Below are 51,581 nucleotides of genomic sequence, written 5' to 3' on the forward strand. Positions count from 1 at the left end.
GTTACCCTGTGTCCACACCTCCTAAAATTTACCTGCCGTTTCCTTAAACGAACAAATTTATTACCCCCGTTCCATGATTCTCTGAGTTAAATCTCTTTACCTTGTCTTCAAGACGCTATCTTAGAACGATTGAGACCATAGTTCAACCTTAAATCTAAGACCATAGTAAACCCTTCATAACCGTTTATTGTCATAACCCCCTCACTAGTAAAAAGCGCTAATATCTATTTCAAACTTACTTGATTACACCAACTCGACGGATCTCCCTCCCCACATTGTAGTATGTGCGTTAAAATCACCACACCATATTATTTCATTTTCTTGACAAAGTCTGTCTAATTCCTGATTTTGAGTTTATTACATGGATGGTAAAAATTGCTGACTGCTTCCACTATTGTTTTCAGTCTTGACCTCTTTTTTGTTTGTTGGGCAACATTCACCACTTTTCCAATAAAGGCCACACATGTGTACTTATTAACAATCAATGCATCCTCTCCTATCACACAGTTATGTGAACATATTGTGGAGCTTTCCTCTGCCTGTGGGAGTTTGGGAAAATATTTTGAAGAGAATATACTTGCTGGCTGCTACTTGGGATTTCCTAAGTTTTGTGATACCTGTTCTGTTGCTTCAGCATATGAGACTCTGTATCTCTGTACCTACTTGGCCTTTTTCTGCACTTTGCAGCCCTGATACGCAGCACTTTGTTCCCCACCACAGTTACAACATTTCACCTTAGCACCTGCAGCACAACAACCATATTCATGCTCTCCCGCACATTTTGGACACCTATGGTTTTTTGCTTTGCACTTGTCTGCCACATGCCCAAACCTTTGGCATTTAAAGCACCACAGAGGTTTAGGGATGAATTATCTTCTTCAAACTGAAGAAGAACAGACAAACTATCTACTAGCGTACCCTGACACCTAGTAGGAAGACGTTTAACTACAGACACTTTGCCCCCTTTCATTTATTTCTTGAGTTCTTCAATGCTGATTTCTAGTGGAACTCACTCCACGTATTTTCCGATTTGCTCCGGGAACATGCCATTTAATTCGAACTTCACTCACGGTCTTCATTTTCAGTAACTTTGCATTTTATCATTTTTCCCAACATACGTCCTTTGCTCAGAAATCTTGCTTGCATTATCGATCCAATTTATTTGTGAATCGCTTTAGTCAAGGCCACAGGGTGTAATTTAATTGCGGATTGTTCACCAAACTCCACAATCACTTTCCACTCTTCATTCTCATTCCTTTTCTTTGTTCTTTTCATTCCATTCTGCGAATCAGACTCACTGAGACCGTCACTTGACATGTCTATCTTCTTTCTTGAACTCTTTGTTCTTACTTCATTCCATCCTCCTTCTCCTTCAGATGCACTTCCCATATCCTACTCTCCAGGACTCAGACGCCATTCCACCAGCTGCTCTCAATCTCGCACTCACCGTCAATAGACACCAGCCCCAGCAGATCTACTCCAATCAAGCGTCTTCCACTGACCCACCATCTCTAGGCCCTGAACTCACCATCACCTAAAGTAGGTCAACTCCTCCCCCAGAGCCAATCTCTAATTAACTCAGGGGTATTTAAGACACCTGTTGCATCATGGCAATCTTTGGTTCGTTTGCTGCCTGCCTGTTGCCACCTTAAGGGTACATTTTCAGATGCTGGATGTCATGTTGGATCAGCAACTTAATATTCCTCATGTGCATCTTATATTAGCACTGAATTACATTCATTAGCTACTGTCAGCTTGTATCCTGGTCCACCCGGTCTTCCCTTGGCCAAGTGTGATGCCTGAAGTTCCTGTTAACCTGGAGGGATGTGTGTTGTTCCTCAGTACTTTAGTATTAATCATACTAAGTAGTGGTACGTTTATAATTACCTAAGTTAAAAGATTTAAATGTGTACTTCTGTATTGTAATCTAATGTACAATGTGTTTTCCTAGGTGGTATCAGCTGCTGTTTTGCTACAGTTAGGTTTTGCTTGAGTTAGGTTTTTGTTTGAGTTTTGTTTTGCTGTCTTATATTTAGGATTTTAGTGTATTTTGCTGTTAGTCGTTTGGACCAACTGGATAATTGTTTCTTCTGCTTTATACTCATTTGTGGTTTCTTTGCCCCTTGTAGTGGAGTTGGAGCCAGCTAGTAGTGGAGGCTATAGGCACACAGTCTGATTCCCTTCACGGCTTGTAGTGGTAGCACTGGGACACAGTTTGAAGTGAGTTTTGACTTGCAGTGACTTTTGGTTTGAAGTGAGCACCGGTGGTGGGTAAGGGACACAGCCCTGTTAGCCTGCCTCCCCCTGGCTGGCATCTGCCCACTCCCCTTTTCTCCTCATTGATGTTTAGTAATTTTCTATATAAAGTGTATTTACCAAGAATAAACAAATAAATGTGATTGACATTTTGAAATAAACTGTTGAACCACGTCTCTGTCTTGTGTCAGTCACAAACTTGTAGAGCCTTCTTATTTCTGAGGTGTAAATGAAACATCTCCTAGGGCGAAATTCCCCAAGTGGCGTTGTCAGGCATTTTGGTATTTGGGCGGCTCTGCCTTAAAAAACGACCAAACCGTCACAAAGACATTGAATGACTCCAACTCTTGTAAAGTTGAGAGATGGACGATAAATGTTGACAAGGTGTCAGATTACACGTCATACATTTCTCAGACAACGTGCCCCATGGTTTCTGTAAGAAAAGTATTTAATGATATACTCTCAATGGACCAAATGATTGATATGAGGACTAGACTCACTGATACATGTCGATGTTATAGGCAGTTGTCAATGGTTTCAGAGATGTTGCCTGTACTCCCACAATATGAAGCTATGTCTGGAGCACCGTCTACATTCCACCCTGTTACACATGAAGTAATGTATTTAAATGTAATAACACTTTGAGCCACTTACACTTTACTGTCTCTATTTTGCTAATGTAAATTACTTAACACTTTGAGTATACTTCAGTGGGAAATATATATATATATATATATATAAATATGCATTTTAATTTGACAGGTACAGTAAGGATACATTTTATGTATTTTTGATTGTTATTATTCGTTTTTTTTAAGCAAAGGACATAAAATGCAAATATGTCTTCTGGCACTTTTCTCGAAGGCTACTCATATTGTTGGACCTAAATAATTGTTAGACACCTCAACAGTTCAAAATCTACAGTATATTTGACAGGAAACCATGACGATTAGAGAAACAAGTGATGCTTTGGATGCTCTTCCCTCAATCTGATCCTGTACATGTGGCCCAAATCAGATTCATCTTGAAAGTTTTACGGTTCTAAGCCCCTGTGATCTTTTACTACACCTTTTTTACTATTAATAAAAAGGATTGCTAACATTTTTGCAAAGCATTGCAATCCCCTTGTAACCAAAACACCTTTAAAATTGATATTTTCTTTATGAACCGTTATCACATTAATGTTATTTAGTACAGACTAAAGTTGGATACATAAACCTACTGGTGTTTGCACTTCACCGGACTTAGAACATGAGATTGTAGATTAAAAGTGCTGCAGATGTTGAGGCTTGCATGGCTCACAATGGAGAGGGCTCACATTCTATTGTAGGAAACAGTATAACTAATTCCTTCATTTTTATTTTCCTTATTTCTCCTGCCAAACTGGGATGCACCCTGCTGCATGCTGCCCACCTGCACACGCCCCACTGCCCACCCGCACACCGCCCCACTGACTGCACCCAATTCAGCCTTTACCCAAATCGCTTGGTCTGGCCCCACCCATATGGGAACAGCTTTTGTCACAAGTAAAAAAAAAAAAAAACGTTTCAGATTTGCCTCCCTCCTTCCCTCCTCCCTTCTTCCCTCCTCCCTCCTCAGCATCAAGTGCAGCCTGAGCGCAGCGTCCCGGCCGCGAATCTCTCTCAGAGGCAGCAATGAGGAGGAGGGATCGTCGCCCTGCAGATACCGGGAGGATGCAGTAACACCCGTTTGTCTTCTAGTGGGATCATATTTGTATATTTCTCGGGAAAACAAACAATACGTTGCGGATTTGGCCTGTCCATCACTCGGATGCAAGCAGGTAGGAAGCTATTGTCATTTTGCAAAGTTATGGAGATCTGTTGAGCTGTGCTATTTATTAGTTTTTTATTATCTATGTATATGTTGTCATTCATTTCTATTGATTTATTTCTGTTTGGATTGTTTATTCTGTTTTTGTGGTGAACTTTAACGATTTATTTCTGAGACATCTAATCGGATTTTGCAGCCTAAGTGGTGCAAAAATATTCCTTATGTAAGGCTTTTAACAGTAATAGTATACTGATTTAACAGACTTTTTAAAATCCGTAAATCCGAAATAAAACAGTTTGCTATTTGTTTAAATAATGTTCTAATGCAAACACATTGTCCCACTTCTTTCCACTTGCATTCGCGATGTGTAACATATGCAGTTGTTCCTATTTTGTTACATTTAATTAAATATGTATAACTTAATGGGCTATTCATTTGCTTTACAATGAAAACTGTGATATTTGGGAATAAGGAAAGACTTACCTCAGATCTTGTGTCAAATATTTAGAATCTAAAAGTATTTTCTTCATGTTACTTAAAGTTTCAGGTTTCGTGCTTGTTACACTGAATTTAAACTCTATGCTTGAGATGTAGACGTGGTGAAAAAAAAGTTGAAATGAATGAAACAATCCTTTTTTATTAAACGTGATGTTTAACTAGACGATGAGCCAAGCTTACTGAGTTGGAGACGGACATTTGCTCCACAGCGCCATCCTTTGGTCACTTTTCCTTATGGGGGCCTCTGGCTCTTCCTGTGACTCCCCCAGCCGACGGATGCAGGGGGCAAAGCTTCCTCTTTCAGCTGACTGCAGTGGAAAATTGTTCAAATGAGCGCCTTCTGTGACCAAGACTCATCATGGCAGCATATCAGTTTCCCCTCTTTGCTGAATAATTGCAGGCTTTTCGTGTTTCTAAGTCATGCAGTGGGAGGTTGGAAGTTGAGCAGGGTCAATTCTTGTATTCTCATTTATTGACACGGTTTAACAGTTCTTGTGGGCTTGTTTTTTATGACCGTCTGTTTGGGGCTGGTTAGATGTCGGCCACTGGGTATGTTTTATTGGACACTGTGGTAAACTTAAGACAAATAGTCTCCTTGCAGTTGGAAGGCAATTCAGTTTCTGGCAGAACAACCTAAAAAGAAGAGGTTATTTTCAACAAAGAAAACTGGATTTGAGCTGTTTCTCTGATGATGCATTGATATGATGCTGTACATTCTTCCTGTCAGTTAAGTCTTTTGGAGCTTTGCCAAACCCAGCACAGTCTTGTGTCCACACTGCAATAACAATTAATTGAAAGAAAATGTGTGTCTGTGGACTTTCAAGCCAATATAGGATGCCCCCCCGATGGTTTGTCCTCCATCTGGACTCCCACAATGTCAACATGTCTGTCACACACCATTGAAGCCCCTCACACAGCCAGAATGTATGCGATCACTGTGGTTTTTCACTCTGGACTTCTGTAGGAAATGAACTGTTGGGTTTGCAGTCCGGCCGCAATGCTCCTCAATGATTGGCATCCAAATGATTTTCTCTACTTGAGTTTGGAATGGCCAGCGTGACTTCATCACCACAGCCATGCTGACGAAATGAAGCTGTCGTGATGGTCTGCTGAATCTATTCAAACTTGGCCAAATCAGAATTTTCCTTACAGGGTGTATCAGGATTATTGGCAACTTCACACACATACAGTAGAAGCATGAACCAGCAGGCTGTCCGCAGCCCACATCTATATGTTTAATGTTGTTTGTACGCATGACAAGGAATGGAGTGTAGCTAAGGAAACCAGATATGGTCATTACTGAAGGAGAAGGTTAACCATTGTGGCGAACCTCCAAGCCACTGTCTCAGGGTTCATCCTCTCCTTCCCTCTACCCGCAGCCTCCAGCATTTATTTTTCTGCAAACTTGAGTACTTTGAGGAACGCTCTTAAAAACCGGACTGTATTGAGACGCCCTAATGATAGTCTAGAGCTCTGGACCATGTGTCTCTAATATGTTGGACCATGCTGCCTCCATGTGGCCATACATGCATCTGTGTTTATATTGTCAAGGACCTGGATTGTAGACCTGGACATAGGACACAAAACCTTCTCAATTCAAGTCCACATGTTGGGTTTTTGTAAATCGTATTAAAGATTCCAAACGAGATCATCTGTTTGTCATCTCACTGACTAAGCAGAGGCAATTATTACTTCAGCAAGTATCACAAACTGAATGAAAAACCTTTTGCAATGTTGCAGATAGGTGGTTGCTATACTGATACCCTAGTGTTCTCCGGAACAGAGGGGTGCAGCTTTAACAAGCAGACCTCTAAACTTACGCTCCAAAAGCCGTTTAGGACAGAGAGTGAATACACATTCTATACAGAGATGCTGTTTGAGAAACCAATGTGAGTTTGGAACATTGAACAATTTAAATCTATTCTAGTAGACCTCAACAATGGAATTATGATCAGTAGAAATGGCCATGTCATGGGACCTTTAAAAGGCGGGGTGATTATATGCTGTTTTGTTCAAATTGTCATGTTATTGCTTGGATTACATCATCAAGGTTAAGGCTCTGATGACAGCACCAGAGGAAAAAAGTCATGAAATCACTAAACTGATTACGATTTATCCAGAGGGGCACATGAATGTTTGTACCAGTGTGTACAAATCTGAGTATCTAATGGTTATCGAGAAATTCCAGTCAAAAAACACGAGTGTCAACCTCATAGTGGGGCTTGAGGAAATGTCATAGGACTATTAGGGTTCATCTTCTGGCAGTAATGAATGTCTGTACCAAATTAAATGGTATTCCATCTGGTACATATGGATCTATTTAGAATGATAAGTCAACATGTTGACCTCTTTGTTACGATAGACTAGAAGTTAAGGCTTCACTTAAGTCAGTAAGATTCATCCTCTGAGCAGCATAAATATCTCTACTGAATGTAAAGGCAGTCAATCCAATAGATGTCAAGACGTCTCACTAAAAAATAAAAATGTGATTCATTTAGGTGCAAGAGGAAAAATCAGGGTACCATTTAAATTTAGGAAATATTAATTGTCTTTACAACACATAAATATGTCTGGACAATTAATTGAGATACATTTTTTACGACCCAAGTGGTTGACCAACTGACATTGCTATTCCAAGTTACACAACAACTATGAATCTTGTTTCTTTTAACTTCTTCTACAAAGTGTCCTTATGTCTTCCTCTTTTCTCTTCATTTTTTTAGATCCCGCCCCAACTTAACAATGGGCCCCATTCCCCTGTGTGTGCTGCTCCCAGTGACGGTGCTGGCTGTGGTGCTGGCTGTAGCTGCTGAGGAGAATGCAGTTGACGACGAGTATACCTGGCCACAATGGAAGGTGCCTCTGGTAAGGCAAAGACACACTGTCCCTCTAAGCAGTCCAAACTTTTCAGCGCATCCTCAGGCGCAGCTGAGCGGGACCTGTGGGATCGAGTGTCAGCGTCGCCTTCCTGCCTCCTCTCTGGATGACCTGGAGCAGTTCCTGTCCTACGAGACAGTCTATGAGAATGGTACGCGCACGTTTACCTCAGTTTCTGTGCAGGGCCTGAATGAGGTTGCTTCCTTGTCCCAAAACGTCTCATCTAGGTCCCGGCAAAAACGCGAGGTGTACGGCACTGATACCCGCTTCACCATCTCTGATAAGCAGTTCTCCACCAAATATCCCTTCTCCACCTCTGTGAAGATCTCCACAGGATGTTCTGGGGTTCTTGTGTCGCCTAAACATGTTCTGACTGCTGCCCACTGCATACATGACGGGAAGGACTATCTAGATGGGGTGCAGAAGCTGCGGGTCGGTATTCTAAAGGAGAAGTCCAGACGAGGGAAGGGAGGAAAAGGTAGAGGAGGGCGGGGAAAGGGCAAAAGGAGAAAGGGAGACAAAGATGAAGAGGAAGCGCAAGAGAAGGAAGGGGACGATGGTAAAGGAGACCGTAAAGGAAAAGGGAAAGGAAGAAAGAGCCGCAGTCGACGAAGTGCAGAATCGGGGAAACCTTCCTTCAGGTGGACGGGGGTCAAGAAGACCCAGGTGCCTAAGGGCTGGTTCAAAGGTGTGTCTGAAGGACTTACTGCAGATTATGACTATGCTGTTTTGGAGCTGAAGAAAGCACCTAAAGTCAAGTACATGGATCTGGGAGTTATCCCCTCTGTGAAGAAGCTTCCTGCTGGGAGGATCCACTTCTCTGGCTTCGATGATGACCGTCCTGGAAACCTGGTGTACCGATTCTGCTCCGTCTCTGATGAGTCAAAGGATTTGTTGTACCAATACTGCGATGCCAAACCGGGCTCCAGTGGCTCCGGAATCTACATCCGTCTCAAAGAGCCAGGCAAGAAGAAGTGGACGAGGAAGATCATCGGGGTTTTCTCTGGGCACCAGTGGGTCGATGTTAACGGGAACGGGATGCAGCAGGATTACAACGTGGCGGTCAGGATAACACCCCTCAAATATGCCCAGATCTGCTACTGGATCCATGGGGACTCAAGTCTGTGCAAGGTAGCTTAGAAATACAAAGGATCCCCCCTGGACCACCAGTCCTCTCCCATTCCACCTCTATGCTAAAGGCACCCTCCCCACTCTCCAACCAGGGGCCCTGACGACTGCCTCTCCCAATCCTGCCTCCCAGTGACTCCTGTTACACAGATCTACTGTAAGATCACACAAACAACCCACATTCAGCCATACAGACTCAGTGTTGACAACAACAGGAATTTGTCTTCGTCAAGAGAATTGTGGCTGGTCAGCTTTTCTAATTTATTTGCTAAGAAAATGGAGAAAAAAATATGTATTATGTGTATTTTGCTGTTTTGCTTTCTATTTGGATTGTTTTGTTCTAGGATTTGACCTTTTTGGATACAATGTTGTAAAGGTAGTGTAGCTCATTAACATTTGATGTTAATGAGCGAAGGCCCTGGTACATTTATTCTATTCAAACTATACTTTTTATGAAGAACATTTCCAAGTGTTCTCCACCACTGTAAAGAAGAGCGCGTGCATTGGCTTTGACAAAAGACCCAGAAGAAATTAAAGTAACTTTTGTTTCGCAAATGAACTATATAAAGACAACATTTTTTATACACATTTTAATTGAACAAACTGGTGTTTTGCATTTTGTAGATCTAGAACTTTTTTTTTTTAAAACTACCTTTAAAAAAAAAAAAAGAAAGAAAAAGATTGTTTGTCTAAATAGAGAAAGGGTCATTATGGATCCTGGATAGATTTCTTATCTGATTAGTGAATCACACCATCTTTTCTCTGTACTTGCAACACAGTGAAATGGGGTTTCATTGTTGTGCACATAATTATACTGGTGCTTATCCAGAAAACGTGGTGCTAATTTATGAAACTGTAAACTCTATTGGGGGGGCGAGGGTGGGGATTTTTCAGAATATATTTTGATAGCCTAGTGCAGTTACTATGTATTTTATGTGAGGCTACATATGTGGGTTTTTTTAAGATGGGAATGAACCATGTAATGATATACTTGAGCTGTTGATATTTCTCTAATTCTATTGGTTAATAAGATTACAAAGGCAATGTTGCTATATAATAACAAATGAAATCTGGGATGTAATGTTTTTTACTTTTTTGTTGTTTCTGTCCAAAAATTATTCGTATCCTTTTGAATACCAAACACCTGATATTAATGATGCGGATTGATGACTACCAACCATTAAATCAAGATTACTACTTGTGTGTGTGTTTGTGTTTGTGATGATCCTCAATACGAAAGATCAGATTAATATTTTTGTGGAATGGGAAAACTGACGCTCACAGTGATGAACCCAAAGGAATCACCCGACTGTAGTTCCCCCGGCTTTTAGCCACTTTACTAATCTGGTAATGTTGATGTGGTGGGATGTATATTCATGAAATAGTCCTTTAATCTAACCTTTCTCTATTTTACATTATATGGAATAAATAAATCCTTCACGGGCAGTTCAATCCATCATTGAATTTATTGCACCTCAAAAGGCTTACATGCACTGGGGTGGGCCATAGTAAATAAAATAAATGTACAACTGAACAAAAATACAATTTCATGAAAAATGTTAATAATCTTCCGTTATTTTCTCTGAATCATATCAGATGCTCACAACCAATTGCTTATTCGTCCACTGAAAAGACAACACACAGAGTAAGCATTACATCGGACTGGTTTACAGCTGTCCATATCAACATATTTACTACATTGTAAGAGGGGAAAAGAAAAGAGGGGCTTGTTTAATGATGCTAATGGCTGAACAGATCTGTGGATTTCCGCATCACGCTTGTGTTGTGACTAACACTATCAACTGTTTTAATTGAAAATGGGCCAAAGGTCAGAAGTGATTGAATAAAACAACTTGGACGTTAATAATGTTCTGTCCAATTTTTGCAAATCTTAGAAGATTTTGACATTTTTGAATGCCGTTTTCAAACACGTCAGGTGTAAGTTTGTTCATTCATCACATCTGTTAGGTCCAAAAGCCAATTTGGTGAGAAACAATGACTGTAAACAGAACTTTGATTCAAAAGAAAATCCTCAGGGTTCCAGAGTTGGGTTTGGCATTGGATCATCTTACATTAAATACAACAATAATCATACTGACCTGGTCATAGTTATAATGAAAGCACCGGCAACAGATATATCCAGATAGGTAATGTCAAACTGCAGGAAAAAATTGTAGTTATTTGAGTCTGTGACGAAGTACTAAAGCATTTTCTCTGGAAGTAAATTGTAAGATATGTTCATTAATAGTAATGCAAGAACAATATGGACAGTAGTATGGAGAATTATTCTAACAGAAACAGATCATATAAATAACATTAGACAAGAAGACAAATAAATAAACATAGAAAAATAAGCCACGACTAAAAAAAACGAAACCCACAGAAAGGATCACTTGGTCTGGTATGATTCAGAAGCCCATATAAGTTGTCTTAATATACAGAATATTAATCATATAGAGGTATTTGTTTCCAAATACTTTCAAAAGATGACAGGAAATAGAAGGTTACTCACACGACTTACAATTTCATGTCAGAATCACATTTATATTTCTCTTCAACAGACGTACAGAATAGAGACGTAATCCTCGCCAGAGAGATCTATGTACATCAGTGAGGAATTTTCTGTAAACAACACACAACATGTTTCTCCGAAAAATCTTTCGGGGCTTTGTTCGTCGCTCTCATCCAATCAGAGGGGGACAAAGAAGAGCTCCTCCCCCTTTATAATGAGGCTGGGACACATATGGGGTGGTAGGAGGGGCTTAGGACACCAAAGCACATCCAGCATTCAACTCAACACCAGAAAGAAATTCAAACACATACGCCTTCACTTTCTTTCACTCACTTTTGAGGACTTTTTTTTGTCTGGGTTTTGAGTGATTTTGTTTAGACAAAAGATAAGAACGTCTACATAATCACACGCTTGTATTTTTTTTCTCATATATATATAATCGGCTATGGTTCACTTTCACAGTTTGTGCTACAACATCACACAGGAAAAGGGTGGGGTGTAGATGGTTGGGGTGGAGAAAAGAGGCTCTTATAAGGTTGAGTAGCTGAACATTCTGAGATGTTGACAGACACCAGGTAAAAGTTGAGAGGGCCCTGCTCCAGAGAAGAAAGCAGCTTGAAGAAAGGAAACAGAGAAGCAGGTGTCAGGTCAAAAGTGAAAAGCATATAGACAATCATTTGATTTTTTAAATGTTTGTATAATATACAAACATTTAAAAAATCAAATGATTGTCTATATGCATCTAATATAGACATCTAAAGTCATGTAAACACAGCATCAGTGTTCATATGACTTTAGATGCATGCATGTCAAAATGCTGCCAAAATACATATTATTACTTTTACCTGCAGAGCTATTTATCAATCTAAAATGTCCTGGTTTGATTTGCCTTCTCTCAAATAAAATGGAACTAAATATCACACTACATGGCACACAGAATATCAAACTACACCAGATAACTGTTTCAGTGCACAGAAGCAATCGTGTATCGATTCATGGCAAAAGGCTTGTGCAGAATAATGCTAGCTCACCTGAGCTAGCTAAGGTTAAAGCCCATCGGGCTGTCACAAGCACTGCGCTCTCGTTTATTAGTGGATGCATGCTTCCCACTGTGCAGTGATCTGGTAAAGTAAATATTCCCAAAGTGAAATTGCTCACAAGGTCTGATGATTATCTTGAGTGACCAGGCCATGGCCTCTGGGAAGCTGTTTTTAAAATGTATTTTTGGCACTTTGAGGATCTGAAGCCGAGAGCCATCTTATTCCATTATACATACAGTAGCAACTCACTGTCGCTTTTAAAAGCATTGATTAGTAACCAATGATCCATTAAAAGAGACTACTTTAAATATTCCTAAGTGTGTAATAAGGGGCATTTTGCAAAAAGTCACTGAACTTCATTTTTACATAATTGAAAAAGACGCCAGTTGGAACAGCTGAACCCAACCATATGCTTTTTTGTTTTTTATTAGGGAACTCTTACTTATTCACTTTTACATATTATCTGTTATTTGTGGATAAGCCAATCCCAAAAAAGAAATCACCAAAGTTTTTTAATAAATGTTTAACGATTTAACGAAGTTGTCAGCGACTATACTCTATATGTGCAGTTACATATATAGTGCATACCTGGGGTGTTATAAGAAGTCTTTGAGGTCGAGATCTGCCAAAGGGTCCTTGGGCTTTTTGGGACTCTGGCTTAGAAGTGGAATCTGAGAAAAAGTCACGAAATTAAATTGGTGGATCTTTTAACAATACAATTAATATTCCTCACACAGACTATAAATGGTTAGATTATTCCAAAATCATAATTGCTTTTAAAGTATGTGTAGACACACCAGGGGATTTACTATGTTCTTACCGGTGCTCCTGGTGCAGCTCCCGCCCCCCCAGCATAGGGAGGTCTCATCATAGGCTGTCCCATCATAGGCTGCCCCATCATCGGCTGCATCATGGGAGCGCCAGGCCCTCCTGCAGGAGCCTAATAACACAGGGATTACAAATGAGAGATTTTTGAAGGCAATGTCAGTGAATCATCTGCCTTCACAAAGGTTTCTATGGTTTATGCAGTAAGGCTGTTTTAAAAGCTGAACTCACAGTGAAATCCACAGACTTTGTTATGAATGATTTAAAGCTCACCATGCCAAAGCCAGGCTGTGCGCTCATTGGTGGGACCATGGAGGCTCCTGGAGCCCCGGGACCTCCGGGGGCGGTACCTCCCTACAGTGACAGGACAAAGAGGGTACATCAGCAAAACTGCCTTTGAGATGAAATGTGATGTCACAGTGAGGGACGCGGTGTACATGCAGATCTTACCATGGGGGCTCCTGGTGTACCCCAGCTTGTGGGAGCTACATGTGGCATCCAGTTGGCTCCTCCTGTCAGCTTCTTCTCACTCTGTGGGTCCCTAAAGGAGATCAGGGTACACTTCAGGCTTACTGTGCTATTGATCCCATTATACTGCTGATGCTTGGAGTGCTGCATTTATAACATGTATATATTGAAATACACACTTACTTCTTCTTTACTCCAAGGTCTGGACAGAAGAAGAAAAACAGGACAGGTTAGATCTAAAAACACAAATTATGAAGTTACAGAAGAAAATGGTTATAAGTAGCTGTCTACCTCCAATAAGGTTGGCCAATGAGGAGTCCAGGTCTCCTCCAACAGTTTTAGAAGGGGGTGGGGTGGGAGGGGGTGCGGCTGCAATGCCTCCCACTGCAACTGGAGTTCCCATGCTTCCTGCTATGCTTCCAGCAGTGCTGCCCCCGGTGCTCTGGGGCGTAATGGCGGGCATCAGCAAGTCGCCTAATCCACCAAACACTTGAGGAGAGGGTGGGAATGGCAGGACATCAGAGAAACAACACAGACTACAAATCTTCAAACCTCCAATCTGTTTTTTAACACGGGTAGATGGGAGACCAGGTAGTAAGTAGTCAGCCCAGCTGTGACAGCATCAGTAGTCAGCTGTGGATCACATGCACAATGTAGGATTGTACTGTAAATATATTTGAGAATCACATATCAGGAAGTTAAACACTGACTTGAAATAAACTACTGGTTTTGAACCAGGTGTCATCAAGACCAAAAGAGTCTACAGGTTTTCATTCAAACTAACCTGTAGAGAAGCATTGTGTTGATTGAGGGTTTACCCATAACCCCATTCAGCTAACTACTTACACATTTAATTTATGCTAATTATTAAATTACACAATACATTTAGCTAACCATTTCAATGGTTTATCACAGGTTTTAGCTAACTTTTTGACCATTTATGCACTCTTTTTAGATAAATATTTAATATGTTCCTTTCATTTTAGCTAACTATTTGGTCAATTTAACCATTAAGCTAACTATTTCAAAAAGACAATATCTTCCTAATTATTTGCTAAGCTTTTCATTAGTTTAACCATTACTTTTAGCTAACTTTTTCATCCATTTACTTTTTATTTAGCTAACGATTTCAGCTAGGCTATCTAAGCTAGACCTTACTTAAGCTAACTATTTCATGATTATCCAATGCTTTTATCTAACCATTTCCACTGTTGAAATACATCGTTTTATGCTACATTGTGCTAAACCTTTAGCTTTGTTAACTATTTAAACATTACTTTCCCAACAATATGCATTACTTTAAGCTAACTTACGAAAGGCCATTTTACTTTCAGCTTGCTTTTTCATCCTTTTACTTGTTTAGCTAATTATTTCAGCCAGGCTATGTAGGCTATCCATAACTTTATCTAACTATTCCAACTGTTTAAATCCATTGTTTCAAGCAAAATGTTTGCTAAACTTTTGGCTATTTTAACTATTTAAACATGTATTTACCTATCATCTGTAGTCATCTTTCTATGTACCATAAGGGGTGAATAAAGGTTGTCAAAACAATTCATCTTTGCCACTCAAAATAATAAAATATAAAACCTGCAGACTCAGGCCTTGATGGCATGTGGTTATAAGAGACAAGAGACACTGCTCAAAGGGGAAATACAAAATAGACTAAATCTTGTCTCATGCAGAAGACAGTCAGGGTAATTGTTACATGCAACGATGCAGAAGGGGAGAATTGTCCAAACTGCACATGCTGCAATTCCCTGCCGGGTAGAACTCACCAATTACAGATTAGAAGAAGCAAGCAATGACCCAGAAGAGAAGAAAAGGTGTGGATACGGGGTGAAACAGGAAATTAAATGAAGCAGAAGACAAAATGTGTGCAAGAACGAAAGATTGCAGAGTGGGTGGAGCAGAGAGTGAAGAACTTGTGAAAGTGTGAAAAGTACAATATAAGCGATTAAGAAAAATAAAGAAAATTCCTTGCAATGCTAGGCTTCAGCGCTGTGGAATGCTAAGCAGTCAGCAGAAACAAACGTTCTCCGTAAGGAGGACAGTGAAAGCAGCACATGTCAAGGTGTCTTCATGCAGTACTCAGGCTCTCAGAAAGAGGGGATAAGTAGGTAATGGTTAAGGTACAGTAGCTCAGTTTCAATGACTCAAAACAGATTAATGTGCATCAAGCAGATAACCTGCAGATTCATGAACCAAACACTCTTTATATTCTCAAATAAATGGATGTAAAAATGCGAAAGATTTCTGAAATGAAAAGAACGCAAATGAAAGCTTTACTTACTTGATGCGTCAAAGCCACCAGAGGGCCCTGGTGTGGTGGTTGCTGCTACTATCGGTACTGCAGCAGGGGCAGGCGGTGTCGGAGAAGTTAGGGAGCCAAGAGCATCAAAGCCCGACTCCAGGAGGTCGTTCTGAGCCGGAGCCGGAGCCGGAGCCGGAGCCGGAGCCAAGGCTGGAGCCAAGGCTGGAGCTAGAGCTGGGGCAGCAGTGGGAGCCAGGGTGAGGGACATCAGGCCTGAGGGGGAGAACAGACAGCAATCTTGCTGTGACATCATATGTAGTTCTGTTTTCTGACTCACCCTAATTCCACGAGGAACACACATTTGATGTGATTACTGACACAACAGATGGCACACGAGACATCTTGGAAGACAAATTACATTTCGGTTATCCCATTGGGGAAAGTGAATCAGTGCAGCAGCAATATAAAATAGAATATTAAAGATGCAACTGACACTTTTTACCGGTTGATTTTATACTCTAGATAATGCTTGGCCTATACAATTTAAGACATTTAAAAAAAAGAAAAAGCCAATTCCAGTATTTAAAAGTCCATGGTGATACATACGGGACAAGTGTCACATATAGCACATCACAATCACATAGGGGAAGTTAACATAAACAGGGGGGAAACATCCTTGATCATTACATATAACACACACGCCATATCCAACATAGAGTAGTGTGTGCAGGTGTAATTATCAGTGAACCATGTTTTTAAGTGAGCTGTAACGTATATATGTATATATGGATTCATAAATAATCCATAATCAAAATATTTCAATTAATTAATTGATCTCTAGATCATTTTAAAAACAATTTGTAAAAAAAAATAGCAAACATTTTAAATTATAAGGAGCATGCATCTCTATCAGTGATCGCAAGTATCTAAACATGCTAACTAGTTCCTAAACACATACATTTTCTTTAATCCTTACTATGAGATACTCTTTTTTTTTTTTTTAACATATCTTTATTATAAATTGTGAATAGATTAAATATACTTTTTGTGTAATGGTTGTGTTTGGAAATTAGTTAGTAAATGTATGGATAAAAGAGTAGTGTGCATGTTTGTAAATGTATATAGTTTTGCTGTTTAAAGTAACAAAGGGGAATATTTGATATACAAATGGTCATTTTTAAGTATTCCTTAAGGAATACAAATAACTTTTTCTGATACACTTATTCTTTAACTATTGGCAAAACAGCAGCAACAGAAATTAGATGGGAATTGTCTATGATATCATTGTGGCCAGACATATATCAGACATTTCCACTTTGGAACCGCTGTATTGTAAAATTAAACTAGTCCTGCCAAGTCTGTGTCATTATCAATTTGACGAATGCATCTCCATCATTACTTCCTGCATAATTATTCAATCAACTAAAATATTTCTGTGAGCCTTTTGCCAGCATAAAAACATAAAAAGAAATGTCATCAAAATGTGCTGGTCCATTCAGCCTGTCTAATTACACTGTGATTTACATACAAATGCTTTGATACTGTAGGACCAAAACATGTGAGAGTAAGATAAGACTCACCTCCCAGCAGATCATCTCCAGGCCCTCCAGGAGCAGAGCTCTTCGTCTCCTCCACAGGACTGGCAAAGGAGTCTGCAAGGCGTCCAGTTATCATTGCAGCATGAAGGGCAGAAAGGGGGTAGAGGTCAGCCCCGAACCACATACTGGGACACAATTAGTGGTAGGGGACAAGATGTTCATAATGCAATGCTTTAACTGATTCAAAAGTTGGCAGGAATGCAGCAGACAAAAATCTTCCATCCATCTCTAATTCCGTCCAATAAATCAACATTGTTTCTATTCATTTTTTCAGTGATGCCATATGCCTGTTAAGAAGACTCCTCTGGATATCTGCAGATATCTGTTTTTACCCCAGCAAGCAACATTTTCAGCTCTTCATAAAGTTCACTTGAAACATCCAATAGTTGTACTGGTAAAAACACTCAAGACCTTACTGTAACAACTGCGGATGATAATAAAATACCCAGAAGAGATGCATAAGATTACTCAAATGCAAGTTCAACAATTTGCATTCAGCATGTCGTGAGAGATATGTGTGTTCTGTGGTACAGTACCCAGAAGGTCAATGACAGGTGCTGGCTCTGCTTTGGGTGGAGAGGAGGCCTCTGGGCTAGAAGCTGCTGCAGGAGCAGAAGCAGGAGCTGAAGCAGAGGCTGAATAAGGAGCAGAAGCAGCCTCAGAAGGTTCTGGGGATGAATATGAGTCTGAAGAGAGAGACGGCCAGAGACAGAAGCAGGAAGAGATTCAATTACTCTCAATGACTACATTTATCAGTGACAGCTTTATTTCTAAGGGGAGAATGCTTTGCTCAGTATGCCTACTCTAAAAGCATAGCAGACATCGAGAGAAAAAGCAGGCTTCTGCATCTTAAGGGAACGTTTGGATTGCTTGATGTGGGATTGTATGAGGTACTTATCCAAAGTCCGTATTTTACTTACAGTGAATGGCGGATGGCCCGCCCACAGTTTGAAAAAACTGAAAGGGGCAGAACTTAAAACGGTTTAAACCACCTTGCAATAAATCAATATCAGTTCAAGTGTACGCTTTATTTAGGATATATTTACAGCTTTACCTTGCAGTTGGACAGCCCATTCTTACAGAAGCCATTATATTATTCTGTGTTCCTCTTCAAGGCCACGAGACTCAATTGACAAAAACAGTTTCTGTACCTCACAGAACACATTGGTTGCTGGTCTTCTGCTGTCTTGATTTCAAAGTCTATTTGTGCCTGTTTGGTAAATGTATAATTATTTTAATGTTGTCTGGTCTATTTGAAGAGAGCATAGATAGCAGCTTTAGTTATTCGTTAAAAAAGAACTGTCTCCCAGCAAGGTCAATTGGTGAAAATATTCTAAATATAGCCTATACCTTGGGCTTTTCTATTAAGTTGCTATAATAGGTTTTGCTTCTGCCCCACCCAAAACAATACATTGCTAGAGATTCTGTGCTGGAAGTCCTGTCTGTTTCTCCAAACTGGGGGCTTGCCGACTATCATCTTCTGAAGACAATGGATAGTACCTCAAACAACTCTACTTCAAAACAGTCAAAGATATCCCTTAAACTGTGTATCCACATCCTTGAAGCGTGCACCATTCGTAGCACAGAACTGGTGTGTATGTGCGTGCATACACCAGCACCATGGAACAAAAACGTCATAAAATTTGAAGCTGGCTGCACTCTTCATGAGAAAAAGGAAAACAGTGATGCAGTGTCAGCTTGACTTACCGGTCACAATGTCTCCAGAAAGAACCGGCTCGGGCAAAGGAGAGGGCCCGCGTGAAACAGCAGGAAGGTCTAATTTACCAGCGCAAGCGATAGGCAGAATACGAGAAAGAAGAAAACCATAGAGGTCCGGAAGCAAAAGAAAATGTGTTAGCGTGGCAGGTAGAAAGGCACAGCTAAAATAGAAAGCAGCCACAAGACAATCCAAGACTTGACGCGTGGGTACATGCACAGTTCTCATACCACTATGGGGGACAAACCAAGACGTGTGGGGGAAAGTAAAACAGTCGACAGAGGAGTAGACGTATGGAAACCAGAAGAGATGAACAGGTTCCACATACAGACAAATGGATATCAACTCCTGTACCTGCACCAAAAAGGTCTACGCTAGGAGTGGTAGCAGCTTTGGATTCTGTGGTAGGGCTTTGCTCAGGCATTGAATCAAACATATCTAAGAACAAGGACACACAATCAAATGTACATTCAGATTTCAAGTCCAGTGCATTCAGAGTGATGAGTTCATAAGAGAGATGAGGGAAAGCAGATAGTTGGGTCATTAAACAGGGTAAGTTGCTGTGTAACAATGCAATGCAAAACTGAACAGTGCAAAGGTTAAAAGGGTATATTGCTCAGCATGAAGACTATGCTATTTTTATCATTGAATCTTGATGACATTCAATGCTTTTTGCTATCAAATAGCAGTTATTTTCCAATCTCCAATGCTAGTGCCAGCAGTTCTTTGAGGCTATACTTTTGAGGTATAGCTGTGATTTGAGCTTAATGTTAGCATAAGCCTGCTAACATGCTCATGAGGACTGAGCTAAAATGCTGATATTAATAGACTAGTCAGCAGACTTTAGCCCGTTAGCATTGCTAACATTTGCTAACTAGTACTTAACAAAACTGCCAATTGTTGCTGCCTTACATTGCTCTATTTTCAACCATGCCGCTAGCTCAGCTACAAACTTCAATAACTCTTTTTTTTATCATGGGGTAACGTATTTCTATCCATTTAACCATTATGCACACTTTTTCTGAATTGAAAGATATTGATAGAATATACAATTTCTGTCATTGAGCAATATTCCCTTTTAACTAAAATGCATAAGCTACAATAAAGCATTCTCGGGTAACAGTTTCTAAAATACAAGCATGAGAAGAAAACAATTTTCTTCCCGGAGTCTGTTTGTTAGTATTAGGTTCATATAATCAAAACAAGTTGAGCAACCTCTGTCAATAAAAAAAAAGTAATTATTAGTTATTCTCAAAAGATGTCAAGTTAGCCATTTTGGTCCCCAACAATAACCATTTAAGGGGGTTATTTTACAATTGGCTTAATTTTTGATACATTTTATATTTTGTAAAAGCTGCAGAGGAGGTCAATGTGCTTGATTAACTTGACTAAATGATCTGCATCTAAAGGGAATGCATCATGGAAAATAGAACAAACAATCTGGAATGTAGGGACTGGGCAGGTTATTATCATCGCCACTACTGTCATCATCACTAACAAGGGCAACGCAGTCATCACCATTATCAAAGAAAATATCATCATCGTCACAATGCAGGGCAATGCAGTGAGAGGCATAATGAGTGCGAGAAGACTTTACCACCAAAGATATCTAGAGTCGGAGCGGCTGCAGACTCTGTGGTGGTGGTGTCGGTGGTGGTGGTGGAAGAAGGGGTGGGGGTAGCGGGGGCAGCGATGGGGACGACGATGGGGACGAAGATGGGGACGACGATGGTCGGCGCCTCACTAGAGGAGGGAGTGATGATGGCCCCCTTGTCAGTGGGCCTCATGGCGAACAGGTCCATCTCTGGAGCAATGTCTGCACTCCCCTCTGTTGTAGCGAAAGGGTCTTCAGGAAGAGCAGCAAGGCGGTGGTGATGATTAGTTAGGAGGGGGTTATGATTAGAGAAGAAGGGAAGGGTGTGGTGAAGTGGGTGAGGAAGGGGAAGGAGGGATTTGTTAAAGCAACAAACACTGTAAAAAGCATGTTTGTGAGGCTTCTGAAGCTTTAAATCCCAGTTAGGTACAAAGGAAGTCAATCAATAACACAGTCACTCTGCTTCCATTAAATAATAAGACAGTGGGGAACATTTCTTGAGTAAATAATAATAGACTACAACTTCTGGTCGACTGGCCCAGAGCCCAATTCGTTTTGTTACTAATGATAACACCCAATTCAGTGTCCCTGGTTCATTGTTATTATCTCTATTAGAAGATAATGAGATTGGTCCTGTGTGTATCTATGTGTCTATCCACAGCTCATCTTGCATACTGCTGGACCCATCAGCATCATATTTGTTATGATCATTTATGACTGTTCTCCTAAGGACTTCTTGTATCATGGAGTGTTGACTCAGTACTCACAGCCAGTAAGTACCACAACAACTGGTTTAGCATGGACTGTTTTGGAAGATGTGTGTGGCTAACAGTTAACAGCTAACAGAACTAAACAAATAGCAGGACTGAAAGTTTTCCATTCAGAGAAAGCAAATAATGCAATAACTATTAAACTACTGGCAGAATTCCATGCAACTTGGTTGGTTAGTGTAGCATGGGCCAATGAATAACCCTTTATTTTGGTGACGCAAATCGAGCAAAGAAAACAAAAACTTTTCTCATCTTAACATTGCGAGTTATAACATTTGCATGGTCCAAAAACTATTTGCAAGAAAAACTGAATGGGAATGTCATAGATTGCTCCAGTCATTGTCCTGTTCATATGCAAGGCCAGAGAGAGAGACTTAATTAAGTTAGAAAAAAGGTTAGAAAAGCTTGACAATGACTAATCACCAGGTAGTATCAGGTAGTATCAGGGGTAAGGTTTACCAAAGGAAATTGTTTTTTTTTAAAAAAAGGTTAATAGCTGCACTGTGCTTTTTACTGCACTGGGTGAATATTAAGAGGAAAAGTGTAGTCGAGATGAGGGAGGAGAGGGTTCATGGCTGGGGCATTAGAGCAGGATTTGGGGTGAGACAGTAGGCCCTTAGGCATATGTTGGTTCTACTGTCTCATATGTAAGCAGAAGCAGCTTTGATATAATAAAAGCCACAGCTTTCCCACACACACACACACAGACATATAGATGCTGTTGAGTCACCCACCAGATCCACCAAAAGCATCAGCAGCGGGGCCCGCGGCCACAGCAGCAGGACCGTCTCCTGGGGAGGGTGCAAACGCATCTAGGGTATAGCAGACGAAAAACAGCCAGACCGCAAACGCAACAAACATAACACCGACAGACACATGGATGTAAAGAACAAAAGATGAGTCAACAGATGGAATGGACAGAAAAAAAAAATGAAAGGTCAGCATTAGGATAAAAAGCAGAGAATACAAGAAATATGCAGCCCCGTAATTGCAGTGAATAATCTGATGGTAGCATCAGTCTCTTGGTGAGTTTTGAAGGGCTGCATAATGCTGCATTCAGTGAGTGCACCACCTGTGCAGGTTTGTGAAATGAGGCAAGTTGTCACAAGTTACTTGTACTCTGTGACAAGAGGGGGAAATGTCAAGGACGAAAGAGGCTTTCTTTGAAAAAATAAAACCTCAATTAGCTCTTTTCAGCAGATACTTCTCTGATTAAATAAATCCAGCCATCATCTTGACATATGGGTGAAACTGTTAGTATGTCATTGAGGGGAGAATCATTAAGGGTGATGGACAAATAAACCAAAGGGCAATAGATCACCAAAATACGAGTCATAACAGAAGATTAATTACGATGCTGTGGGTTAATTAAGGTGAGTTTATGAGTCTCTGATGAAACACATTCATGTCCGATCTAATAATAAGTGTTTTGTAGTAATTGTGCAGCCTTAAGTAAACCCAGAGAAAAGCAAGTAATACATAAAACTGGCTCATATTGTCGTGATGTGCCATGAATGATAAACATTTTTGCTCTGTGCTCAATGCAAAACAGAGTGCGTGAATGCTTGACGTTAGCATGTTAGCATGTTAGCACCTGAGTGTACATGGTTTTAACAAAGCTGAATGCTAAACATTAGAAAACATGATATAAAACTATTACTTTTGATTCACAGCACTATTAATTTTTTGAACAGTATATAGGGTACCCGGCTCAGAAGGTCATTTGAAAGAAACAACAGAGTTGTGATGAAGACATTTCCAGAATCCTCAAAGACCGGGTGAAAACGTATTTCACTGCTGAATTAGGAAAGGTGCACCTCTTTTGGTCTTTCCAGTTTTTCACATTAATCATACAAAAATAAAGCATTATACTACACCTTTCTTTTGCAATAGGGGGGAATACTTATGTCCTATACAGAGTCAACTTATCAAAACAAATGTATACAGATAGTAAGAAGCGTCACTAAGGTTTCTGGAAATACCTTCAATGAGCAGTTTGTGTTTTCTTGAACAGCCCTTTACATTTTTCAAAAATATGTAATTTTACTTTTTATAATCTGATGTTTAGCTATGAACTCAAATGTAATTGCAATACTTGAGTGTCACAATCAGGGGCTATGATGCCATCTTTAATGCCATAAAGTACATTTCCATACTTGATTGTAGCAGAAACAAATTGCATGAGATTCTCCTCATTTCTAGATATCACACAAAGTATACATACATCACATTAACGTATAATCTGATGTACAACATCAAACTTTGTATGGTTTTTGATTAAGTAATTTACTTGTTAAAACTGGCTAAATGCAAATATAGGGAGTAATAATACAATCCCATTGCTTTCCCTATGTTTTTTTACAAAGTAATCAGCAAAATACTCAAATAAAAAGGGGTTTGGTGTAGATAAGCTGGCAGGCCTACAGTATATCCCCGACCCAGACTGACCTCCGAAAAAGTCCATCTCTACGGCTGTGGTGGGAGCTGAAGCTGGCAGTGAGGCGGGGACTGGGGCGGCTGCAGCAGCAGCGGCAATAGTAGCTGCAGCGGAGGGAGGTGCGGGTCTTACAGGAGCAGCAGCTACTGCAACAGCCACTTCAGCTGACTCTTCCTCCTCTAGGAGAGCTTCAGAGGCTTCATCAGCGGCAGCCGGAGTTGCTATTTGTATAAACCCCATCAGTCACAATCCCCCAGAAGAGAGAAATAGGAGAAAAAAGATAGAAGGAAGACGGCAGTGTCAGAGAGACTGAAAAGTGTAAACAAAGACATGCTTAGCAGGCGCTAAATGTGAAAATAGTTTGACAATAGGTGAATTGAGAAATTCAGTTAGAAAAAGCCAAGTGGAGAAAAATGAAATGCCTGCCGGCCTTTCTGGGATAAGATCAAGAGAGTACTCACCCTCAGCCAAGAGATCTGCACAACAGACAGACAGAAACACAGGTGAGAGGATGATCTATTTGTATGAAATTATGAAATGTTTGTATTTGCAAGCTGCCAACACTATAGAGAACAAGCCAGATAAAAAGCAGTCATGAGCCAATAGTAAGTTCCAATAATGCTAAAAGCTCCTTTATGTAATTTAGAGAACAGTTGGACTACGGCCATGTTCAGGGTTGGGATGTTGGGATAAACGGAGGGCATGCCAAAGAGCAACATCAGGTTTGAAATGGGAAATGCTCTGTAATTTACCACATTGTTCAAAAAAAGCATCAACAAGGGTACCACTTCTTTAATGTACTATACGGAATAATTATAAAAGACCAATGCTGTTTTAGTTAATATACTAAAGATGTATACTTGCTATTACTGCCGATCGTTTTTCAAATCAGACAATAGATTTTAGTATTGATTTCCCCTTCCCATGCCTCTTCTAAGCAGCAATTATTTTCCATTACTTTTACTGTAATATTCAAATTACTTGACAGGGACCTCAACTCACTTTATGCTTTGAAAAATTGTCCTAATAAAACAAGTCTGTATTTGAAGAGATAAAAAATCCAAACATTAGCATGGTTATTTTGCCTTTGATGGAATTCATGTATATTAAAAAAGGTTCTCTGTAAATACATACAAGTTTAGGCCAAAGAACATCTCATCAAAAACAATGCTAGACTTACTGTTTGTTTATTAGCTCTGAACTAGGAAAAGCTGAAACCGTTAGCATGTCCGGCAGTACCTAGCTTAGTACCTAGAGTTGTATTTAAGCTTTCATTTGAGTCCTAGCAGCGTCTCGTTAGCTCAATATATTTTGATGTAGGGTGGCAGGTTACATTAGGTTTAATACTTCCAGTGTAGTAACATCATCTACTCACTGCATCGAATGCTAAAGTTAAAACAGTGTTTTCAACCAAATTGTGGGTTAGCAATTAGTTAACTACCTACAGCTGCTAAAATCTGCTAGCAAGAGTTGTCATGCAAAAGGCATAGAAATGAGAAGTTGAAATCCAGGACCCATTGGTAATTATTAAGAATTCCATAGGGTAAACCTACCACTCAATGATGTTTAAAGAGAACTGCAAACAGGGAAAGCGTTGGATTTCAATTTGACCAATTTAAGAAAGAAACGTCTGGAAATAATTGGTTAATTGTTTTAACTATATCAGCTTCTTAGAATGAACAGTTAGATAGCCCTCATGTTAATAATTGTGTCATTTAAATTGTAAAATTCACTATTGGCCGATTTAACCGAGACTGAGCGGCTGGGAGGCGGGGTTAAAGGAAATGCTAGTGCACTAAGCGGAAAATCCAAGTTCGGCTATTGTCACCTCCCCATCCAGTCATGGAGGAAGTGGCTCCCTTTGTTGAGGAGGAGGCCATTGGGTCGAGATCCAACAAGAAGCAATCAAGATCACTATCACAGAAAAAGAGAGAGGGGGTTGAGAGACCTGTTTCTAATGCAATGCCAACAGCTCAGCTCAAAAACTTTGGAACATTGTTGAGTGACTCTTACTTGCTGGTAGTGGTGGTGGTTGGGGCTGGAGGGGTGGGGGTGATAGTGGGTGGAGGAGGTTTGACAGGAGGCCCGGGGCGAGCAGGAGGGCCCCCTCCAGGAGTTGGAGCGTTGCGCCTTGCTGGTGCAACAGCAGCAGCAGCGGTGGGGGGAACAGGGGGGGCGCTGTTGTTGGCTGGAGCCTCCTGCAGCAAAAAAACACATACCCCCTGTTAACATGAAACCTGACGCTGTTATATAAGCTGATGTGATTCAGCAGCTTTTCAACACATGAATTCACAATGAATCACTACTTGTTCGTAGTAAACTGTGAAGGGTAAAGGTACAAGTCAAATTAAGCATTTATAAATGTTGTAGTTGTTAATACACAAGTGCTATAAAGACTATCATTATTAACATTACATAATGATTATAATGGAATATAGCTTACCTTGGTGGGCGATCTGCAAAAACAATGAAAGCAAATGAGTTAAAGAGTTTCCTGATGTACATGCTGAAACATAAAAGCTGTTACGGAGATGGGAGGCAGCAAAGTGACAGCTTAAGTGTTACTTTGGTGTTGTTTTTAGGCAGGCAACATTTCAACGCAATTCCATTTAGTACACGACTGGAATTAAAAGGGCCCACGCTGCACTGCTGAGTGATGGTCCACTTTGACAAAGCTTTGTTTTTCCACATTACTGACAGGAAGTAATGTTTCTGAAAGGCATGCCTGTTAAAGCTTTGTGGCAGTCAGGGACGTTTGTACGGTCACATGATAACAAAGATGATTATGTTAGTAGTGACATGAGTTCAAAGGGAAGATTTCCCTTTGTACAGTATGTCAACGACAATAATGATGGAAATAATATTAGGTCACAAACTGCATCTTCAACACAACACAAATGCCGACTCAGATGTACTTTCTTCAGAATGACTCAAACTATAAATTATATTTAGGTCATTTCCCATTGACAGAGAATACTTACTTATCCTCTCTGAGTTAAGCAAAGACAGAGGGAAGTGCATGTCAGAGAAGTAACAGGAAATAGTAAGGTAACCTATGATGTAACACTGATCACACAGGCCAAAGAGAAGAAGCTAAATCACTGTAATAGCACATCCAGCTATCTAGAGCCAAAATCATTACAGACATAGCTTTTAGCAATCCAAGAAGCATTCAACTGTATAATTACAGGATTATTAAAGCTTCAGATCCATGTTGCAAACGATTGAAAAAGTAAACAGCTTGCAGCTATATTGAACTACTTACGGCTTCTTTCCCTCCAGTGTGTCGAGGTGGGTCTCCAGGGACTCCAGAAGACTATGTGGGGCCTGTAGAATAATAAAGAGAGAGTGATACAACCGGGACTTTCATATTATAAATATTATTTTCAAACCAGGCAAAGGGGGGTAATATTCAAAGAAAAATTTGGAATTATGGAGATACATTTACGAGAAAAATGTTTCAATATTTTCTTAGATTTAAGTCATACTGTAGTAACATCTTTCTTGAAACACGAATGACAAATGACAGACAATGTAATCTCAAACTCTATGAATTATTCATCTTTGAACTTCAGTCTCTTTTTTTCCCAATTAAAAAAATCCTGCCAGTTGTTTACATTTCAAGTCATACATTTATCTAGTCAAACTGGTTTGCTGTGTGATGGCTATCAATATTTGCCCAGCACCAACCAAATGTGTCGTAGCATTGAGTTTCCAAAATTCATTAGGGTTATTAAACTGGATACAACAAATAACAACCTAAAAACAATTACCAATAAAACAGCAACAGAACCAAGGTTCATTGCAATGCTAATAGAGATCAATGTTCCAGCCTGCCACAATTCAGAGCTGCATGCTCATTCGGGGCAAAAAGAGACATTATCACCTCCCAACATGCAGTTAAAAGGATGGTTCAATATCCAGCAGGCCTATTGACAGAGGTCAAAGCTAAATCCGCCAATACAATGAGTCACTAATTCACTTTTCCTCGATTCCCTGCTCCATTTGCTGGATTTATCCATGTAAAGCTGTCTAGTCTATTATTCCTAAAACTTAAAAGGACCAACAAGGCAAAGAGGCTGATCATTTTTAGTCTTGGCACTAAGAGGGAACATTTATCATCCAGAGACTTTAATTTGTCTGTTCCTAACACGCAAAAAAATACTTCCTGCAGGCAAAAAAAGACACAGCTCTATAACAAGAAACATATAGGAGAAGTTACCATCCGTAGATGCCAATATAAAAGTTGCTGAACCATATCCTAGTGGATGTGACAGCTGGCCTTCTGGCACTATGTTGGAAATATGATGTGATATGATGGACTCATTTTTTTTTTGCGAGAGAGAGCGCCCACTGCTACCGGAGATTGTTGTTGTTAGCATCTGGTGCTAGCTAGCTACGCTAACGGATATAAGGAGCTGTTTCCACAACAAGGTGGAGGGAGAACTATCTCCTATCAGACTGAGAGGCTCAGATGAGCTAAAGGACTCTCTGAGTGTTTAGTTAACTTTAGTCTAAGTTATCTCAGTGGGTCTCATCATATCACATCATATCATCACCTTTTTCTGTGTCTGTGTTTCTGTATCTACTCTCTATTCTAAAAACAGAGTGTGATGACATAACAACACTTCAGATGGTGATATTATTCTGACTTGTTTGTGCTTCAGTAATACCTCCCGGGAGGGATAAGAACAGAAATCGGTGTTTAAGACTGAGATTTATCCACTACAGTGCAGAGATCCAGGAGATTGATATAGTTTGCTCCACTGGACACATTAATCAAAATGTATCACCAGTATCTCATTTGGAAAGACCAGGCTTGAATAAAATGAGATGGGTTTTGAAGAAGGATGTCATCCTGTCCTGATCATTTATTGCAAAATGTTTCTTGGCAAACACTGGTGGACATAGGATGGTAAGAAAAATGGTGGTGTCATTCAAAAACCATCACTGACCTTGCATTTATCAGGCTAGCAGAGACATTTAGCACCATTTTGTAAAATGCTTGTAAATCTACCCTAAAGAATCAGAACCAGTGTTTCCCCTAGGTTTACTGCTTTGGGGGGGTGCTGCCAGGGCGGGATGAGGGCGTTTAATCACTGCAGCGTTTAGCTGAGCTTTCCCCCGGTAGAAATCTCTAGCAGGTTAAAGCTGCGTGATGCTACAAAGGGGCGTGGCTAAAGCAGAATCAGCCTGTTTGCAACAGGGCTGCAAAAGAGGGGTATGAGGCGAGCAGTATGAGGCATTGCTACAATGGGTGATCTGTTTGGTATTTTTTAGCAAAAAACTTCACAGACATGTTTTGTATCGGTATGGCCCTACAATATATGTTTCCAATATAGCAATAGGTCCACTTTAATAAAAGAGCACATGTTCAATGTGAAAAGTGACCGTAGATAGATTATCTTCAGTTTCGATTTGGCGCTATAGGCCATAAAAAAAAAATCCGTTGGGGTGGCGCAGCACCCCCAAGACAATGGTAGGGGAAACACTGAGAACAGTATTAGCGCTAGGCTCATAGGTGGCGCCAGGGGGGCACTGCAGCTCCCCCTAGGATAGCCATAGCACCCCCTAAGCACGCCCAAGTGTGAAATTGTGTGAAATTGTGTGAAATTGATCATTTGAAAAAAGATTGAGTCGATAATATTATGCTACAATACACGTATTTCTGGGTCTCTGTGTTTCATTCAAGCTTGGCTCTAATAATAATAATAATAATGCATTACAGTTTTTTATTGGAGTGCTTTTTCAGGTGCTCAAAGCGCTTTACAATTACACGTTACACATATTAGGCATGTAAGAGTCATTACTGTGGACATTACCCACAGGAGCAAATGCGGGTAAAGTGTCTTGCCCAAGGACACAACGGCCTGACGCAGTGCCGGCCGAGGCGGGATTCGAACTGGAGTTCACCAACGCCCCTTGATCTGATGACCAACGCTCTCACCAACGCCCCTTGATCTGATGACCAACGCTCTCACCAACGCCCCTTGATCTGATGACCAACGCTCTCACCAACGCCCCTTGATCTGATGACCAACACTCTAACCACTGCGCCAAACCCGCCCCCAACCGCCCTCGCCACCGCTCTCTCTGTGTGGCACGAGCCATTTTGTGTGCGTGCGCGAGCGAGAGAGAGAGTGCCCACTGCTACCGGAGATTGTTGTTGTTGTTGTTAGCATCTGGTGCTAGCTAGCTACGCTAACGGATATAAGGAGCTGTTTCCACAACAAGGTGGAGGGAGAACTATCTCCTATCCGACTGAGAGGCTCAGATGAGCTAAAGGACTCTCTGAGTGTTTAGTTAACTTTAGTCTAAGTTATCTCAGTGGGTCTCAAACGGTTTGGTCATGATTAATGTAAACAAGTATTTCCGAGGCATATGATCATTATTATGGAGCTATTTCAGGGATAAGTTTTGATCATTCAAAAAAATGCAATTTATTTGAAAGTTCAAGTTTTTATCCTGAACTTTGAAAAATACTATGATGTATTCAAAATAAAAATAAGTATTTTAAATCATTTTTCAGGTTGAATATTATTTTGATTCAGTTCAGCAATTTTTTTGAATAAAATATTTATTTTCAGATTTCACTTTTATACATATTTTGATATCTGAATCCTTATTTTTTTCAGTTTCAGATTTTCGTTTTCAGATTCAAAACAATTATTTGTTAAGTTTCAAATCTTGTTTTTTCAGGTTTCACATTGCTTTTCACCTTCAGATCGTTTTTCACTTTCAGACCGTTTTTTCGCTTTCAAACTTTTGGGCCTGATGTTGCTTGAGGGGCGGGGCTTGGCAAAGAGTAGTTTGGCATCCTGAGTGACAGGCCTCCCTCTGTCATGTTGCCTTCATGGATGTTAGTTAGGTAGCGCGAGAAATATCACTCAATACTTTCTATACACAATACTCCCGTGATTGGTGGGAAATAAAACTGAGACCAGCGTCAAAGTTCCGTTAAGCGAGCTGTTGAGCATCGTAGTTGGCAACAATCAAGTACAAATAAACTGTGCTAGAATGTGAAATTACGTATCCGCAACGAGCCAGCAGATTATTCTGGTGGACCTGATGCCATCCCCCGCTGTCTCACGGAGAGATACTGCAGGTCCTTCCTTCCTGCAGCGGTCAGACGATACAACCAGCACAGCCCCTAGACCCCGCACAAAACAACACANAAAAGACATTATATATATTTTTAAAGTTACACATTTTACATAATACACACCCTGTGACAGTTCTGCGGATTTAGCAGCCAGGTAGCCTATATATTGCACAGTTTTTAACGGCATATATATATATTGCAAATACTGCAAATATTGCACATAGTTGGTATTTATCAACAAGAGGTGTTATAGTCTGAGTTATTTTGTGCGGGGTCTAGAGGCTGTGCTGGTTGTATAGTCTGACCGCTGCAGGAAGGAAGGACCTCCGGTATCTCTCCGTGAGACAGCGGGGGATGGCGTCAGGTCCACCAGAACAACCTACTGGCTCGTTGCGGATACGTAATTTCACATTCTATCACAGTTTATTGCGCTTATACCTTGATTGTTGCCAACTACGATGCTCAACAGCTCGCTTAACGAAACTTTGACGCTGGTATCAGTTTTATTTCCCACCTATCACGGGATTATCGTGTATAGAAAGTATTGAGTTATATTTCTCGCGCTACCTAACATCCATGAAGGCAACATGACAGAGGAAGGCCTGTCACTCAGGATGCCAAACTACTCTTTGCTAAGCCCCGCCCCCCCAAGCAACATCAGGGCCAAAAGTTTGAAAGCGAAAAAAAAAGATCTGAAAGCGAAAAACGATCTGAAGGTCAAAAGCAATGTGAAACCTGAAAAAACAAGATTTTTAACTGAAAAAATAATTGTTTTGAATCTGAAAACGATAAAAATGTAACTGAAAAAAATAAGGATTCAAATATCAAAATATGTATAAAAGTGAAATCTGAAAATAAATATTTTATACAAAAAAATGCTGCACTGAATCAAAAATAATATTCTACCTGAAAAATTATTTCAAATACTTATTTTTAATACATCATTGTATGTTTCAAAGTTCAGGATGAAAACTTGAACTTTCAAATAAATTGTATTTTTTTGAATGATCAAAACTTATGACCCTGAAATAGCTCCATACATTATAGGCATAAAAAAATAAGAGAATACATTAAAAACAGGTATAAAAGACAGTAAAACAAGAATACAGTTTAAAAGGGGAGTTATAAAAGAAAATCTGTTTACAGTTCTTTTTCATATGGGTGTTGAGAGATGTATCCATAGATCTCTTCATTTTGATCTCAAAGTGCAACAGATTGATGCATTTAACTTCAATATTAAAAAAAAAATCTTCCCCCGGACTCCCCTATGTGAGGTCCACACACCACCTATAGAAATAGCACTTTACCTCTGCTTACACCTACTGTATATGCCGTGAGCTGATTATCGAGCCCTTCATTGTAACTGTCGCGGGTACACTGTGTATTTGCGTGGGGATAGTTGCAGTAGAAAATTCTATGTAGTGACCGGTACATTAATTTGAAACCCTAAATGTTAAATATAACCTCTTAAAGCTATTACACCCGCTAATAGCAATGCTAGCAAAGGCAGTTAGCAAGCATATGTGCGAACCGTATGCCGCCACCAGATAACACAATAAACCACAGATAGTATTACGTTTTTTTATAGATTAAAGAACAACAGATAAGACACCTCGGCTAGAACAAAAAACTAAGCTAGCTGTTTCCCCCGTTTTGCAGAGTTCATGCTAAGCCAACCATGTGCCAGCTCATATTTAACTGTACATTATTGAGAGTGGTATCAATCTTCTCATCTAACTCCCAGAACGAAATCAAATTAGGTTTGTATCCAAAATGTCATACTATACCTATATTCTGGCCACAAATGTAGCCTAAAAACATAATGCAGGCACTTAGCTTTGACTCAAGCTAATTTTGCAAATCTCAACAAGGCTTTGACAAAAATCCATTGAAATTAAACAATGGATTTGATTAGTTCTGCCGATCCAACACAACATCTACAATTTGAATTCTCACAATACAATACACTTGTAAAACATTACTGTTTTAATTATTTGTCAAGGTAAATGTTCATGCACCTCATCAATTTAGCCATGTCTTAAAAGAGACCTCTTAAAGAATTTCCACAAAAGAGCCTCAGGCTTATCTAGTATACAACAGGAAAAGAATATGCATTTTAAGAATCACTTTTTTTCAGTGACCCAAAGATAAAGAAAACAGACAAGAAAAGAGAAAAAACTGCGACACTATCTGCTGTGTCCTTATATTGTTGAACTGAAACTATGTTAAACTCAGAGTATAGAAGCAGAAAACAGCCGTCCGCTCAGCAGCATTGCTCAGCAGCATTGCTCAGCATATCACAGTTTATCCAATCAGCTCTTCCAGTCACATCATCCCTCTTCATCAGAGTGCCTGATGTTTCTCTGCCGGCTGTGTGCACGCGCTGTGTTTCAATTCAGTACAGTCAAAAGTCTGCCTTCACAAAGCTGTTTGCTCCCAAAAGCTAGCTCTGTGCTCGCTACTCACTCTCTCATTCTGAAAGATCAATCTGCATCTCTGCAAATGGAAAGAGAATGAGGGCACACAGGAGCTGTCAATCAACAGGCAACAGGTCAATGGTTGCATGGACAATTGAAATGCACGTGTGTGATATGCCTCTTGTACAACATAGCATGGTTTCCTGTAAAAGTCTCATTATTAGGAATGCAGCAGAAAAAAAAGATTTACATGGCATTCCGTAGTTAGAAAAACGCTGACATGTTCTTTTAGTACGTAGCCTAACAAACTTAAAGTGGACCTATCATGCCATATATATTTTTTTCAAAATACCAAACAGATCATGCATTTTAGCCATGCCTCATTTCGCTCTATTTGCTCTATTCCAGCCCTGTCTTCACAAGGGCTGATTCTGTGGCAAATGAGCTGCAGCTGACCACGCCCCCCTGCAAAGGAGGGGGGCGAGGCACGAGCGTCATGTTACCATGTTGTTACCATGCTGTTACCATGCTGTTACCATGCTGTTACCATGCCACGCAACCTCGAATTCCCCTGATAGGTGGAGAGTTGCCCATATAGGCGGAGCACCCCGTTTCTGACGTCAGAGATATTTCAAATCTGTATCAGCTCCATTGCAGCCCCGTTTTTAGAGATTTGGGTATGGAGGAAAAGAGAGAGGGTTGTGTTTTCTGACACTTGGTGAGCTACCTGACACACCGGGGACACATATTCATGTATAAAAGACGTACAAAAGTGCATTTTGCATGATAGGTCCATTTAAAGGACCAATGAAGGGTTCATGACAATAAATAAAAGATAAAGAAAAGCCCTACCTGAGTGAGTTCTGGTATGTCATTTTTGTCTATTCCCACTTGCTGTAAAAGAAGACAGTGACCAAACAGTTACCAAAACAGTTTAAGATAAAGCTGATATTCAGTGATATAACATGCTCTGCAGGCTACCTCAGCAATTTTGAAGAATTCTGAAACCCGGATCATTCGTGCCAGAAATCTTTTGTAGATCTCTAGCCCGTCTTTGCACTGGCTTCTCTTCATCTGGAAGAATTTTTCTGGATAACAGAGGATTTAAATGTTAATATTTAGGTTAAGAAATAGCTCTGGTGATATTTTATGTTTCAATAAATCACATGAAAAGAATAAAACCAACAGGATCAATCCTGCTACAATGTATTTTCTGTGTAGCAAAAGCCTGATATATTTTATTCCTCTGTAACAGAGCTCCGCTGTTGTCCAAACAAAATTAAAAACACATAAGTGAGTAAATCTTCATACCATGCAGCTAGGCAATTTAGATAATTTTGAGTTGAGCCATCATGCAGTTTTGTGCTGCTGTCAATATTGGCTAAAGTACCAGACCTGAAAATAGTGCAGACAAATGCTTCTGTTGGAGTATTTATCGCTTAAAGCAAAGGGCTCAGCTATTATAGAAAACTACTATTTCTTTTAACAATAGATTTGTGTAGTTGTGAACCATTTTTAAAGATTTATTTTGTCAGTACTGGAGGAATAATTAGACTGTAGCTGAGTGCAACAGAGAGGGTAGTGAAGCTAAAAAGTATTTAGAAGATAATACAATAACCTCATCTTTTAACGTTAATAAATTGTTATTCTTTTGTTATTTAGGTGAAAGGGGTGATTTTTACCCAGCAGGTTTATAATGCCGTCATTGTAGCAGGCATATAACTTGATCAGATCTTTGAAGAGCAGGAGAAAGCAGGCGTTTATCACACCGTTGTTCAGTTCTGGTGCATGCACCTGCGACAAAACAAAAGAAACAGTGTGATTAGGATTTTGGATATGATTATAAGGAACACAAACTAGCTTTTAATAATAAAAACAATAAGTATTGCATTTAAAAGACAATAAATCCTATTAAAGTCGAATCATGTTAGAGGTTAACAGTCATATGTTATATCCACAAAATACATCTACACCATATTGAAAAGTTCCAGATTAAACACCTTTACTTACAATGATCAAAACTTGACTAGATTATAAATATACCTTATTAAAAAAGAAATGTGTTTATACATTTTTTATGTAAATAAGCTCCATACAGTAAAAGGTGCTGCAATTTACAAGTTGTCATAGATGCATTCTACGCAGCTTTTTTGTGATTGTGTTTATCCCTCAGAAAGTTCAGTAACCGTTCAAAGTGACTTTGTTCCCTATTAGCGAGTGTCACTCACTTCAAAATCCAGCAGTGCGTCGATCTGGCTCTGGAGGGTGGGCATTCCTTTCAACAGCTTCTCCACCGCCATGGTCCTCATCACTCCCTCAGCTCTGACACACAAAGAAATAGAAAATGTCACAACTAAGCATCAGCTCTCAGACTGACTGTCTACTTATAGAACACCTGTCTGTACCTGTTACACATACAGTATCCAGTACCTGATCTCTATCCTGCATTTATATTTGGCCTGAGGGACTCTGTGTCTGCCAGCTAAACAGAACTGTTCCCTCTGTAAGCATGATTAATGACCCACCCTGTGTTCATCTCTGCATTCAGTACACTCAGTGGTCATTTTCTCAGTTATTATTGAACTTAGTCTTAGTGTCAAATGTCCTCCATCATATTTAATCAACCTGACCAAAACAAGTTTTTGAATCGTGTTTTAATTGAAACTCTTACACATTATATTTAAGTAAATCTATTTGAGACAAAATATCAGCTTGTTGCTTTCTTCCAGGTCTTGTCATTTCAAACTGTCTTTATTATGCAAAAAAAGGCATTATCATGGTTAGCTTCCTGTCCTGATATGGTGCGTGGCACAGGACACTAAACTGCTGCATTAGAACAAATGTGACTATTTGTTTCAGTTTTAGTCTCGTCTTTTTTCTTCAACAATTTTAATAATTGGTCTCGTCATTTTCTTGTGTTAGTCATGCAAAAAAAAGTGGTTAAGAAACATTTTTAAAAGGCACTATTTTGCTTTTTGGGGGTTTCCCTTTCCTATAGTGTGTTCTAAAGGTTTGTGTGCAGGTAAATGGTCTGCAAAAGCTAAAGTCCCAAAGATCCCCCCAGAGAGAATTCCTCTCCCAAACACATTCCTGAACCACTTCCATTGGACTGGATGTAATTTTTTTAGGGTTTTTGAACAAAACAAGCATTACATTCCTTACACATTTATGAGACATTTATGTGAGGTGTGCTATTCTGATCGATATGGAGGTCATGTAAGAAACAGGCATTTTTTAAATCGATAAGCTAAAAATCAATAGTCAATAGAAATTCTGTAGTGTGGCACGGTAGTGTTGTGAGAGAAGTGAAAAAGGTACCCTTTCTTGACTCGGACAAAGTCAAAAGACATCTGTCTGTAGGCGAAGGCCTTCGTGTTCAGATAGCGGCTGTAGCGTCTGATGAACGTGGACATGTCGTAGCCTGAGGAGGAAACACTCATCAGTAAAACATATTCACAGTCTTCAATGTCAACTCAGATCAGGGTATGTGGAGGCTCTTAAAATGCCTTGAAAGAAAATACCCTAAGACAGAGCCGAGATGTTTCAAAATGTCAGGAAACGATTAGCTTAAAGCTCCCATGATGGGAGCTTTAAGCTAATCGTTTCCTGACATTTTGAAACATCTCGGCTCTGTCTTAGGGTATTTTCTTTCAAGGCATTTTAAGAGCCTCCACATACCCNTTTAGGGTTAGGGTTGGGTTAGGTTTAGGGTTAGGGTTAGGGTCAGGTTTAGGTTTAGGTTTAGGTTTAGGTTTAGGGTTAGGTTTAGGGTTAGGTTTAGGGTTAGGTTTAGGGTTAGGGTTGGGTTAGGTTTAGGGTTAGGTTTAGGTTTAGGGTTAGGGTTAGGTTTAGGTTTAGGGTTAGGTTTAGGGTTAGGTTTAGGTTTAGGGTTAGGGTTAGGTTTAGGTTTAGGGTTAGGTTTACTGTAAAGCAACATTTAATCCCAGGAAAAGACACCTATGTCATATAACAATATCAGAAATCTAAGATGGTTTGTTGTTAGATACGATAACGATATAATACCAATATATTGCCCAACCCCAGTAGGTGTTCGCTAAAATCAAAAATCAACATATTTCTCATCAAATACCTCAATATTTCATCAATATTGTACGGTTAATAATAATAAATAAATTCGATTTATAAAGCACTTTTCATTGCTCACAGCAATCCCAAGGTGCTATCCTAAGGTTAACTACCGGTGCTTCTACAAAAGTAATCCTATAATGAAATGTTGTATGTATAATCATTAGTTATGTGGATATATATTGGCTGACAAATGATATAATTTCACTGGTATGCAGCCTTTTAAAACCAGGAAAAGACTTTTATGCCATATTAACGGTCATATCTAGTAGTAAAATATCGATGTGTTTCCCAGCCCTGTGAGAAAGCTGGCAACGAAAAATACCCCAAACAGATTATTACTTCCTCAGCGCTGGCTTGTGTAAAATAGGTCAAATCAAAATGCTCGCATGGCCAAATTGAGAATCACATCACCAGGCCAAATTGAAAATGATCTCACCAGGCCTTTCTCGAGCTTTAATCGTCGACACAATGCTGTTTTCTTTTTACATAGCTTCAACACTGCCGCCATTTCCAGCCGTATTCCCAAACAGGCGAGTGTAAATATTGAAGGCGATGTGTTCAGTCACTATTTTTAGACCGTCATCGTGTAATTCAACCCTTCAGCTGGTGCTTCGGCCGCCTGATGGAATAAGGTTATGGTGTTTGCACTCCTGGAAATAACTGTGTTCAGTCAAATAATAACAGAGCGACATAAAATTACTCCGGCGCCGCCTGGAAATGATTGGGCTTTGTGTCAAGAAGGAAGAGAACACGAGCTGTTTGAGAAAGAAACCTTATACCTACTATCAACAGGGACTAAATCCCCACCCAGGATTACCCCGAAAATAAAAAAGGCAAAATAAAAAATGACGGAAGGACTGATTCAGCCCAGCTAGACACTCCCCTATCTAAACTGAGACTTCAGCCAATGCCACACCTCTACACACTACAGACAGACAGACAGACAGACAGGCAGGCAGGCAGGCAGGCAGGCAGGCAGACAGACAGACAGACAGACAGACAGACAGACAGACAGACAGACAGACAGACAGGCAGACAGACAGACAGACAGACAGACAGACAGACAGACAGACAGACAGACAGGCAGACAGACAGACAGACAGACAGACAGACAGACAGGCAGGCAGGCAGGCAGGCAGGCAGGCAGACAGACAAACAGACAGACAGACAGACAGACAGACAGGCAGGCAGGCAGGCAGGCAGGCAGGCAGACAGACAGACAGAGACTGCCAAGGCACACNATACATAAAAAATGTCATTGTGGGATTATTTTGTGGAGGCACCAATAGTTAACTAAAGAATATTGTTGCAATATCTAGGATTTTGATCATATCTATCTTGATTTAGATGTTCTCCCAAAGTCCTCTCTCATCTTGTATAATCCCATATATCGATATTGTACCAAATATCGTCTCAGATTTCTTATATTCTAATATGGCATGAATGTATTCTCCTGGTTTTAAAATAATGCAGTGTACTTTTACTCATTATATCCACATCACTAATGAGTATACATCAGAAATGTAACTCTATGAAAGCACCAAGAGTTAACGGTACAATATCATCGCAATTTCCATATGGAGATATTGTTGGACCGTGCACAAGAGACCCTTTTTCATCTGGAGTCCCTGGACAGATGTTGCAAAGTCTCCCAGATGCTGTGGATTTGATCAGAACATATCATATCTTTGATTTCCTCCACACAGCCCTAGTTTCTCATCCATAACATTCACCTGTTTGCAACTTACAAATTACGTATGACTTGTATATAGACTATTATGGCACTACTTCTATTCTTTTATCTGTTTTATTGTGTTGCACTGTTGCAGGAGCCTGGGACCTAAGATTTTCATCGACATAACTACACTGTAGCTATGTACGAATGACAATAAAAGCCTTGACATCTTGAAAATCTTAATGCGGGAGGGGGGGGTGTTACCAGCGTAGTGCAGAGGAGCATCTTTGTCCAGGGCGAACAGGGGGGGGTTGAGCAGCACCGTGTTGTCGTTCTCCATGACGATCCCCTGGTACTCTGTCTCGATCCATGGCTTGTGCTTATTGGCTGAACGACACAGGGAGAAGACCAGAGAGGCTTTGGGTTAAATGGAGCAATTAGAAGAAACCATCGTGTCTATTTTTAAACACTCGGTTATGGAAGAGGGCATGGTGAAGTGGGAGGAAACACAATGCACGTATGACCACAAGGACACAGTTTAATCACAGTCGCACAGTTCCTCAGTCTTTCTCCATCGAGGGCCCCTCTGTCTGCACACCGTCCCATTCGGCAGTGTAATTAAAGCCAGCGGGATTTCACCTTATCACACACACAGGGAGCTCTATTGCTCGTATCAATCAGACAAACTGGCCTCCCACGGGCGGCACACCGTAATGCGGGAAAGAACAGCAGAGTCCAAATCAAATGCCTGAGGTTTAATGTGAATCTAACCTTTAATTGCGAATTAATTATTCATCCTCGTGCTGAATGTTCTGCGCTGAGTGATCAAAGGGCAAGTTAATGAGCCAGAAGGATGACGATGTTACACCCCAGCAAAGAGCATAAACAAAATAGTGCCTCCCCTCCTGTTGGCTCAATCTCTCTCTTAACGCCGTGGAGTTTGGAATCAGACCGAAGCACAAGAGTCGTGTTTAGCAGTTGCTTTGTTGTCTTCACAGTGAATCTTCCAGAAAAGTCTGACTGGAACTAATTGCGCGGTCTCGTCTGTGAGCGGAGAGTCGACAGAGGAAAACGCTGCTGGTTCTGAGTCTGATCAAACCGCTCTCTTCAAAGACAGAGCCGGGTGCCGCTTGAGTTTTCCGATTATGGAGCCATTCAAACACTTTTTTTTATACCTTACTGGAGAATATAAATGTGTTTTGTTCCTCAGTGGTGGAAAGTGATTTAGCTCTACTCCTCAAGCACTGATTTAACTACAAATTGGTGCAATTTTACATGGGTTTTTCCAATTTCTGATACTTTCTACTTCAACTACACTCAATTAAAGATGGAAATTATTACTAATAACTATAACTAATTCAACATTTGCACAACAACATTAAAATGCTGCTTATTAATTATAATAATCACCTTTTTAATTACACTACTGTGAAAGAGGCTATTATTCTGGAGACTGCTCTTTCATAACATGTTACCTGATCATAGTTTAATTCCATTTTGAATGCAGCACTTTCACCTGAAAAGAGTTATTTTTACATTAAGGTATTCCTACTCTTAGAGTCAAAGTGAATAGACATTTCATCAACGCGGTCAAAAGAAAAAAATAAGCATTTAATTTAACATTTTTAAGCAGAATACCCAACATTTATGCTTCTAAAATAGGTTGATTTTCTGCTTTTCTTGGTCTTATGTGAGATTAAAGAGAAAATATGTGCGGTTTTGTACAAAAAGGGCCTCAAATGGCTTTCAGAGAAAGAAAACAAATCCACAATTGTTTCACTTATTCTAAACTATATGATTAATCAAGAAGAAGATACATCTGCAGATCGAACAACGCTTACATATTTGGAGGCCTAAAAGATCTCAACCTTCCTACGACAGAAGCTCAAATGCTCAAATCTTCTGCATAGATATTCCAACACGAGCGTCTACACGAAAACGAAATACTCCCAAATTGGTAAAGTCAGGATTCAGATAAGCACGTAATCACAGAATAAGTAAATGGCACGATCTTGAATTCTATGTTTCAGTACTGAGAAGGAATTGAGGTTCAATCAGGCCTCATCAGGGATATTCATCCTCTCCTCTCAAGGTCTATCCTGACACCCTCTCCTCCTCCTCCTCCTCCTCCCCCTCCTCCTCTTCCTCATCTATTTCCAGTCGTCTGCCATGTCTCTTTTTTGGTCATTTATCTCCCGCCCTCAGTTGATCCCCGCCCCTCCCTCCTCTGCTCTGCTCCATAGCATTAATCTGAGCATCAGGCCCGTGGATTACATCCGGGATTACAGATTGAGAGGCATCCCATTCTCTCTCTCTCTCTCTCTCTCTCTCTCCTCTCTCTTTTTTTTTCTCTCTCTCTCTCTCTCTATCCTGGCACTCTCCTCGCCTGTCTCACTCACTCCCTCCCTCACACACTCTCACACTCCCTCACACACACACACACACACACACACACACACACACACACACACACACACGCTCCGGTATATTTTCCTATTCCCTCGTGTCACCTGATCTCACGTACCTCCACCACCTTGTTCCTGCTCCTCCCTGCTTATCAGCCTGCGTCTTTTTGGGCCCCTCCTGTCACATTTATTCCAACACTTCCCCCATCTTTGACAGTCGGTCTCCCCTTCCTCGTCCCCCCTCTTCATCCCTCTCCTCCACCACCACCTCCTCTTCTTCCTCCCTTGTCTGTTTTTATTCACCTTTTCCCCCGCCTTGACCATCATTGTAACAATGATGTTGAATCAGAGTCGTGGTTACCCAGGATGATACATCTGCTGCAAACAGATGCATCATCTTCTCAGAGAGTCACAGCAGGAGAAAAGAGGCACATGCACCCTGCGGGGTCACGAAAAACACACATGCATGTAAAGTCTATTTGTGGAATAAAAACTGGTACAGGAGAGCAGCTTCGGGGTAAAACAGCAGCATGGCACGTTGAAAGGTCTCAGTGCTCCCGTGAGGATGTCAGCCATCATCTCAACACATCACAATTAACACAATGACGAGGAAACTGACCTTTGTTGCTACTGGCAACTGAAGTCAAGCAAAGGAGGAAGAAGGAGAGAAAATTCATTCTGTCCATCTGAGGGAGGAAAGGAGAGGTGGGGGGTGAGGAAAGAGGGGAGGAATACAGTACATGCATCAACAATCAGCACAGGAAGAGGCAGGTACAGTAACAAGAGGCAGCGAGAGAGTGCACACAGTGTCAGGTATGTAACCTTTAAGATAAAAGAGACCCTTAAAATAAACTCCAACTTCATTCAGAGGCAGCATAAACCAATAATGCATAATTATTTCCGCATTTTCCACAAAAATCAATCTGAGAAGCGTGCAGACCCTGCGTGCACATACCTGCTTGTGAGTGTGTCCTGTGTCACTATGTGTGTGGGACTACAATTGGTTTTGCATGTGGCTGTGTGGGTGTTTGCCCCTGTTTTAATTGTGGTTTGTGGAAGAGAAGAAAAAAATTCAGCTGCTGTCTTGTGGCCACAAATGAAAAATTAGTCCTTGGGGGGTTTTTAGGCTTTCATTGACATAACAAGCCTCTTCCACTGCTGCAGTCCTTGATATAGGCTACATGACATGCTCTGCAGATCTAATATATATAGAGGGAAAAACTGCGAATATATAACAGGGGGCTCCATCTGGTCACAGGTCGCTACACACACATACAAGAGTATATAGAACATGCTATGCGACAATAATCAGACATTACATTACAGGCTGATGTTGACACACATTACCAGCTCCTATAAATGCGTTGTTACAGCTCGGAGAGGCAGAGGAGGAAATGTCGCAGAAAATGAAGGTTAGCTGAAGCCAGACTTGACATTACCGTGGTGCTGAGTGTGTGACGGTGATGCTCCCGGTTGGTACCCAGACTTTACGCTCGCAGCATCCGCCTCTCACGCCCTGCCGCTCGGCTCGGAAATCCCCTCCTGCCGGGCTGGAAACCAAAACCTCCAGGTGGGGGAGGAAGAGGAAGAGGAGATAGAGATGAGTGTTTACAGCTGAGGAAATGACAAATTGAGACGTATATTCAGCCTAGATTTGGTGGCGAGGAAGATGAGGAGAGCGATGGATGCCCTTGTTTTTTCGGCTCTACACGGAGGAGAGAAAAAACGGTGGGAATATTACGCTGCGTCCCCTCCCTCTCGGTGCTTCTTATCCCGCCCACACTGCGTCCTTCTCCCCTCTCTCTCCCTCTCTCTCTCTCTCTCCCTCCCTACCCTCCAGACTGCTGCTCTGGCTCTTTTTTGCTGTTGAACGCACATTGAGAGTGACTCAGACCCAGCAATTCATCTGTTTATTCTCAGCTGTAAGGCACCCTTCCCCCCCCCCCGCCTGCCATCACAACTCCCCTTCCCCTTTAAATACAAATATTAATTCTCCACTGCTAAAGCTTTCCAACACCAGACTGCAAAATGACGTCATATTGCCCCCTTGCTGCCCATCGTGTCACACTTATAAAACCAATGGGCAGTGGAGTAAAGTAACCAAGTACATTTACTAACATTTTGAGGTACTTGTACTTTACTGGGGTATATCAATATTTTTGCTGCTTCATACTTCTATTCCACTACAATTCAGAGGTAAATCTTGTAGTTTTACCCCACTGGGCCTACATGTATTTAATATCTTTAGTTACTTTTAATATGTGGATTAATGATGTGAAATATAATCAACACTTAAATCAGACTTGAGTTCCAACTGGAGTAAATTCACATACCCTGCAGTATACAAAGTAATTCAAACTAGCTGCACCTTTACCAGCTTTGAGAACACTTTAATGATCAATCATTATAAAACATATCATATATATTATTCTGAAAAGGACCAATCTGCACAAGGACTACTTTGACTTTTGGTACTTTAAGTATATTGTAATGCCAATACTTACTTGAGTGCAGGACTTTTACTTGTAACAGAGTATTCCTACACTCTGGTACTTCTACTCAAGTTCAAGATCTCAGTACTTCTACCACCTCTGCCAATGGGTGGGACACACACACACACACACCACGCACACGGACGCAATAACTAGAGGCCTTGCTTGAAATGCAGCATTTTTAATGAACATTATAAAATTGTATTTGAAAATCAATTCCCCTCCCTCCCTTTCCCAAATCCATCCCCAAGCTTGTTTTTCCTTTTTGTACATTTGGTAGGAATAAGGCAAAAAAGTAGTCTCTTGAAATAGCAATTCACATCAATTAATAATCACCATGTCATGTATAAATATTACTAAAAATCTGGGCCGTTGCTACAGTGAGGTTTGTTCTGTCCATGTGTGTGTCGGACGGCAGCAGCAGCAGCTTCCTCCAGCATGCCATGGATCAGACAATCCAGCCCCCCACCCCTACCCCCCCCAAACAAGATTAAACTAACTAAAGAGGCATTTCCCCAGTGGGATGCTTCTACTTCACCCTCTTTAAATACCGCCTGCTGTTACAAACAGAAGAGCGGTGATTGTTTTTGTTTCCGTTGCTTCCAGTTCACATATTCGTCATTTTGAAAACACCATATGGAGATCATATGGAGATAGGATGAATGCAGAGGGTTGACAGGAGTGAGCGTGTTATTGGGCAGTGTTCAAGTCGTCTTCTGCAATGTTTCACTTTTGCATCTGTGCATTTCCGAGCTCAAGGACAGAGGAGTGGAGGAGACTGAAGAGAAGGAGAGGAGGAAACATAGAACAAAAGAAAACCTCAAGGAACATCAAACCAGAGAAAAAGTAAGGGAACAATGCAAGTTATCTCATGAAATATTATCCCAAAGCTACAAAATGTTCTTTTTTTCATATTAAAACTCTATAAAATCAAGTTTTTTTTATATCCCCATCACAAATCAAAAAACAAAACAAATGTACTGTAAAAACATTCATTAATACAAGGCCATTTTGAGTTGGGGATTAGTGTACAGTGTGTGATTTACAGTGCTTGTATAACCACTGGCAGCCATTTTCAAGAAATATCACCTCCTGATAATTATTATTAATATCATTATTATTATAATTAGGTCTTTTTGCACAAAGCATTTTTGTTTTATTACATCAGAAAAAGCCACATGTGCTGGCGCTGTGCTTTAACCTTCTGTGAAGTCTCGCTGCTGCAAAATGTGGGCGGTAGACGTGAGAGAGAAATGAGAACAAAAAACAAATCGGAGCCGTTGACTCTGAACCCGTTACTGGTGAGTGCAATTCTGTGTCGACAGCATGAAAGTCTCTCAAGTTCAACAACAAGTCCAACGTTTCTTTACAAAAACAAAAAAAACAGGAAATCGCTCCTGATTGGCTCACAATTACCCCATGTGGCACGATGGTAATTTCCTGTAAACATTTCTCCGAATGTTTATAAAAAACACCCTTCCCGTTTAAAACACAAAAATATATAGAAATTTATTTTTTCATGGACATATATATTACGAAAGGCCTTAAAATATGTTCCATTCTGCTCATCGAAAGTCGCAGTTCCCTTCAGTGGATATTTAGCCTAAGTTGGACCTGGAACGAAACAGATATTTAAAAAACGGATTATTGACAGTTCAATCATTACTGAAATGGTATTGCATACAAAAAGTCCAGCATTTGCTTACCATGACGTACCAAGTTTTAATCCTGTTTTATCTCGCTCCGTTCTTTCTTAGGCACCAGCGCCTTTCGGAGATGTGGCATGGCTAAATAGCCTACGAGGAAGAATACGTGACCACAGAAATAGATGGACGAATACACCTGAAACGCAAAAGATTACAAAACAATCAATGGAAATCCAGATGATACACGTTTGATTTGGCATTACTGGGCAAAAATACCATAATACATTTTACAGCCTATTGTAATTCAAGTGGTCTGAAAGAAAACGTTGTGATCAGTTTTCAAACATGAGAAAATCAAAACTGTGACGACCCACTTTTTCCAATCACAGGTCATTCCTATTGGCTGTTCTATCAATGGACTTTAGATGTACATATCTCTTCATATGGTGAAATCTTGATTAAACCACATCAAATCCTACGGGAAAAGTTGCTATAACAACATTGGCAACACTCTGCACTTAAAACTAAAAGTCTGGCAATAATAGGGAAGCATCTCAGAGATAGAACAAATGCTGCCTTCATCCAACCATTGCCAAAGGCGAATAGCTCATGGCTGCAGTTTGAATAATCCAAAACTATGAGCACCATTTTCTCTCCATCTCTGAACTACTTTGACAATATTGTAACTTGCTACTTGCTCAAGGTTAAAGCTGCGGGATCATGGCTCTGTTTTCAAATGCCTACTCAAGAAAATCGCCGACACTGGAGAACCTCTTGAATGCAATATGTTGACAGGACATAGAGGAATAATTGCCCAATAACAAACCACCTTCCCCAGCTTTTAGTTGACAATCCTATGCAAACCTCTGTCTCTGTCGCACCAGAGGGTTTCTGCCTTTGTCCTGACCCAGCTATTCTCTCTGCTCACCCCCCCGATCCCCTGACAGGCAACACATGTCCCTCACCGAGCCCCAGGGTAAAAAACACCAGCCACTCCCTGTTTCAGTGTCCGAAACGTCACAGTAGCTCACCTGACAGACTGTGTACCAGATGCTGAAAACACCTGCCTGCTATCTTTTTTTTAGTAAAATGCCTTGAAGGAAAGAGCCTTAACAAAACAAACCCCTCTTTTTTTACTTTTTTTTACTCGTTGATATTTTACTTAAACAAATTCCATATTGTAATTTGAATGGACTCACAACCTCTGGGATAGGTTTCAAACTTGAGAAAATCTAACATCTGAAGGCAGACTTTGGCCATTTTACAGAGAGGCTCCTATGGGCAGTTCTAGGAATGCAGACGCATATACCGTAATTTTCGGACTATAAGGCGCACCTGAATATAAGCCTCAGCAGCTAAATTGAATGATGTGTACATATATAAGCCGCACTGGACTATAAGCCGCAGGTGTTTTAATGTTTAATTACCATATGTAAGGGTTCGTGCACAGAGGGGATTGTCGGGAAAGAGATGGCTGTTTGAGGAAGCTCCCATTTATTAACATTTCAACAAACAAGTTGCATATTTGCATAACGTATTCAAGTGTTAGCATTTAGTGCAATAGTAGCTACAGAACATGTACTGTGCTGTGTAAACTGTACTGTATCACATAGCGTTTCAGACACACAAACTTTTCAACTTTCAAACTTAAACGGTGCGCTCCCAGCACACGTACCGGCAGTGATCTACAGCAGTGGTTTTCAACCAGTGGTACGGGGACAAACTGTCTCGCTCTCGTAATGTCTGTCTGTCTTGCTCTCGTTCTGTCTCTCGTACCACTCTCGGTTCCACTTTTAAGTAACTGTACTGTGTTGTAATATTTACACATAAAGATGTTGTGTTGGTCTGTGTCTCTGTATGTTCAATTGTGTAAAGTATAAATATTACATTTGTTGTTAACTCATAAACTTGTAAATTCATTTATTATATTCTTTTTCATAACTATGATATTTATTACTATTCAAAATAATAGTTGTGTATGTGTGTTGAATATAGCTTTTGTTTCAGGTAGAACATATTTATACAGTCGGACAACCAATCTACGCCATTCGATTGGGAACTTAAGCGTATTAAACTTTTTGCGGCGCTCCCGCCTAACAGAAGGTTTCTTTTGGACTATTTCGACATCGATGTGCTGTCCGGCGACCAAACATTGATATCTCTCGTATTTCATTCTCGGGGTGGGCACTGTATGGAACCACGTAGTGTGAAGTGTGTATTAATCTAGGAAAAAAACACGTGGGACTAGTCGGGTACATTTAAGGGTCAATGTCCAAGGAGTACCAATACCACGCTAGGAGTCCCGTGTTACTTTATTACCTCAAATTTCACTCCATAATGTTTAATAGACCTGATCGATGTGCCACCCCCTCACTCGTGTCTCCTGCGGACACGGTTGTACTTCCACCCAGGAAACTTTGTGTCGCCTGGGTCCTGGTACGAGAAGGGAAGGTTGTAGTTGTTTGGTGTGTACCACCGGTCCATTATGTGTTCTGTCTTTCTATTCCGTGATAGGTACTCGTTGGCACTAACCCCTCATTTATACCTGAATCTACTACCTCTTCTTATTCTTATATCAGTGCGGTTAGACGTATTTGTCGTGGTTTTGTGGTAGTTATGTGTATCGTGTGTTGTTGTCAAACAAAGTGTGGTCTCCTCAGATTGTTCCCCTCCTCTCGTGTAGATCCTCCCCTCCTCTCTCTCGCTCTCTTTTTATATGTTTAAACTATGTTCGTTCCTCGGAGTACGTATTTGGCCACATTTGTATGCTGGTGTCACCTCGTTTCGTTAAAATATCGTTGTCAAATAATGTCCAGGTAACAGTCAAACTTACGTAAGGCTGTGCATTGAACGTGTGGTACTCTCCTCCCCGTAGAAAGACATACCTCTGGGTGGGAGAGTCGTGCGTCTCGGTTTAGAAAAAATATTACAAGTGCAGTAATGGGGCTTTTCTCTTATCTTATCTAAAACACCTTTTTTGTTTTTTTAAATACACGAACGACCTAAAATAATTAGTCTCGTGTTATGACAAAATCTAGATTATGTAAAATGAAGACTCGATTGTTGTGAGTCTTCCGTTTTGTGTTCTTTTATGTGGTGTGTTTGTTGATACGTTAACGGATTTTTGTATGTGTAACTTGTGAGAAGGACGTAACAAGTATGATCCAAACACACGACATTTTCACCAGGACGTTTCCGGGTTTACGGGGGGGGCCGGGGGGGGGGGCCGGTGGACTTTGCGGCAGGATAAACACCTTACTTGAGGAAGACAAATGAAGGACATTGTATAACTTGTAGGATAAATCAAGGTGAGATGACGATACGCGAGTTGTGTAACACCGAGCACTATCCGATTTCCCCACCCTGGTAGGCATTCCCACTGGCTTAACGGTTGTTGTCTGGCCCGGTCGAAGCAACACGCATTATGGCTCTCAGTCTCGTCTCGACCCGAGACCACAAAGGTTTGGTCTCACACACTTTTCTCCACGACGTCGTAGTCGTCATCACTCCCTGTCCTCGTTCCTCCATCCTTTAATCGTATGATCGCCCGCGCGGCGAAATGTAGTCTTATTTACTCCTGTACGACTGGTTATACTTATGATAAGTCTGTCCGGGGAGATAGTCTTGTAATATGCCCATTTTATCAACAAACCTTCAATTTCTCGGAACGTACTGGAACCGAACTATTTTATGTCTGTACTGTTGTTACGAAGTAAACCCCAGAAGCTGGATGTTTCTCTTCGGATAATACCAGGGTGTCAACACGCGGCAGAAGAATCTCGTAAATTACATTTACTACCCAATTCAAAACATCAAATTTAGGAGACGGAGGACTTATACGTTGAAATCTCTTGACCATGCACGTACTACAAGACATTAGTCGAAAAAGGTTTAAGTGAAAAAAAAGGTCGTTTGTCAACCCTTCTTCGGTCACGCTTAGTCCCCGTAAAACAACTGATTAATCAGTAAAGAAAACACATCATGCTCTCGTCCTCTGTTTCAGACCTATCCCTTTCAGAGGAAGCTCCCAGGTCACAGAAGTTTGGTCTGTGAAAGTAATTCACAGGCAAACTTTGACCCGCGGAAAAATATGACAACGAGTTAACCGAGAGTATTTTCCAAGTCGACATTCTCTCCCCGTAAGTTTCTGTGGAAGTGATAGGTCTTAAAGGTGTTTATACAGGGGGGTACATTCCCCATGTAGTCTTTCCAATACAGAATACAACAAAAATTATAGTTGCTCGTGACACAGGTTCGTATGACTTTCGTTTCTACAGGGTCCGGCGTCACGAACGTACATGAAACGACGGGCGCAGAAATGTTGGACGTCGCACCGGCCAGTCACATCACTCTTTGTGCTAATGTCAAAGGTTTCGAAAGACCACACATTTTCTGGAATTGTGAACACGTTGTAACTTATACTACTATGGCAACAGAACTTCTCCACTACCCTACATGTACATACCAACTTTACACAAATTATATTGGAGTCAACGATACGTTGTTTGTTGAAGTCCACCTCACTCAAACGATTATGTAACATGCCAAGTACCACGCACTCGAAAGGCTGACCGGGAGTAGACTAAAAGGCCAAGTCTCTCTGTTTGGTATTGAGAAAGGAGAAAGAAAAAATCTTACAGAAAGTTCTCCACTTCAAAGACACCGTTCATTCGGGAGGACAGAGATAGCCAACTGTAGTGCGAGGAGAAAGGAGTGCACAAACCGTACCAGAAGTGAAACCAAAAAAAAAAAAACGGCTATGGATAGGACACGAGAGGTACCTCAAGAAGTAGTAAGTGGACATCTCTCTGTCTTTTTTTTTTTTGTGCCGTGACTACTCGTCTACCACGTATTTCCTTTTAATTACACGTCCTTAGAGTTTAGTACGACCATACAAAAGATGATCCAACCACTATACCCAATGGAACAAAGTATTTTTGATATTACCAAACGTTTGGCTAAGAATGAATCTTGTCAGAGAAGAATAATCTACCGCATTTGTTTTACCTAATTCAAAAGTGCGACTTAGTTTGTACACTAATTTATAACCTTGAAGACAGTGTTAACCCGTAGTCCAATAATATATCTGACACAAAATACATATAGATATCTGGCCACCACACACAACAGAGGGAAGAGAGGAGAGAGGAGAGAGAAGAGGGGATCCCGGGACCGCGATCACTTCACTATTAGGGAAAAAGACAGAACTGCTTCGACCGGTTGCCGGGGAGAGATGGTTGGAGTAGATAAATTTCAGGGTCGGTCAAAAAGGGTCGACGAGAAAGTACCCCGATATGGGGATCACGGCAAGCGGAGAAGTGGAAACCCTGTTTACCGAGTTCATTGTGTGCGTAACTATTTCTTTTCTCTAAATATGTATGTTCCCCTAAAAAAACGAGTTAGTTACACTTTCTCAGTCCTGTTATCGTAGCACTGAACATCTCGTATAGTTCTTTGCGAGCCTTAGTGTTGACACAAACCCTGTTATTTGCACTTTCTGTGCGGAGTTCCAGTGCACCACAACTCTTGATCCTTGTCAAAATCATCTTCTACCATGAGTTGAATCGTTGGTTGACTAATGCTGTCTTAACACCGAAATGACCGTCAAAATTCAGCACTCAGACTACTTAGTGTTGTCGAGATTAAATGTTGTGTATGTCCAGTTTGTATTTGGAAAAATTTAACCTTGTAAGTCTAAGACGGTAAAATTAGTTCAAATCTTAGTATTTTCCCTGTACATGGCATTAAAGCCTGATATTCAGCGCGCGAAAAAGGGGTAAAAAGCTGGGACGCCGATATTACCCCCTGCCAACGCCCGATTGTACCTGGAAAAGTCGCATTGCGGTGATCCCTTGGAGGTTTAGTACCTAAACATGTCCATGTCAGGTGGTGGAATTCGAGATACCCGGATACCCGGCCAGGCGCTGGGGGTGGAAATTCGCGCCGAGGTCGTCCTTTCGACCTCCGGCTTTTCTCACTCTGGTCCATCG

The 51,581-nt window shown here is 40.6% G+C and overlaps 3 protein-coding genes and 2 long non-coding RNA genes across 18 annotated transcripts in view; 1 reads left to right on the forward strand and 4 right to left on the reverse strand.

Moving 5' to 3' along the window:
* The first annotated feature begins 3,863 nt into the window (after window positions 1-3,863).
* On the forward strand, window positions 3,864-10,800 carry prss35 (serine protease 35). Its single transcript, XM_010776265.1, has 2 exons — window positions 3,864-4,057; window positions 7,269-10,800. Exon 2 carries the CDS (start codon window positions 7,288-7,290, stop codon window positions 8,560-8,562), a length of 1,275 nt encoding a protein of 424 aa, XP_010774567.1. The 5' UTR covers window positions 3,864-4,057; window positions 7,269-7,287; the 3' UTR covers window positions 8,563-10,800.
* Window positions 9,998-36,707, reverse strand: snap91a (synaptosome associated protein 91a). Of its 14 annotated transcripts, none has more exons than XM_010776253.1 (26): window positions 36,603-36,707; window positions 35,513-35,606; window positions 34,967-35,078; window positions 34,266-34,372; window positions 34,137-34,178; window positions 27,031-27,092; window positions 26,747-26,755; window positions 26,209-26,221; window positions 25,779-25,963; window positions 25,594-25,679; window positions 24,227-24,241; window positions 23,777-23,986; window positions 22,063-22,119; window positions 20,562-20,810; window positions 19,319-19,402; window positions 18,955-19,023; window positions 17,784-17,933; window positions 17,230-17,301; window positions 15,689-15,922; window positions 13,687-13,884; window positions 13,579-13,597; window positions 13,378-13,468; window positions 13,201-13,281; window positions 12,923-13,042; window positions 12,691-12,773; window positions 9,998-11,676 (listed from the first exon to the last, which is right to left on the reverse strand). In XM_010776253.1, exons 1-25 carry the CDS (start codon window positions 36,695-36,697, stop codon window positions 12,699-12,701), a joined length of 2,529 nt encoding a protein of 842 aa, XP_010774555.1. In that variant the 5' UTR covers window positions 36,698-36,707; the 3' UTR covers window positions 9,998-11,676; window positions 12,691-12,698. The 14 variants fall into 14 exon arrangements, with proteins under 14 accessions (XP_010774555.1, XP_010774554.1, XP_010774552.1 ...); XM_010776252.1 differs by having other exon boundaries at window positions 13,687-13,869; window positions 22,063-22,140; XM_010776250.1 differs by having other exon boundaries at window positions 22,063-22,140.
* A 2,607-nt stretch (window positions 36,708-39,314) lies between these two features.
* LOC104949835 (uncharacterized) lies at window positions 39,315-43,224 on the reverse strand. Its single transcript, XR_798847.1, has 3 exons — window positions 42,893-43,224; window positions 42,073-42,139; window positions 39,315-39,435 (listed from the first exon to the last, which is right to left on the reverse strand). It is a non-coding gene; the product is annotated as an uncharacterized lncRNA (long non-coding RNA).
* A 1,311-nt stretch (window positions 43,225-44,535) lies between these two features.
* On the reverse strand, window positions 44,536-45,818 carry LOC104949836 (uncharacterized). Its single transcript, XR_798848.1, has 2 exons — window positions 45,652-45,818; window positions 44,536-45,559 (listed from the first exon to the last, which is right to left on the reverse strand). It is a non-coding gene; the product is annotated as an uncharacterized lncRNA (long non-coding RNA).
* Window positions 45,819-47,961: 2,143 nt separating this feature from the next.
* The window catches only part of LOC104949842 (clathrin coat assembly protein AP180-like), a 26,742-nt gene continuing 23,122 nt past the window's right edge, over window positions 47,962-51,581 (reverse strand). Inside the window, exon 3 of the mRNA XM_010776270.1 lies at window positions 47,962-48,024. Coding sequence (XP_010774572.1) covers window positions 47,962-48,024 — 63 coding nt within the window. The remainder of the gene's footprint in view (window positions 48,025-51,581) is intronic.

The sequence above is a fragment of the Notothenia coriiceps genome, unplaced genomic scaffold, assembly GCF_000735185.1.
Source record: "Notothenia coriiceps isolate Sejong01 unplaced genomic scaffold, NC01 NC01_scaffold00016824, whole genome shotgun sequence".
NCBI classification, from domain to species: Eukaryota; Metazoa; Chordata; class Actinopteri; order Perciformes; family Nototheniidae; genus Notothenia; species Notothenia coriiceps.

Bases quoted from the DNA above. Each gene is read 5' to 3' on its own strand.
- prss35 (XM_010776265.1), top strand. From the start codon at position 7,288: ATGGGCCCCATTCCCCTGTGTGTGCTGCTCCCAGTGACGGTGCTGGCT.
- snap91a (XM_010776250.1), bottom strand. From the start codon at position 36,697: ATGTCCACGTTCATCAGACGCTACAGCCGCTATCTGAACACGAAGGCC. The intron at 25,680-25,778 runs GTAAGAGTCACT...TTTCTGTGATAG, and splicing joins ACCACCACCACTACCAGCAA to TGATCTTGATTGCTTCTTGT. The intron at 12,774-12,922 runs GTAAGAACATAG...ACTTTTTCTCAG, and splicing joins GAGCTGCACCAGGAGCACCG to ATTCCACTTCTAAGCCAGAG.